Below are 71,509 nucleotides of genomic sequence, written 5' to 3'. Positions count from 1 at the left end.
ATTAAGGAAACAAATCAATAATAATCAGCGGAATACAAACAAGGCAAGAAAAAACAATTAAGGCAGGCAAATTCAATCAAATTGAGTAAAGGGGTAAGAATCAAACGCTAAATGGAAAGGGTTCAAATTAAAACAGAAAATAAGGGACGCAAAGTAATCAAGGGTTCAGAAAGTCATGAAAGAGGCAACATGCTTAGCATATAAAAATGAGGTAGAGCATGAGTAGTCAGGAATCGATACATAATTTTAACAAAACAAAAGTTAAATAGCACTTATTCAAGGATAAGTATACAAGTCTTGCATGAATGGTCAGTGTGAACACAAGTACATAATATCAGTGAAAGGTCGAACTAGGAAAATTCAGTAGAAGCATATTAGGACAAGAAAATCACGAGAAGTCACAAGAACCCAAGACAAGAACACAATTAGATGTACCAATATCCAGAAACCAAACGAAGAACCCCAAAAATTAGGGTTTTCAGTACAAACGGGCTAGGGTTGTAGCAGGTTCATAAAATTAATCAAAATGTATGAGAAGCAGAAGTTTAAACACAAAGAATCATCAAACAAATTTTTAAAAGAAAATTCCGAAAATCCTAATTTTAGAAAAAGATGAAAATCACTTGAAATCATACGATTATTGTAAAGAAACTCAAGGCTATTGTAAAACTCACAGGAAGCAAACTCAAATCACCTTAGATCTGTACAGATCTAAGAGGTTTTAGAAAAGAAATTAGGGTGTCGAAGAGAACCATACAGAGATGAAGAAACATGTTTAGAAACCAATAGATCATAGCTAATATAGGACGATCTCACTCAAAATCACACCGGAATGGCCTGGAAAAGGCGAGAGATGAACCCTAGATGCAAGTCGACATAGCCCTGGTCCCTTGAGGGCCTTAGAGATGGCAAGAATGACATGAGAGAGGCCATTGGAGGCCTGAGAGGTGGTGAGAGGTTGCCGGAGATAGCCATAGATGAGATTGGGGATTAAGGTTAGGGTGAGAGCGTTTGAGAGCAGAGAGGATTTTAGGGCGGCGGCGTAAGGTGGGAAATGGTTAGGGTTTGGGGGGTATAGGTTAGTTTATTTTAGGTAATGGGAGATCTGGACCGTTGATCAAAATGATCAACGGCCAGGATCTAACAAGAGTCGGGTCGTGTAGATTTGTTAGGGTCAGACGGGTATTGGGCTTGGGTAATTTAATCAAAATTGGGCTGGGTATTGGGGCTGAAATTGAAATGCAATTAGGCCATATTTTAAATAGCCATTTTAAACACTATATAATTTATAAAAATAATAAATGATTTCTAAGAAAAAATAATTTCATGTACTAAAATGGTTTAAAATAGTTATTTAATATTTTAAAAATATAAAAGATTATTTTATGCATCAACAACGTAATTATGCATTAATAAGACTAGTATTGCAAATATATGTAAATTAGCTTAAAAATGCAAATGCAATTATAAAAAAATGCACTAAAAATATTTAAAGAATATTTTGGCATAAATAAAGAATTTAGATGGCTAAATTACCGCAAAAATAATTTGAAGGATGATTATTGGAAATTTTATGAGTAAAAAGGGAAGAAATAAATCAATTTGAAGCCTTTAAAATTATAAAAAAAATTTTTAAAAAAAATGCTTAGGCATGCTTATATATGCATATATGCTATTTTGAAAGTATATGTATGTATAAAAAATATATAGGGAAAAATTGGGTATCAACATTAAGCACCCAAGACATGTAGCTTTTGCCCGATATATCTAGGGCTACAAACTCAAGTTTAGAAAGATTTGACATTATTTAGAAAAAGAAAGTTTGTACCTCTTACACTTTCAAAGTATTTGCTCGAGATGACAGAGCCTCGTGTTGATAACGTGTTATAAAATAACTACTGTAAAATAAATAAATAAGACAAGTATAGAGAGAAACTGATATATTATTTAACTTCAAACTGATGTACATAATGAACTGAAATCTCCTCTACTTATCGAAAAAAGGAAGTTGTTGTGTAATAGCAGCTGATGTGTAAGTTGCTACTGTACTAGATATAGATAATCTTCTACCGGGGCCAATGTTTATCCATAACAGAGTACTGAAAGGATAAACTTATTGTACCAGGTATAAATAATCTTCTACCGGCATGTTTATCCATAACGGAGTACCAAAAGGATAAGCTCATTGTACCAGATATAGATAATCTTCTACTGGGGGTAATGTATATCCATAACGGAGTACCGAAAGGATAAATTTATTGTACCAGGTATAGATAATCTTCTACCGGGCATAATGTTTATCTATAACGGAGTATCGAAGTGATAAGTTTCTTCAGGAGGCTTATTTCCAATAGAGTACTAAATAGATAAAAATATTTACGCGGAGTCCCATATGGATAAGCTTATTCAGGAAGCTTATTTACAACGAAGTGCTAAATGAACATCTATAATATAATATATTTATAACAATAATTGATTTTTTGATTCTTTTTTAGTTCTTTCTTATTTTCTTGTTCTATCGCTTTTCTTTAATGGCCTTCCAAACCCGTTGTCAATAGTGTTGTTTAGCAAGAGTGTGTTTCGGTTAATGTTTTTGTTTCAAATAAAAGTATCTGTTCTTTTGACATCTCTTTCACTTTAAAACATCAAAATCAATTCTATTAATCAGAACGACTAATATTTGAGACGGGAGAAATTAAAAACTATGGATAACCTCTATGTTTTACCAAAAAGGATAAATCAATTTATATACTATGTACGTTATTTTCTTTACATCATATATATTTCTGGATTGGGTTAGGAACCGGCGTGACATAGCTGCTAAGTTGACAAATTTGTGTTGAAAAAAGAAGAAATAAAAAGTACAAATGTGTCAAGGGACGTGCTATCGACTTGTCAATTAACTAAATTATAGTAATTTTTATGATTTAGTATAATTATTTGTTGACATTTGTCTATTGTAGGTATAGTTTACGAGTCATAAATCTTTGTTTATATTACTGGCAATATAAACTAATTAGCATCCATTGGAACTCTGCCACTTATCATCAATTAAGAGTAATGACAAAGAGGCTTGAGAAGTATTGACTTATTATACTTGAATTACTTATTTATCAAAGCTGAATATAAAATCTATTTGCGAAACTTCTTGAAGTACTTGCTTAAGTAAAATATTAAGTTTTATAAAACTTAATAACTTTCCCTAAATTTACAATGCTAGAGGGTCTGGGACTTCCCAAGTCCTAATAATTGTAGTGGAGTGGTAAGTGGTCCTTCATTCTTAATTAAAAATTTTTTTTTATTCGAATTTTTAGAATAAAGTCGCTTTGACAACGAATATTTTATCTCACAAATTAAATTTTTCGACACGAATTCAAATTAATTAGCTAGCGTTTGGCCATAGATTTCAAATTTATTTTGAAAAATCTGATTTGGGTGAAGTTTGGTTTGAAGATGAAAATATGTTTGGGCATACGTTTTCAAAACATATTTTCCAACTTTATTTTGGAAAAACATATATATAATTCCCAAGTTTTGGGATTTTGGCCCAAAATCAGCTCAATAGCTGATTTTGGGATTTGGAATTTGGGATTTAGGATTTGGCCAAAATAGGAGCAAATTTATGGCCAAACATGAATTTTGAAAATAAATCCCAAATTTATTTTGGGAAAACTCATGGCCAAACGGGTCTTAATAAGGATCTTAAAGTAGATAACAAATACTGGATTATAAGAAAGAAAATACAACGCTGGGAATAGTGCCAGGAGAAAGTGCTGTGGGCATGAGTCCAACATAAATATGTCAAGGAATATAGTGAAACTAAGCGATTTGGTTGGGGTTTTGACTTAGATTGCTGTAATAGGACAGAATTTTGTTCCATCTGTTAGGACCGAAAAATCAGGTGTCATGCAAGAGATAGCAAAGTAAACCTTGAACGACAAAAAATTATACAACAAAGAGAAATACACCAAAAGAGACACAAACATTTAACGTGATTCGGTCAATTGACCTACGTCCACCGCAGAAATGAGCAATCCACTATATAAAAAAGAGAGTACAAAATATCGAGAGAACAACCTCGCGAAGAGGCAAACACAACTGACACACTAACACTTATCCCGTAAAGTTCTCCCCTAAACACAAATCTCAAACCCCATATGGCTACATTGTGGATGTTGCTGAATGTGAAGGAAGGATCCTTAATTTATAGAACTCAAAACATTTTCCTACAAGAAAAAGGACTAGCCAAATGTGGAAGAATTATAATTTCTTTATACGAAAAGGAAAACCAAATTATGGTAAGAAAATCAGGACAATACCAAACACCAACCTGTCTCTTTATTCTTCTTAAAGGCCAGATAAAGACGATGCTTTGGTGTATTAGTAATGTTGGAATTACTAATGTTAGGATTAGTATTGTTGGGAATAATATTGTGATTAATTATGAAAGAATTATTTTTTATTGACTGTTTGACTTGGTATGTATAATATAGGGCAGAATAGCCTAATAAATACCTCTATTAGTCCCATTTTGTCATTCCGGTCCTTATACTATATAAAGTTTCATCCAGACACTCGTAGTTGTTAAAAAACACTACTGTAACCACCTCTAACCTCGCGTGTTCTTCAAACGCACGATTTGGATGACACATCATACTCCACATCAGATTTTTTATGACACATCATTATTTTTCTCTTTAATTTAAATTTTTTTAATTTCTCTTTCTTTTTCACTCCACTCATCCCCTACCTTTGACCAGCTCTCTCTATTTTCCACAACACAAACAAAACCTCAACTTTCTGCCTTTACCAGTGACAATACAACCATGGACGATAAAAAACCACCATTATCCAATTTATCTCATTCAGATCTCCCCTTCAGAGATTGTTGTCCAACGCCGCCACTCACTACTTCAATCTACTAGGTGAACCACCTTGAACTCCTTTCCTCCATTGATGCTGCTGTACCACCACTGAAATTCCTCAATATCCTCATATGTCCATATAATTTTACACTGTACACCCAACCTGATTTCACAAAGACCTTAGTCAACCCCTCTTTACCCCTCCAAAACCGCCGCATCTCCGGCACCTCACCTGCCAAATTAATTTTTTATTTAGATATTCAACTTCTCTCTATCAAATAAATCCATTATTAAATATCGATTCCACCACATGAAATTTCGTTAGTCATGAGACAATTTACCCAAAACAGATTAAAGACTACAATAGCCATCAATCTAATTTATCTTAAAACACTAATATTGGTTGCTCTTCATAAAAGGGTTCTTAAATATTTTTTTTCAAATATTGATTCAAGGTTTAAGAAAAATGGAAAGGACGAAGAACAGGGAAGAACTGGAAAGGAAAAAAGGGAGAAAACGATGGAGGGGTGGGGAAAGAAGGGGAAAGGGGAACGGTAGAAATATTAAAAAAAATGGGGGAGGGGATGGAGAAAGGGGACATATTTTGTTTTTATTATTTATTTTTTTATATTTTACTTTTCCTTTTTTTGTTCTTATTTTAATTATTTTTAGTTTGAACTTTTTATATTTACGCTTCATTATNTCATCAAATTGCCACATATACTCGGTCAACGGTCAGAGGGGTTTAAAGTAGTGTGTTTTAATAATTAAGAGTGCCTGAATGAAACCCTCTTGAATATAGGGACCGGGATGACAAAACGGGACAAGTAGAGGTGTCTATTAGGCTATTCTGCCTATAATATAGAGTAGTATAGAGTATGGTAGTTTTGTCTTTATATATACTTATCTATTTATTAAAATTCATACTATTACTAATGCCAAGGTTTAATATGTATAAAAATATTATTGAATAGAGTGTATAACTAAAACAGACATTAATTATACATAAGTTGAAAAACATTACAAAACAAGAAATTATTAACACTCAACTAAATACATATATTATTTTCTCTAATACATTCTACTAAATGACCCCTTACGGTATATAGGATTAGTTTACTTAAGAAAATTATTAGCTCTGAATTTTATTTTATTTTATATGACAGTCAATACAACAATTTTATATATAGCAATAAATTATACAGGTGTTGGTCGATTAGGTTTGACTCCATGTGATATAGCTGTACGTTGACAAGGCAAGGAACGTGGCACCCACTTGGCAATTATTTCTAAGAATCCAACTTTTTATTGGTTGGATTTACGGCGTTGTTTCTTTTTTTTTTTTTTTAAATTTTATATTGGAGTAATTATTTGACACTTCTTTATTGTAGATATTTCTTGCTAATAGTAAAAAAAAAATTAATTGCTTGTTTTTGTAAACTTTGTTAGAAGATATTATATCTCAAAAATAAAATATAACATATTCATTATCATTTACTATCCATGATAATAGTCATTATTATAATATTATAACTAACTTTTTATTAGCCTTAATGGCTTTAATTTGTAACAGCCATTTCAATAGCCTTTGNGTTTAAATCAAAAAAAAAAAAATAGATACTAGTATATATATATATATATATATATATATATATATATATATATATATATATATATATATATATAAATTCTTATGTGTTACTTTGGGTAGTAGAGTGAACAAAGTTAAAACTTTTCTTTTGTGCTGGGTTTTCTTTTATTTAATCTTTGTTGTTTCTGCTCCTAATTTATACTAGAAGAGCTTGTTGAATCCTGGGGGATACACCTAATTTTATTCATTACGGTGTAGGCGAAATATACTTAAGGACAGTGTCTTTGACACGCCTCAAGCTAAACCTTCTATTCTCCATAATCATCCAATATTTTTCCAACAATCTTAAAGATACCGTCACACTCTATTCTTATGGAGAGTACTGATTGCAATATTTGGCTGATGCTCATTATAATGGAGTACTGAAATTCTCAAGTATTTCGTACTGCTTACAATTTAATTATAGCAGCCACTAATTCCAAGTCCAAGCTCCATCCAGCAGAAGTGAAAGCAATGAAAGAGATAGCCAAAAATCTTGGGAAAAGAGATTGGGATTTTAACAAGGATCCTTGCAGTGAAGAAGGGAATTGGAGTGTTGAAGTTATTGTTAAAGGAATTGAGAGTTTTGTTGCTTGTGATTGCTCTTTTAACAATAATTCTACCTGCCATATTGCCTCCATTGTGTCAAACGATTCGACTCTTTTTACTTTATGAAAGAAGATGTCACTACTTGGCAAGAATTTTGAGTCACGCCATTATTTGGAGACATTGGAACTATTTGTTGTTGATGTTCCTCATGAATATTATTCTGGTATGATCTCCAACCTAATTACTGAGAACTTATATTTTAAAATAAATGAGAGCATGCTTTGCGAGGACACAAGAGAGTAAATTAAGATTTATTAAGATTATATCATTATATTTTGAGTATTAAGATTGAGATATTATATAAATTTACCACATAGAAGTGTTGCAACAAGCATTTGGTGTTATTATCTATTATTGATGTGGTTAAATTTATTGTGCCGTTGGATTTCAAATGTTTTATTTGGTTTCTTTTGAAGAAAACCAATCAAGGGCATTGACTTGCATTAGATAGAATTAATGGATTTTCTTATGAGAAACAAGTAAAAACCTTTATGAGTTGTGAGAATATTATCTCCTTAACTTGAAATTTTCTAAAATGTGGGGGATCGGGTGTCCAGAGTGTTATAGCCTGATCATAAGAAGGGAAAAGTGAGAAACAAAATTTATTTATTACTGTTATAATAAAGCCTTACAAATTTGAGATTTTTTTGTGGCAAAAATTTGTATTGGAAGATAAAAAATATATTGTATTTATGGCTTTGAAAACTTATGCTGCTACTTGTCTCTTAGTCATTTGAGTGAAGAAATCGTTGAATTATGATCCATTTTCTACTAATTTGAGATATTTTAGTAGAAGTTAAAACTGTTTCTATATTTAGAAAATTTTACTTTGGTACTTGACTATAAAAGATTGAGAAAGAAAATAAATTCTTATGTGTTGAAAGATGTTTCAAAAGGCACTTGTACATAAGTCAAGTTCCATTTCATTTGAGATGATTTTATGTCTTGAGAAATATTATGAGTTAGTATTCTATGTGTGGATTTTCCACTCGTGGCGGATGCACATAGGAAGTTGTGGGTGCTTAAGCACCCATTAACTTTGACTATATTAATAAATTTATATAGGCTATTGTACAAATATTTAGATAAATATTGAGCGAGCACCCATAAGTAAATTCATTTTTCCTCTTCTTTTGAAGTTTTTATCGGCGAGCACCCATAACTTTAAAATCCTGGATCCGCTATTGTTTTCACTGTATTAGAAGGATACACTGATGATATTGAATCTCTGATTCAGATGTGAAAAATTCACTAGTGATTTGATCATCTTTTGATGGGGGTGTTATGATATTGGAATTATTTGGCGATGAGGTTGATTAAGCAACCTCTTGGTGAGTTAAACCGACAATAATTATGTCGATGAATTGTGATTGCCAAGGCGCAATAACCATTGTAAAAAAATAAATCTTTCAATGGGAAGAGCAGACATATTTTTTAAGATCTAATGTCATAAAGCAATTGCTTAGAGATGAGAATTTTTTATGCATACTATGTGTAGTCAAAAGAGGATTTGGCCGATCCTTTGACTTATAAGTGAAACATCGAGGGGTTGAGACTTTTGCCAATTGAGATGTATCAACAATGATGGTAACCCAACCTATGTGATTGGAGATCCCATGAAGTAGGTTCATACGGGTAATAACAAGTCATTAGTTGATCAAACATGCACTATTAAATTATGTCTCTTCCTATGGTGTGTGNTCTAGAGCACTCATGAAAACCAGGCGCGACACATGGCCTATTAGCGCAAAAACCGCGATAAACAACAAAGTGTGTGTGGGTATAATGTGATAGATAAGACACTAAACTTACAAAAGAATTCTTGGTTCATAGAAGTTTTAAACTTCACCAATTGTTCTGTAAGTTTAATCTTATTTTATCTAGGTCTGACTCATAGTCCAAGAGACACCAGATTCGACGCATTATGCTCATTTGTGAAAACCCAGCAAAATTTCTTATTTTATTTTATTTTGTGATATTATTTTTGAGATATGTGGGGGATTGTTAGAAGATAATTCTTATATCTCAAAAATAAAATTTAACATATTCATTATCATTTACTACCCATGATTAATAGTCATTATTATAATATTATAACTAACTTTTTATTAGCCTTAATGGCTTTAATTTGTAACAGCCATTTCAATAGCCTTTGAATGACATTTAATAATTTTTAAAACTTTGCTTACAATCTGAAGTTAAAATCTTTAGATTATATATATATTTTCCTATGTGTTACTTTGGGTAGTAGAGTGAACAAAGTTAAAACTTTTCTTCCCTTTTCTTTTGTGCTGGGTTTTCTTTTATTCAATCTTTGTTGTTTCTGCTCCTAATTTATACTAGAAGAGCTTGTTGAATCCTGGGGGATACGCCTAATTTTATTCATTACGGTGTAGGCGAAATATCCTTAAGGATAGTATCTTTGACACGCCTCAAGCTAAACCTTCTATTCTCCATAATCATCCAATATTTTTCCAACAAACTTTAAGTCAATAAATGTCGATATTTAAAATTTAAAGACTTTCACAGAGCTTTCGTAATAGTAATCTCTCTAATATTTTGATACGATCAATGGACAACTGATACTAATTTATTGACACGACTACAATGTACGTGGGTAATGAGAGTTCAAACACTTTACTTTCTATCCCAAATTAATATTGATGTGGTATTACTTTTCAAATGATGTGTGTAGTATATACATATACTTATTTAGAAAAAAAATTGTTTTATATATTTATGATTTTTTTGTAAAGTCAAATGACACTCTTGGAGATGTAATTGATGATATAAGGTGGTGCTAGACTGCTAGTGTGAACAAAATACAAAGAAATCAAATTCCATTTTCATGATCTAATTAGTTGTACTTAACCAAAACCAAAAAATGTAAAATATTGTAGAATAAGACAATTCAATGTTTTATTAATCAATATGCCACACCATAGATTTTTTTTTTTGAGACAGCAGCATACATGGTGACAACTAATTCTCATCACCCCATGTGACCTTTTATTTTAATTTCTCACTCTCTCCACAATAAGTAGCTACACAAAATGAACTAAAAACCTCAACTTTCTCATCAATTTCTTCAACTCTTTCTTAATTTCTCCCTAAAGAAAATGGCAAGAAAACTTGGAATTTTCTTTGCAATATTTTGCATTCTCTTAACTTCATCTCTTGCAGATTGGAACATCTTGAAAGAGTACAAAACCACCAACAGTGGTCTTAAAATCAGTCTCAAGAATTATTGTGAAAGTTGGAGAATGAATGTTGAGTTGCACAACATTAAAGACTATGTTGTTATACCTCAAGAATGTGTTTCCTATATTGCAAAATACATGACTTCAACTCAATACAAAGTGGATTCTGAAAGAACAATTGATGAATGCATATTTCATCTTAGTACTAACTGTATTTTGGGAAAAGATCGTAAAGATGCTTGGATTTTTGACATTGATGACACCCTTCTTTCCACTGTTCCTTACTACAAGCAAAATGGCTTTGGGTAAGTTTTCTTTCTCATATTTCTTTTTAGGAAAGAGTGTGTATAAATTCTATATACTCATTGTGTGGCAATCTAGAAAATAGAGTTATAACCTGTTATAGTTAGTTAAATTACGAAGGGAAGCCTTGGAACAATGGGAAAGTTGTCTCCGTGTGACCTATAGGTCATGGGTTCGAGCCGTGGAATCAGCCAATGATGCATGCATCAGGGTAAACTGTCTACATCACACCCCTTGGAGCAACGGTAAAGTTGTCTTCGTGTGACTTATAGGTCATGGGTTCGAGCCGTGTGGAATCAGCCACGGATACGTGCATCAGGAAAAGTTGTCTACACCACACCCCTTGGGGGTGTGACCCTTCCTAAGACCATACGTGGATGCAGGATGCTTCGTGCACCACACTGCCCCTTTTTAGTCCGTTAAATTACATAGTCAGTGCATGTAACTTAATTATCAAAATTACTATATGGGATTTTCATTGTTGCTAATATTTTTTTTGGTGGAACAGGGGAAATAAGTTGAATGTGACATCTTTGGAAGATTGGATAAGCCAAGGAAAAGGAACAGCATTAGATCATTCCATGAAGTTGTTCAATCATCTTAAAGAACTTGGAGTTAACATCTTTCTTGTTTCTTCAAGAAAAGAACATCTTAGATCTCCTACCATTGACAATCTGGTCCATGTTGGTTTCTATGGATGGACTAGCCTCATACTAAGGTTTGCAATTTGTTACCAATTTAATTGATTTGTTGTTAAGACATAATTTAAGTGATTCTGTTACCTATTTTAATGTTTTTTTTTTTTTTTGTGTTATTGAATATTTTAGGGGTCAAGAAGATGAATGCAAAAGTGCTCAAGGTTTTAAGGCTGAGGTAAGGAGTAAACTAATAAGCAATGGCTATAGAATTTTGGGAATTGTTGGAGATCAATGGAGTAGCATTGAGGGACTTCCAAGTGCAAAAAGAACATTCAAACTACCAAATCCATTATATTATGTTGCTTGATTTGGATCATAATTTGTTTCTTTCACTTGTGAATTTGTCATGACTTTGTGAGGAAAAAGCATGATTTATTTATGTGATCTTATTTTATTTTTTGTGATGTGGTGTTTTTAATGGAAATAATTTCTGAAGCAACTTGATAATTTTGTTGTTAATTTTGCACTAAATAATATTCCATCCGGTCCACAATAAGTGATTTTTTGGCCTTTTATTTGTGGTCCAAAATAAGTGATTTTTTCAAATTTCAAGAATGAATTAATTACTTTTTTCCTACATTGCCCTTGGAGTAAATAATGTTGGAGTATGTGTTAGGAGTGTTTATGTGAAGAGATAATAAAGGTTAATATAGACAATTGCAATGCTAATTAATGTTAAAAGGTGAGTTTCTTAATATGTGAGAAAATGACAAAAAATTACTTATTTTGAACCGGAGGGAGTAGTGAATTTCAAGATTGATTTGTCCATTCTTTATGGCAATTATTGGACCTAACAATGGTCAACCACTACCCAACCCTAAGTAGCATCTGCACATTTAAGAATGGAGATGGACGGAAAATAATGATAATTCTTCTCCTCTGTAGATTTAATTTTAAAATATTTAAATTATAAAGTTGATCTAATCTAATTTAATTGCGAAAAATTAGTCAAATTGACTTTCCATGACAACTAATTTGTTTTTTCATTATATTGAAATAAAAAAAATTACAACTTATAATACTTTTCGTATATTTTTGAATATTTTAATATTAATTTTAAAATATTTAAATTATTAAGTTGATCTAATCTAATTTAGATCCGGAAAAGGACAGCCCAATCCCGCTATGCACGAGGTCCAACTTATAATACTTTTTGTATATTTTTGAATATTTTAATTTTAATTTTAAAATATTTTAAATAATTAAGTTGATCTAATCTAATTTAGATCCGAAAAAGAACAGCCCAATCCCGCTATGCGCGAGGTCCAACTTATAATACTTTTGTATATTTTTGAATATTTTAATTTTAATTTTAAAATATTTTAAATTATTAAGTTGATCTAATCTAGTTTAGATCCGAAAAAGGACGGCCCAATCCCGCTATGCGCGAGGTCCGGGAAAGGACAGGACCAGACCACAATAGCTTAACAAGTTTGTAATAAGTTGCCTAATTTTGCAAGTTATTTAACATACAATTTATTTGTAATCACAACAAAAACTATAGATCACATGAGCAACTCACTGTTCTTGGAAGCCTTTCTACACAAGCCATACTTTCCTGCTTTGTTTCTGCAACTCCTTTTTAGTATATCTCAACACATATATGCACAATTGAAAGTTGAAACTCAAAAGCAAACAAATAAATTACAAGAAACTCTGCCTATTGCATATGTGATAATAGCAAAACTTTCAAAATTCAAGAAAGAAACAATCACAAATGTCTCCTTTTAATTATAGGGGTATCTCCAATCTATCAAACTGGAATTTCAAAAACAGTTGTGCAATATAATTCTGGATACATTGCATAGTTGCTTAACTAAAGAAAACGATTAAACATCGTATGCAAATATACGAGTTTCAAGACTAGTTCTCAGATTACTACGTCTACACATGCAATCGAAACTATTCTTGCTTCGCGTAGTCACCTCCGGTTTGTACCTTGGCACAATAGTCGAACAAACTCCCATCGAAGCAACGTCTTATTGCTTCTTTAGATAAGAAACCATCTTCATCTTTAGCAAGGAGATACAAAATTCCCCACTCCATTTTGGTGGCAATCCTTCAAATTGAAGCAAAAGATGATCAAATGGTTAAAGCAACTACATATACACAAACATAAAGAAACAAAATGGAGCAACTATGTGTTTGGAACCTTACCAGCCAAAGAAATCAAATACTTCTCTATTAGCCTGAGTCATATCCCACAATTCTCCAAGAGTAAGCTTATCCGGCACGGTCCGAGCGTACTTGCTAAAGATGTTTTCAAAGTGCACAGGTAGATATCTAAGGGGAAAACTGCAGAATGAGTACAAGTTCATGAAGTTCGTAATATGATTTCAGATTGATGACTAGTATACTTGCCTGCCTTCTCTGTCGTAGGTCCCGGAATCACTTCCATGCTTGCACTTGTGTATATTATGAATATATATCGGAAGTAAAGGCGACGGAAACCACCCCTGGTTACAGTGCGTTATTAACAGAGAGAAAACATAAAAACCGACAACTAGCAGAGTAGGTAAACAACCAAGCATAGTTCTGATTTTCAATTGTTATGACTACAAGTATTAAGTAACTCTGCTTTGACTTACCGGGAGAGTAGGATAACTCATAGCAGAATGGATGACAATGGCCATTATAAACGAACCAATCATGTTGAAACCAAGGTGACGGAATCCTGTTCAAAGCGAGTAGAAAGGAGAAGAAAAATCAAACATTGACAAGGTTATACGAGCTAATGGTTCTGATCGATATTAAAATATTGATGCGAACAAAGTGACGAAATTATACTTCAAAACAAAATTGTATCATGCCATTAAGCAACTACCCTCCTGGAAATTATTCTGCCTTTACAAGAATTACAGACTACAATGATAACTTACCGGTGTACGTTTCCCATGGATAAATGATGCCATCATCATCCTGGTCGAAGAAGGCTGCATGCTGCTGAAGAACACTCATGCCGTTGTGCCTGTGGCCAGGAGTTCCGTTGGGGTGCTCCATATCCGGAGCGACCAATCCTCTAGCCATATCTGAATATTTTAAGTGTCGTAAGAAGGCCACTATTGTACAAATTTCAAAAAAACAAAAGAAAAAAGGATAACGAACACTAGCAAAACTTGCATCCATTCAATTTAATAATGAACCACCAAGTGACAACTGCACAAGAAGCCACAAATTTGAGCATCAACACTTCAATACTGAGGCTATACCACAACAATTCATTCGACTTCACAGATAAAACACTCTCAATGAATGTGCAGTTATCTACATGAACAACACGCTTGTTATAGTTAATACCTTTAGGTTGACCAGCTGTCATAATTCGACTCTGAATAATCTATACAGGGATACAAAGTCGATTTCTAATCATAGCTAATCTTCAAATATTCCTCGTGAAGTCAGATTCTCATTGGTAGTAGAACCAATGGAATGGATACCGGCACTTGGAACTAATCCAATTTATTGTGTCATCAATTTATACATAATCTACTGCCATTTTTATCTTTTCAGCTACTACATCCGCGTAAATTATATTACACTTTTTTGGGTAACCTATATGACACTCTCTTTAAGATAACTCCCGTCAGAGAACTTTGCCGAAGGATAAATTGAACTCCAAATGATAAAGTAAGAAAGAAATAACCGCCCGCTTTAAAACATCCTATCGTATCACTCTTCTTCTACATCTTATTTATTGTCTAATGTGCCTTTGACTAGAGACCAAGACGACGGGTCATCATCGCCGACCTGGTTCAGATACCATCTTCTTTTTTCACTTTATTTCACCTTGATCGACCTCCCTGGAGTAGCAGCATTGCATTTGTATACAACTTTGAGAACTTTCAAGACTTCAAATTCATTAAACTACTCAATGTTTTTTACACTTTTTCTGAAAGAAAGAGAAAAGGTTGGCAGTTTAGCTTAAGATTTTTTCAACCATCACCTTAATATTTTCAACCACAAAATTCATGTGCTTAATTTTCAGAAGTCTTGGTCCAAGGGAAGATGATGCACACACTAATAGAATTCAGTACAAGATACCTTTCTGCCTAATGTACTACTCGTTACACATTTTCCTTTTTAGTCAGTCTAAAAAAGAATACACCTTTCTATATTTGGTAACAATTCTACTTTAAATTTTCCTATTTACCCTTAATCAGATAATTTCTAGCCATACAATCTATGATTTGTTTTAGACCACAAGTTTCAAAAGTCTTCCCATATTTCTTGAACTCCGTGCCTGGTCAAACACATTCACATAAATTGGGACGGAGGGAGTACCATTCAGCGTACTTTTAATTCTACATTACTAGTCACGCGCATTACCAGCAGCTATAAAGGGTTATGCCCATATCAACTAAAATTTACTCACTATAAAGAAACGCGCAAGTTTAGGTGCAAACTAATAACAGTCGACAACCAACCAAATAATATCTTCATGAAATGTTCAAGACCTGAAACATAACTTGCAAATATATCCACTTTCAATAGGAAACATACACACAATGTGCTAGGACTAATCCAAGAAGTCTTATTTGCTACTGCAATCAACACTACTATTGATCTAAACTGCTGTAATTACTTACATTTGGATCAACAAATACCTGCACACAACTACAATTTTTTCCCCAATTCTACACTTTGCAACATTCCCATTTAACTATTCTCTAAGCTTGCTTTCCGGTCTATCTTCAAAGGAAGAGGATGTTTTAGCGAAAGTCACCTATTGTACAAGCTGATCTATCTTTTTCTCCTTTTACAGATTACTCGCTCCACTTATTGGTAATCATTCGCTGTCAGCATAGAAAATTAAAGTTAAACTTTATAACTAAAGAGTCATCAACCACCTTATTCTAGATCAGTAAGCTCGATAAGCAGATCGAGTACTACAACACGCAAATATAACAACAGTTGAGCTCTAAAGAAAGAAAAAAAAGGAAATATATCCCTTTCATATCTAGCCTAAGAGCAACGTTAAAATTGTCTCCATGTGACCTATTAGGGGATTCGAGCCATGAAAGCAGCCAACTAATGCTTGTATTGGGATAGGCTGTCTATGTCACATCCCTTTGGCGCAGCCCTCCTCGGGCCCGACGAGCGCTGAATGCTCTTACGCCTAGGGGCGTACGCATGATTTTTTGTAAGCGGTGTCGAAATTTATAAAAAAACAAGAATAATAATTTTAATTATCATATTTCTAAATAAGAAATAGCCATGGTATATTGGTTTTGAGTCTTATAGGCTCTCGAATATTTACAAAAACAAAATGTATGAGGTTTGAGCCTTTGACCTCTTAGAGCAAAATCAAGCAAATAACCAACACAACAAGAGACAACTAAGGGTTTTCATAAAAATCCGAAAAACCGAACCAAACCGAAAACCAAACCAAACCGACCAAAAAAATCGATACTTTTTGGTTTGGTTTGGTTTCGGTTTTGAATTTTAAAAACTGATCAAATTTGGTTTGGTTTTGGTTTTAATCAGAAAAAACCGAAAAAAACCTGCACCAAACCGACTATAGGAGTAGCTATTTCAAATTTATTATTACACCTATATATATGTGTATTTTTATACAAAGTTTCAAAAATTTAATGGTAAATATTAATAGTTTGCACTTTTAGTATAGTTATTTATCTTTACATTCTAGTTTGATTGGTAGTTTTCTTTTGTTACGTGTAAGAATCTATTTCGTGTTAAAAATAATATATTTTTAATTGAGTCCTTAAATTATTCATCACTATTTGATTCAATTATCACCAATATATCTTGATAGATAATAGATTTCTCAAAGGACAATTGATTTGATAGTGTTACGTTGAAAATGTGGTCGCCGGAATATGTGCTTGGTAGTGTATGTCTCATATTTAAGAAAAAATCGACTAATAACCGAAAAACCGACAAAACCGACATAAACCGAATCGAGAAAAAACTGACTTTAAAAGGTTTGGTTTGATTGTAATATTTGAAAAACCGACTTACTTGATTTGGTTTCTTTTTTCAGGGAAAAACCGATGCAAACCGAACCATGAACACCCCTAGAGACAACTAATGCTAAGCAATGTCATTTTTTTCAGTTATCCGTTTCCTTACGGTATTAATACATATACTTTAGTAAAATTTTACGACGATGACACCGCTTCGTTCAAGGTGCATCCACCCCTGCTTACCCGTGGGAGAAGCATTGTGCATTGGACTATCTTTTTTTGTTTTAAGTTTTCCAATCAAATCAAAGTTTTCAACTAGAATTGAAGTAAAAGATCTTAGATTCATATACATAGGAAACCAAAAAGTAAAAAAAGAAGAAGGAAACTTACAAGGCTTAGGAATAGAAGTTTCCAAATCAGTTCTAACTTTCCGTTCTATAGTCACTGGAGCAAGAGAGGCCTCTGGCATCAATGCTGGATTCCTCTCCATTCCACCTGCTGTTATTGTCGTTGCTGCCATCTGTTCTCACTCTCCACTTTCCAAATTTTCTGTCCACACACACTATGTATATTACCCTTCAACTTCAAGATTCTGAAATCAAGAGATGCACGTACAGAAGAAGGAAGATTGAAATACAGAGAGAGGACTCGGGAAATTCGTGGCAAGTATGTGTAAGAGCCATGGAGTTTGTAAAAGGTGACAAGTGTGGAGCCTATGCATGAGCGGCTCGCGACAGTTTTGTGCTGCTTATGACACGTACGGTCAAATGTGTCCTATTCTCCCGACGAATAGGGACAGTTTCCACTTAAACTAAAATGAAACATCAGGGCATGTTTGGTACCAGTGATATGAGATCTTAAATTTGAATTTATCTCATATTTAATTGGAATAAAATTATGGTGTAATAATTTGGAATTAGTTATTCCGAAATTGTAATATTTTTTATCCTATAACTAATCCAAGAATAATTAATGGGATTTTTACATTCCTATGTCATATAGTAAACTATATTACCCTCCATGCTTAACTTTTAATATAATTACCTTTTATATACCTAATTACCATTTATGTACATTTTAGGGATTTTAATGGTATTAATTAGTCTCCTAATTTAACTTTACCGTATATTTCCACTCCCCCCAAGTTTCTCTCTCCAAATCCCACCCCCTCACCCACGTATCAAACCACACCCCACGATTTCCTCTTCAATCGCCCACTATTTCCTCTTCTAAAACCAGCGAAAATCTGTTACACCTCCACCATTAACAACCATTAAAAAGCTTTGAAGCTTTGAATTCGAATTTGGGTTTTCAAAAGACATTGTTTGTTTGGATTGGATGTTGTTGCAAAGAATTGAGAATTCTCTCTACATCTCTCTCTATCTCTCAGTCTCAAATTTCAGTAATATAAAGCAAAGGAAAAGAGAGCAGCAATTCTACCATTGACAACCATTAAAAAGCTTTGAAGCTTTGAATTCGAATTTGGGTTTTCAAAAATCATTATTTATTTGGATTGGGTGTTGTTGCAAATAATTAAGAATATAGTTTGGAGTTTATATCTCAATTTTGAGGGGTTTTGGTGAAGATTAGACTTGGTTTTGGTTGAATTTTAGATTGAAACTCGAAGAAGAAGGAGAAGACATAACATACATTATATTGCAGAAATTGTAGAAAAATTGTATTCTGTTGTTTATTTATTTTTCTTTTATTCATTTAACTATTGTATGAAAGTTGAACAACATTATATAAAAATTGTATTTAAGTGTTATTATATTGTAGTTGTATATAACTGAATAGAAATAATGTACGAAAATTATAGATAAGTTGTATAATATATAGTTAGTTGTATGAAATTTGTTTTTACTATGTATAAATCAGATACAAAATATACAAAAGCATATTGTATAAATTTTGTATAAAATTTGTATTTAAGTTGTATGTTATTATAGTTGTATTTAAATAGATAGAAATAATGTGTGAAAGTTGGAGATAAATTATATAATACTATACAATTAATTGTATGAATTTATAAAGTTGTATGAAGTTGTAGGGAAAGCCACTCCCTAAGAATCCCACTTTAGGCAGGTGCATTTTTGCTTTCAGGTGCATTTTTCTTTTGTTGGAATTGGTTCTCAAGGAGCTAACGTGGAGCCCTGTAATTAGTTTCTGTAACTTCCCATTCTACCAAAACAGTTGGCTGAACCCTGGTGGAAGTACTTGGGTTACCAAGGCAAGTTCTCGTTTTATTGGGCCCTTAATTGAAGGCACTAATAATGGATTGGGAGCCTTTTAAAGTGGAATATATATATTTTGTAAACAAAATTTGTGTAGGTAAAGTAATTTACTAAACATGAACATTTAGGGTAATATAGTTTATAATATGGCGTAGGAATATAATAATCTCTTAATTCATGGGATAACTTATTTTCCAACCAAATAACCCCTAGGGATTGTTTGGTATGTGGGATAACGTGGAATAAGATATGGGATGAATTTTATTTGGTTGGTAGTATAAATTTATCCGAAAATAAAATTATATCGTTAACCAAATAGAGTATAAATTTATTTCTAGATTTAGCCTTGGATATCCCATCTTAACTAATCAAACTTGAAATTATTTTATTCCACCTCCGAGGTGGGATAGATTAGTCTAGTAATAATTCCAGGATTATAATCCCGGGATAATTTGGTTTGCTTACCAAACAACCCCTAAGGGTTTGTTCGGTATAATGGTGATAAATCAGAATATCCATGGGGTAAGATAGCCATATGATTAGCTATCCCATCTTTTATATGAAGCTAATTTTATCATTTTAGTATAAAATTTATTTCGGGATGAGCTAATACCTATAACCATATATATATATATATATATATATATATATATATATATATATATATATATATGAGATAAATATAATTCTAAATTTTATCATGTGATTAATATCCTTATCCTTGTACAAACGACCCCTAAAGATGTCATTTTTTCCGGGACAAATATAGAGCATTAATAAGTTGAACTTTTAGAGCCAAAAATAAATGAATTAACATTAATAAATAAAAAAATTTAAAAAGATTGTAATTATTTAAAAGTATTACTATAAGAGAAAAAAAATTTGATGTCATGCTCGATTCTCTTAACTTTTGGAGAATGTTACGGTTCATTAGAACTTGCTAATTTTATGGCCACTAATCCTGTTATTTTCGTATTGTTTCCCTCAATTCGGATAATATATATATTGTGGTTTTAAGGATATGTGATTTCGTCCAATACTAATTGATAAGCGAGAAAATAAATGAATAAATTAGAGAATACAATAAATCAAACCAGTATGCTAGCCAAGTCTCGACCTCGACTTTGGATAGTCTCGAGGTGGAATAGTAAGAATAGTAAATGATAAAGCAACTCTGATGAACAATAAGTGAAATAGCAGGAACTAATGAGTGTATATATTTTTGTTAATGAACAATGATCATGCTTACAAATGAATGGGATCCCTCTTTATATAATAGAGGAGTCCTAAATAAGACACACTTTTAATTATGGTAGGAAACCATATTAACATCTGATTAACCGCCATAGCTTGATCCGTTCCGAGATTCACGCCACGATCCTCGACCAATCGTCGATATCTCGCCTTTTCCGTTATCAAGCTATCCGATGTCACTCGAAGTCTGTTTCTTTCTGGCCGCAACTGATGTCGACGACCTCGGTCTGGACTCGACGTCCTAGATCTTTAACGTGACATTCCTACCTCGAACAAAGAATGAAATCAGGTAGCCCCGATTTCTACCGTATACACTTATATTATGAAATATTAATCACAAGTACTAATACTTAAGAAATTATCGAAGAATTCTGAAATCTTCTGTTAACACACATTTCTTCACAATAGAGCAACTAAGCTAATCCATGTCTTAGTGAGTATGCTACATTCTGAAAGTTTTAAGTAAATAGCATCCAATTATGCAGTAGCTTTAATATCTCAGTTATTGCCTTCATCTAAAAGACGAGAAAGACTACTTTAATTTAAAAAACATATTGGGTGTACTACATTAGTAAAGAAATACATCTAACGTATTGTATTAGGTCCTTACCCAACTTAACTTTACTGGTTTTGCTTTATGCTACTATAATTTTCGAATTTTCTACTTATCATTTATCTGATTGCATAAACACATTTTTTATAAGACGACATCGAATTAATTTTGGAACTCATCACCATTTCAAAACATGAAGTCGCAATTTGTCAATTGGAGTTGAGGTTGAAGAGAAAAGCTTTTCTAAATCAACAAGCATTTGCTAGTTGGCAACTTTGAGGAAAAAGTTGCTCAAACAAGAAAGTAGTTGTCGGAATTTGCTATAAATAGCTCCATATCTAAATTTTTGCTTTTGTAAATATTTTTTCTTCTTTTAGCTATTATAGTGGCTTTATTATTATATTTTTATATAATAAATATTATTTCTCAATTTCACTTGCTTGATTTGAAGCTTTCTATTTGACTTTTATCTGTTTTACAGTTAAATGTTGTTGATTTATTAACATCCATTTATTTTATACTATATATTACTTTTTTACTAATTCTATAGTCGAGAGAGGCGGAAGAAACAATATAGTTAATAGTGGTATTATTAGATGTTAATATTTATTAGCAACATATGTTTATTTATGTTATAATTAATTCTACACTTAATTACCGAGAGATGCGAATAGTATAGTAATCAGTTATAACAAGTAGGGTAACAGAAATGGACTTAATACAAAGAGTATTTTAGTTCAAGCACGTATTTATGTCTTTTTAATATTATAATTTTAATGATTAATTTGTATAACCGAGAGGAGCACCATTAATTGTTGAATTAAGTAGTAATATATAAATATAATTGCGAGAGACATTTATACATTAGTAAGAAATAAATTAAAGAATAAATATATATGGTATATAATAGAAATATTAAGTAAAGTAAGGACCCCAATACCTTTTTAATTATCATATTTGTAAAAAATATAAATATTTCTCTATTATTTTGTCAATGCATTTTTAGTTAGTTAACTTACAACTCTAATTTTCAGATTCTCTCAATAGTAATTAAAACAAGAAATAACAATAGAGTAAATAACCAAATCTATGTGAGATTTACATCTTTCTATACATTATTTGACTGAGTACAAGATAAATTTTACATCCGCTAGACACTTGTTAGTTAACCTAGTATAGGGGTGGCAAAATGGTTAAAAGAAAACAGTTAACCACCCATATTATCCACTGAAAAATGGGTTGGATAATGAACTTTTTAAAAACGGGTCAAATATGGACAAGAACCATATTATCCATTTAGAAAATGGATAACCAATGAGTAACAAATGGATAACCAATGGGTCTAACTTTTACATTCATAAAGTCTCAAATTGGGGGTTCCTCAAGTTAGAGAGACTAAGAATTCTCCCAAAAGTGATCATACAGTCATGGATAATATGGTTATCCATATTATCCGCCGGTTAACCCGGTTTTTATCCGTATTAAATATGGGTCGGGTCGAGTAATTGATCCCTTTTTTCATTACCCAATTTCGACACGAACCATATCCGATCCGACCTGCCTGTTTGCCATTTCTACCCTAGTAGAAGGGTAGGAAAGCTACTAGTGTCCTATGCAACACAATATTGTTGATATTAATATGAAGCTTGGTCTGTCTTTTGAAGTTGCTGATGGGAGTGGCGGAATAGCGATACTAACCGCATTTAAAGTACACGCTGAAAAAAATCATTGGATGGTCGGTAAATAATCTTTTCACTCAAAATGGAGATAAGCTTTATCTCTCAAAGCTCAAGAAGAGTGTTGTTTACCTCAAAAATATGAGTAATAATTAAATTTGATTTTGTGGTTTTAAAAATATGTGATTTAGTTCAATACTAATTAATAATCAGGAAATATAAAGCAGAAATGAAAGATAGAAGTGAATCAAACCAATGTTAGTTAGCAACGGTGACCTCGAGAAGGTGACCTCGAGGAGGCTTAGGGCGGTAAGAACAATTAAGTAAGAAGATTAAAGTAAGAACAATTATGCTAAGGAACAATTCTGATGAACAGCAGGCAAAAAGTAGAGAGTATATTCCTTGCTTAGTAAAAAGATGATCCTACAAATGAATGGGGGTCCCCCTTATATAGTGGGGGAACCCTTAAATAAGGAATATTTTCATTTACAGTAGGGAATATTTTTGGTACAATTGTCTAACCGTCTAGTACGGAATTGTACAACCCCATTCTGTAATTTACGCCATGACTCAGGGGACGTGGCAGGAATCTAGCTTGCTTTAGTACAAATCCATAATGGTACTATTTCGGGATCGAACACACCCGGTCTCGGTATACATCGTGCTTCTACTTCAAACTCGGATCTGGTCCCTCGAGCTCGCACATGGCCTTACTCGGACTCGGACTCCGGACGACCTCCCAAGTATATAGATCAAAGGGCATTCGATCTCGACCGTATACAGATAGTCCCCATGTTTCTTAGAGTAAGATGATAAGAAACGTTTTTGATCCTCGTTTCCCGAAGCCTTTAGTGATGACTTCATTTCTGTGACGCATGCGTTCGAAGTGACCGAAACGTCCCGTCGGTCCACTTCCCCAAAACATTTAATGCATGCCAGTATTGGTCGGCCACTAGCGCCGCCGAACCGTCGTTACCCCTCTATAAATATGAGGTGATTCCTCTTAGTAAAGAACTTTACCTTTTCCTTACATTTTCCCTGTCTTCACCTCTTTCTCTGATCGCCCTTTCCCCCGCCTCTTTAAGCACCGGAAACGCCAAGCTTTTGAAAGAAACACCATATCCCTGTGCAACCGTATTCTTTAGCTTACAGTCATGGCTAAAACTTTCAAAACGGTCCCAAAAAAGGACAAAGCGTCATCTTCTTCTACTTCCCGGCCGACCAAACCGGTGGTGCCGCCAACTCTTGAGGAAATCACCCCCGGTCCTTGCGTAATCAAGAAGGACTTTAGTATTGAGAGTCCCCCCGACGTGAGCATGCATCTCGATATATTAGCCTAATATCGGAGAAGATTATTGGGGATGTGAGGAAGGATTGTGGCTAGGGGGACGAGGTCATAATCCAGATCTCGAACCCCGAGGAAAGCATTACTTCCCACGTGGAGGGGTTTATAAGTGTTTACACTTATCCCTTCACTCTGGGCCCCCTCGATCCGGTAGTGATCGACTTCTGCAAAACATACAAAGTCACTCTCGGTCAAATTCACCTCTCCTTTTGGCGTATCGTGATTATGTTGCGCTTCTTTTCCAAAAAGGCCGACGGTTAGAATTCACCCTCAGCCATCTGATTCGATTGTACCGGCCCCAGCTATTTCGAGGGCTCATCAAGTTGTAGCATTAAACAATGAAAGCCATCTTCGCAAGTACTGACGAGACCAATGATCGAGGTTGGATGAGCCAGTTTTTCAGAGTTAGAACTTTGGATATTATTACCGATAAAAAAATGCCGTTCTCGGAGAGGTGGAACTTAAATGTAAGTGGAGCTCCCCGGTATCTATTCATGTTCTGCTTCTTCATCTCATAATAACTTTACACTTCTTTTGACAGCCACTGTTTGGTCGCCCCTCGCGGTGCCGGACCTCGAGGATTGGGTCCGAAAATTAGCTACCACCTCTTCCTACGATAAGCGCAAGTGGCGTGAATTAGCGAAGGGCCAGTGGGAGGCAGAGAACCATGGTAAGTTCTTTCCCGAGTTTCAAATACTTTCATATACTGGTGGTGTCGAATTACTCATGTTTATTTGTGCAGGCCTTAGGGATGCTTCTGAGATGAGGCCGGCTCCGCCTGAGGAGAAGACCAAGCCTTCGATTCTGAAATCGGAGAGGGACAATAAAAGGAAGAGGGTTTCGAAGCCCGAAGACGCTCAAGATAAGAAAACCCCTGCTCGAAGGCTGCGAAAATGATTTGCTCAAACGGGCGCAGATTCGGCCCATGATTCCCCGGATGATGAGGAAAATGATGGCGAAGAGTCGGCATTGGTGCATCGAACAAGGAAACCAACCAAGGCCGTCATACCTTCCGAGCCGGAGACTTCATCCCATGGTGAGGGGAATCCGAAAGAAAATGCAGGCGAGGTCCCCGTGTCCCCGGAGGTTGAGATTATCCCTCCGTCTTCAACAACTATACCAGAGGGGGCAAATGCCGAGACCCCCGAAGCTAATGAGAATGCCCCGAGTGAAGAGCTCGGGTCCGCGACAACAGGTCACTCCCTTTCTTTGCCAATTTATTCCGAGGGGGCAATCGAGGAAGCCAACGCTCTGCGAATGCCCGATCCGAGAAATGTCCTCGAGGAAGATCCCTTTGAAGGTTGCTACGCTGGGGTTGAGGATGCCAACGACCTCAACGATGCATCCGCCATCTTTGACGAGGCTCAATATCTCCTCTCCCGGGTAAGTACTTACTTTCATTATTGTAATTTTCTCTTTTCTTTCTTTTCTATTGACTGACATATCTCCATTTCACGTAGAGGCCATCGCAAAGTATAGAGCTGAGCTAAGCCAGTGTGAGGCCGAGCTCAAGAAAGTTTTGGGTGAAGAGAAGGCCCTAAGGATCCTCTCTAGCCAAAAGGAAGAGGAGCTTAAGGATCTCCGGACCGCATTGGCCAAAGCTCAAAAAAGCGAGTCCGAACTTGATGAGCAGGTAACTGTGCTTTTGACGGAATACGGCCTTCTTGGCCCTACTTCAGAGGCTAACACTTCGATATCCCAGCTGCAGCAAAAGATAGATATGATTGGGCAGCTCCGGAGCGAGGTTGATCAAGTTAAAGCTGATTGTCATCAGTGGAAGAAGAACATGGATCAACTTGCTGTCTATAAAGAGGCTGTTGCGGCCCAACTGGCCTCAGTTGGATCCCAACTCCGGGGTATTCAAGCGAAAGGTCTAGCTCAGGCCAAGAAGATCGAGGAATTGGAGGCCGAGCTCGCTAGAACCCGGGCCGAAACTATACAGGCCAAGGCTGAAGCTGTACAAGCTAAGGCTGAAGCTAAGAAGACGAAGGTTGTGGCTGATAAGTCCATTGCCACGTACTTAAGGGATGCCGCAGCTTTTCAAGTTGAGTTGAGAGAGGCCTCCGACCGGGGAAAGCGGAGCAATGACATGGCTAGGTGCCAAGCCCGGAGAGAGACTCTCGAGGAAATTCATGCACGGGGGTTCGATCTTGCCGAGGAGATAGTCGAGGCAAGGGCGCGGGAAGCCGATGCCAGGTTTCTTGTCTCCTCCGATGATGAGGACGCAACGAGTGGCTCCGGGGATGGGGAAAGTGAAGAAGATGTTCCCGAGGGAGAGGAGGCTCCCGAAGATAGAGCTGCTGAATGTGTAGTTTCTGAAGATGACGCTTCGGGGGATGTGACCCGAAATAGACTAGGTTTTCATTTCTTTTATGTGCAAGGGCCCTTCGCGGGCGTTGTAAATACGTTTTGTAAAATACCCTCCATGAATATAAAGCATCTTTTTGCTCTATCCTTGTGTTAAATTTTATTTAGTTCTCATTTGTGGAAGACCTTCGATAATTCAAACAACCGGTCTAAGTATTGATTCAGACTCGGAACGTAATAAACCCTTAGGTTTTTGTTGATCAATATAATATCCCTTAGGGTTTTGTTCGTCCTCGAGTCAAGCTTAAATCAATTCAACGCGAGCTCGGGATAATGGGACTCTTTGGTCCGAGTTGAGTGATAGCGAGGTCTTGAATTCTAAATGGTTTGTCCTTTAAGCTCTCTTAAGTTGGCCCTTAGGCTCTTTAAGTCGGCCCTTAGGCTCTTTAGGTTGGCCCTTAGGCTCTTTGGGCCGATTCGACGTTTAAAGTGGCTATACTTTTCCCTCTTTTCGGCTAAAAGACTTAAGTAAAAATTTTGTATGCCTTAGCATGTGTTTTTTGTACCAGTTTGGGTTTTTCGGAGGTTTGACGTGTCAGAACCTTATTAGTAATTTGTTTGTGCAAACATAATTGAATACCTCTTGGGATATTTCCGAAGGCCGATGTTATCGAAGCCCCTGGATTTTTCGAAGGCTGAGTTTATCGAGGCCTTCAGAGTTTTCGGGGGCTGAATTTATCAAAGCCCTTCATATTTTGCTTTTACTAAGGGTAGCCTGATTTAACCGGGTTTTTTATGGTTGAAGGCATTAAATTTATAGTGGAAGTCAGACATCTCTGAGTCGCATTATTTTGGCCGTAGCCTTTATATGACCGTAATCTTTAGTATGGCCGTAGCCTCCGGGTATGTCATTTGGACTTGCTTCCCGATAACTTTCCGAACTTGTTCGAAAAGTTAGTCCCCGAGTATATTGGCCTTGGCCTTTATTTCGAGGGGGTGCCCCTTTGAGGTCTTATAAGTCCGAGTTTCCAGTGACTCGGATATATTTATTGTCGATGACAGTCCCCGAGTATTCGGGGATGCTTTTATGCTTTGGCTCTTGAGTCGTTTCTCGTAGTATTATAAGTGTAGAGTTCGTGTAATAGTAGACTTCTTCAAGACACTGAGTGTTTTTGATATTAATAGAATGCTTCTTTCAAACAATTGATACACGCGTATATGCTTTGCCGTTGGGCCTTGACTATTCTATATGGACACGGTTCATCTGACCGTTTGGCTCATTACAAAGTTTACCTATCGAGGCCCTCTTAGGCGTGCAGTATTTTTCTTAAAAACATAACTCCGAGGGTGATGCCCCCAGTATTTGAGGTTGATTAAAAAGAGACCTTGGATACTGTTGAGTTCTCCTTAGGCAGCACATAATTGTTGCCTCGTCAAAAACCTTGCCGGTAAAACCCATTTGGGACAAAATCCGATCTAACGGAAAAAGAGTGCAACGCATACTTTAAAACCTAAGGCCTTCGTGTAGAAATACGATGCCTTCGAGATCGTACGCCCTCGATCGAAAGCCTATAATGAGTTAGTTTTAAACTCAAATGGACAAAAGGGTAAGATCGTACCTTAGCAGTAGTACTGTTTGAGCATTGATATGTTCCAATTGTTTGCCAATTGTTGGCCTTCCATTGTGCTGAGTTTGTAAGACCCTTTTCCGACAACTCCGAGGACTCGGTACGGTCCTTCCCAATTCAAGTTTTCCTTCAATCAGGTCTCGGGTATTGAGGGTGACTTTTCGTAGGACTAAGTCCCCGATTCCAAAATGTCGAAGGTTGGTTCTTCTATTGTAGTATCTTTCGATCCTTTGCTTTTGTGCGACCATCCGAACGAGCGCCGCTTCTCTCTTTTCGTCTAATAATTTGAGGCTGGCACTCATAGCCTCGTGATTTGACTCCTCCGATGCATGTCCGAACCTGGCGCTAGGTTCTCCAACTTCGACGGGGATGAGGGCCTCGGAGCCATACACTAGAGAGAACGGGGTAGCCCCCGTACTGGACTTTGATGTAGTCCGATATGCCCAAAGGACCTCGGGTAAAACTTCTCTCCATTTCCCATTTGCATCATCCAGTCTTTTCTTCATGTTCTGAATGATAGTTTTATTTGTTGACTCGGCCTGTCCGTTTCCGGTTGGGTGGTACGGCGTCGATAAAATCCTCTTTATTTTATGTGCTCGAGGAACTCCGTTACCTTGCTACCAATGAATTGCTTTCCGTTATCACATACAATCTCGGCGGGTATTCCGAATCGACATATGATGTGGTCCCAGATAAAGTCAATGACTTCCTTTTCTCGGACCTTCTCGAAGGCCTGTGCTTCTACCCACTTAGAGAAATAATCAGTCATAAACAGGACAAATTTAGCTTTACCTGGGGCCGTTGGTAGAGGGACGACTATATCCATTCCCCATTTCATGAAAGGCCATGGGGATAGGACCGAATAAAGTTGTTCTCCAGACTGATGGATCATCGGTGTGAATCGTTAACACATCACATTTTCTGACAAATTCCTTGGTATCCTTTTCCATGCTATCCCAGTAGTAACCTGCTCTGATAAATTTTTGGACCAAAGATTCGGCGCCGGAGTGATTTCCACAAGTACCTTCGTGGATTTCTCAAAGGACATAATCGGTGTTTCTTGGCCCCAAACATACCGTCAATGGCCCATCGAACGTTCTCCTATACAATGTTCCATCTTCATCCAATACAAACCTAGCAGCCTTGGCTCGTAAGGCCCTCGATTCTTTGTGGTCCGACAGGAGTTTTCCATTCTTCAAATAGTCAATATACTTATTCCTCCAGTCCCACATCAGGCTTGTTGAATTTATTTCGGCATTACCCTCTTCAACTACGGACCTTGATAATTGGACAACAGTCCCCGGGACGATGTCATCTTCTTCGATCGAAGAGCCCAAATTGTCAAGCGCATCGACCTCACTATTTTGCTCTCAAGGCACGTGATCAAGAGTCCATTCCTTGAAGCGATGCAAGGTTACCTGGAGCTTATCCAAGTACCGTTGCATCCTATCTTCCTGAACCTCGAAGCTTTTGTTTACTTGGTTTACAACCAATAGGGAATAGCACTTGGCCTCGATGACTTCTGCTCCCAAGCTTTTAGCTAGCTTAAGACCTGGAATCATGGCCTCATACTCGGCCTCATTGTTATTTAATCTTGGAGTTTTGATAGATTGCCTAATAATATCACATGTGGGAGGTTTTAAGACAATGCCGAGCCCGGACCCCTTCACATTCGAGGCTCCGTCCATGAAAAGGGTCCATACCCCCAATGTTGTACCCGAGTTAAGCAGGAGTTCCTTCTCCACTTCGGGTACGAGGGTCGGCATAAAATCGGCCACGAAGTCAGCTAGGATTTGAGACTTGATGGCCGTTCGGGGTTGATATTCTATACCATACCCACTAAGTTCGACGGCCCATTTGGCCAATCGGCCCGACAGCTCGGGCTTATGCAAAATGTTTCGAAGAGGGTAAGTGGTTAATACACATATAGGATGACATTGAAAATATGGTTTTAACTTTCGAGATGCGCTTATCAATGTAAGTACTAATTTCTCTAAGTGAGGGTACCTAGTTTCAGCATCTCCTAGAGTTCGGCTTACGTAATAAACAGGAAATTGCGTACCTTGCTCTTCTCGAACTAGTACCCCACTTACCGCTATCTCGGACACTGCCAAGTATAGATAAAGCCTTTCGTCTTCCTTCGGGGTGTGAAGCAAAGGCGGGCTCGACAGATATCGTTTTAACTCTTCCAAGGCTTGCTGACATTCCGGGGTCCAAGCGAAATCCTTTTTCTTTTTGAGCAAGGAAAAGAACCGGTGACTCCGATCCGACGACCTCGAAATGAATCGACCCAAGGTAGCTATCCGCCCTGTCAGCCTTTGCACGGCTTTCACACTATCCACGATCGTGATATCCTCGATAGCCTTGATCTTATCGGGATTGATTTCGATACCCCGATTTGATACCATGTAGCCGAGGAACTTACCCGAGCCAACTCCGAAGGAACACTTCTCCGTGTTAAGCTTCATGTTGTATTTCCTCAAAATTGCAAATGGTTCCTGCAAATGTACTAAATGGTCCTCTGCGCACAGGGACTTAACCAATATGTCATCAATATAGACTTCCATTGTTTTACCTATTTGTTCTTCAAACATTTTGTTAACTAGGCGTTGGTATGTAGCTCCTGCGTTTTTTAGTCCGAAGGGAATTACGTTGTAACAATAAGTCCCAAACTTAGTTATAAATAAAGTTTTTTCCTGGTCCTCCGGGTTCATCTAAATTTGATTGTACCCGGAGTAGGCATCGAGAAAAGTTAGGGTCTCATGGCCAGCCGTGGCACGATCATTCGGTCGATGTTTGGCAACGGGAAAGAATCTTGCGGACATGCTTTGTTTAAGTCCTTATAGTCCACACACATTCTAAGCTTATTTCCTTTTTTAGGAACCACAACTACGTTTGCTAACCATTCAGGATAATTCACCTCCCGAATGGATCCTATTTTAAGAAGTTTGGTTACATCGTCTTTTACGAAGGCATGCTTTACCTCGGATTGAGGCCTCCTCTTTTGCTTTATCGGTTTGAACTCAGGATCGATGCTCAGCCGATATGTGGTGATTTCAGGCGGGATCCCTGTCATATCCAAGTGGGACCAAGCAAAGCAATCCATATTATCAATAAGAAATTGAATGATTTTTTTCTTGAGTTCGGGGGTTAATCCCGTTCCTAGGTATACCTTTTTCTCGGGCATGTCCTCGATCAAAATGATCTTCTCCAGTTCCTCGATAGTTGATTTTGTTGCATCAGATTCTTCGGGGACGACGAAGGTTCGAGGAGTAAGGGTATCCTCATCTTCGTCTTCCATCACCTCTTGTTTTGACTCCATCGAGGCCGAAGACGATAATTGCTATTTGGCGACCTGCTTATCTTTAGGGCTCGACTTCTCCGAGGTTGAAGGTTCTGGAATCGGCCCTACTTCCTCGATCGCAAATATCTCTTTTGCAGCATATTGCTCCCCGTAGACCTTTTTTATCCCTTCCTCTGTCGGGAACTTCATCATTTGGTGAAGAGTCAAAGGCGCTTCCCTCATGTTGTGTATCCATGGCCTCCCGAGGAGTGCGTTATATCTCATATCACCTTCGATGACATGGAACTTCGTATCTTGTATGGTCCCGACTACGCTTACTAGCAAGATGATCTCTCCCTTTGTTGTTTCGCTTGCCATGTTGAAGCCATTCAAGACCCGGGATGCAGGTACAATCTGATCTTGTAGGCTGAGTTGTTCCACGACAATCGATCTGATTATATTTGCTGAGCTACCTGGATCCACTAAAATACATTTAACTTGAATTTTATTCAAAAGGATAGAGATTACCAAGGCGTCGTTGTGAGGCTGAGATATGCCTTCTGAATCCTCGTCACAGAATGATAAGACGTCCTCGGGCACATAACTCCGAGTCCGCTTTTCTCTGGTGATTGATACTTTGGTACGCTTGATCATGGGTCGTTGAGGGACATCGACTCCGCCGATGATCATATGGATTACATGTTGTTGTTCTTTTTGTTCGTTTCTCCTTGCATCTCTCTCCATGAGGTGATTCTTAGCCCGATCACTTAGGAATTCTCGAAGGTGACCCTCGTTAAGCAAGCGATCCACTTCTTCTCTTAGCTGTCTGCAATCTTCTGTACGATGACCATGTGTACCGTGATATTTGCACATCAAGTTCGGGTTTCTTTGAGAAGGATCGGTCTATATTGGCCTGGGCCACTTGGTGTCTTTAATTCTCCCAATAGCGGAGACAATTCCTGAAGCTGAAGTTGAAGTTGTCGAAGCTGAAGTTGTACTCTGATAATCGAGGAGCTTCGGCGGAATCAGAGTGCATATCAAACCCGCTTTTACTCATGAGTCCCCGAGAGCTTTGACCTTGATCGCTTCTCCGATCACTCCGAGGTGAGCTGCGGCTCGAGCCGTTGTTCCTTTGATCGGCGTATGGCTGATACCATTCTTTGTTGAATCTCGATTTCGGTCTGTGCCCCTAGGGGGCTTGGCTGTGAATCTGCTAGGATACATTGAGCCCGAGGGGGCTCCCAACTGATCGTCCTCGACCCTGATCTTTGACTGATAACGATTGTTCACATCCCACCACGTCACAACTGGATATTCAATCAAGTTCTGCTTCAACTGTCGAGAGGCGATTGAACTCCTTTCATTCAAACCTTGCATGAAGACCTGTACTGCCCAGTCATCGGAGACCGGAGGTAATTCCATTCTTTCCATCCGAAATCGGGACACGAACTCCCTTAACATCTCATCGTTCCTTTGCTTAATTTTGAAGACGTTCGATTTCCTCGTGGCCACCTTTATGGCCCCGGCGTGGGATTTAACGAAGGCATCTGCTAACATGGCGAATAAATCAATAGAGTTAGGAGCTAAGTTGTTGTACCAAATTATCGCTCCTTTTGAGAGTGTTTCCTTGAACTTTTTCAACAGCACCGACTCGATTTCATCATCATTCAAATCATTCCCTTTGATTCCAGAAGTGTACGAGGTGATATGCTTGTTGGGGTTGGTTGTTCCGTTATACTTGGGTATATCGGGCATGCAAAATTTCTTTGGGATGGGCATCAGATCTACGCTCTGAGGGAACGATTTTTGTATAAACTTCTTGGCATCTAGACCTTTCAAAACAGGAGGTGCCCGCGGTATCTGGTCTACACGGGAGTTATAAGTCTCCACCTTCTTATCATTGTCTTCAATTTTCTTTTCTCCGGACTCGATCCTCTTAGTGAGCTCTTCGAGCATTTTCATAATTGTGGGCTCAGTCCCCGAGCCGTTTTCATTAGACCTTTCTGGCGTCGGCTCAACATACCGATTGTTTTCATGTTCAGCTATGCTCAGGGTTTTATTTTGACTTTGGAGTTGAGCGATGGCGATTTGTTGAGCGTGCAACATCATTACTTGGAGACTGACTCCCCCATCTCCTACTCCTAGCGTTCCTTGGTCCCCTGGTCGGGCTTCCCTACGTGCATTCCCTACGGGGTCTGCATCCGTGTTTAGGGCATTATGCGAACTGATATCAATTGGCTCCATATTTGGCACTCCCTCAGGGTTTATAGGTGGTACACTGACCCCTATACCACTATTTTCTCCAAGACCCTTACTGTCATGAGCAGGTGCGTTTTTTGTGCTAGACATGATCAAGCCTAAGAATTAAAAAAAATCTTGACAAGAAAAAGTGTAAAGATAACGTGTGTAACGAGAATCGGAAGAAATAATTACTATTATCTTTAGCCCCACGGTGGGCACCAAACTGTTTACCTCGAAAATATGAGTAACAATTAAACTTGATTTTGTGGTTTTAAAGTTATGTGATTTAGTTCAATACCAATTAATAATCAGGAAATATGAAGTAGAAATGAAAGATAGAAGTGAATCAAACCAATGTTAGTTAGCAGCGGTGACCTCGAGAAGGTGACCTCGAGGAGGCTTAGGGCAGTAAGAACAATTAAGTAAGAAGATCAAAGTAAGGACAATTATTCTAAGGAACAATTCTGATGAACAACAAGCAAAAAGTAGAGAGTATATTCCTTGCTCAGTAAAAAGATGATCCTACAATTGAATGGGGGTTCCCCTTATATAGTGGGGGAACCCTTAAATAAGGAATATTTCCATTTACAGTAGGGAATATTCTTGGTACAGCTGTCTAACCGTCTAGTACGGAATTGTACAACCCCATTCTGTGATTTACGCCATGACCCAGTGGACGTGGCAGGAATTTAGCTTGCTTTAGTACAAATTCATAACGGTACTATTTCGAGGTCGAACACACCCGGTCTCGATATACATCGTGCTTCTCCTTCAAACTCGGATCTGGTCCCTCGAGCTCGAACCTGGCCTTACTCGAACTCGGACTTCGGACGACCGTATACAAGTGTCACATGGCTTTCGTTTGTCTTTCATATTCAACCTACACCGATGGTACATGGAAATGATATTAGCTAGTTTATAAGACTGATTGAGGCTACTCTCTGTAGAGTTTGTAGATGAAGGATTTAATAAAACTCCTCTTGATTGGTTGACATAACTGCATGGGCGGATCTATAGCTTGGACTACGGTATGTGAACTTATGGTTTCAAGGTCATATTAGATATTTTATGTATGTATTTTTTTAGTATTGGTCTAATATTATCTAGTGACACCTTGTATACGGATAAAATCGGAGCTAGTGAGTACCTTGATTTCCCAGTGGGGGATATTAAGCAAGGACATAACTACACGGAATCAGGATCGAAGCCAGGAGCCTCTCGTACTAAGGCTCAACGAAGCACCTACCATCGGGGCCATCAAGACAACTCCCCCCGAATTCGGTTCGGGCTCAGAAACCTCAGAAAGCATTACCAGATGGTTGCGCATAATTAAGGAAGGGCCGTGATATCCGCGCTAAACCGGATATCACGGCGTGATCTCAGCCCGTAGCGGCAGTAGATCAGTGATTAGCGAAAAGGAAGATTTTACCTTTCTTAGAAATGTACTAGGATTAAACTCCCCTACTATATAAAGTGCGAGTTTATTATTCAATAGCAAGAATGTAACACACATTCCAAGGCAATATATACTTGTTTTCTCTGCTTCTAATCAAAGCTCTTGTTCTTGTTCATAGCTCTTCATAGATATTTGGCTCCGAACCGAGGGCAGAACAATCACTAAGCTCATACCCGAGCTCGGACTTAACATTACAACTGGTTTGATGAAACTTTGAGTATTGAGAGATGCTCTTGTTATTCCCAATAAGACGACTCGGTAACAGATCGCTTCTTCCAAAGCGCGCCCCATTCGTTCTGCTCGCAACAATCCAATAAGTTCTCCGGGTGTTTGTTTTACCTTATTGGATTAATCCAGATATTCTTAAAACCGCGTATAAATTCAATTGCTATTCATTTTTAAAGGTAAACACACCTATTTTAAAAAAAAAAAATTGAATGGTGCACTTGGTTGAATACTGAGTTATTTACCCAAAGGAATAGGGATTGATTCTCATTTTGTACTTTTTTTCTCCTTTCTTTAGTGGTGCACCCATGTTCTAGAAATCCTAGATCCGCCTTTGGACATAAGTACGTTAAACCACTATAAATATCAACTGTTTGATGGTGTTCAGGCTTCTCTGCAATTTTCTCCACCAGCCCTCACCAGATGGTTCAACTTCTGGAGTCCCGTAGGATACTGTGACTGACCTATGACATGATGTTGCTCCAACCGTCCCGCAGCTAGCTTGTGTGCCAGCAACCGTGTCATTACTCGTCACAACATAACTCTCCTCAAGCCCACATGAATTTGAGTCGCCTCCGTGAAGTTTATTGGTTTGGATCAGTGGCGAAACAAAAAGTTTCCCCAAAGATGTTCAAACTTGAAAGAAGTGAAAAAAATTCTCCGACAAAGGGTGTTAAATTTATATTATATACCTTTAAAACCTAATATTTTACATACATACACAATGTAATTTTTCCAAGAAGGATGGTCGCCCCTGATTTGGATGTTGCTGAAAGTTCTGCGATTGTCGCTGGAGAAATTGTTGAAGGAGTTGCTGGAGAAACTGGTGCAATATCGAAGCGGAAGGGCAAGGGGAAAGGACACACATAGAGATAGGGGTAAAGGTACGTAGACACTTTTTTTAATATGAGAGAGGGGATATAGGCAGAGTTAGTTACTGTTGTTCTATATGCAATAACCTTGGCAAGTGGTTGATGTTAGATGTTTGGCCTGCACTTTTTTGTCTCCCTCTGAATTGGGCAAGGTTTATTTTTTAAAGACAAGGAGTGATTTTATTATGGCCAAAAAGAGTAGAGTATATAATATGATTGCCATTTTTGCTGTTAAAAAAAATCTACACACTCTCCATATATACAATAAGGAAAAATAAATTATATGGCATAAAAGCTTATGCATTTGCTAGGTATTAAATCGTGTAGCTAATATGTTTGGTATAGAAAGCGTTGGGACCCCTTTTTTTAACCTCCTTACTAATTTTATTTGTTGTACTCGTTTCATCTCTGAAAACAAGTAAACAAGACCATGATAAAAAACACTCTCATCCCCCAAAATATATCACTCAATCATATCCTGAGAGATTATAACTAAGTTAAGACAAGTATGGTGTAACGATCCGACCGGTCGTTTTGAGCATTTGTACTTTGTTCGGTTGTTGAGGGCATGAGTATCTCTGTATGAAGTATTATGACTTGTGGATCGCCGGTTTTGATTTTCAGGTTATTTGGAATTCCAGTTGGAAGAATCATTCTCAGCTAGAAGCTTTAAATTTGAAAGGTTTGACAAAGTTTGACTTTTTAGTATTTGACCTCGGATAGGATTTCTGATGGTTCCATTAGCTCCGTTAGGTGGTTTTGGACTTAGGAGCGCGTCTAGAATGTGATTTGGAGGTCCGCGGTAGGAATAAGCTTGAATTGGGGAAAGTTGGAAATTTGGCGATTTTGGTCGGTAGTGGAAAATTTGATATCGGGGTCGGAATGAAATTCCGGAAGTTGGAGTAGGTTCGTAGTGTCATTTGTGATGTGTGTGTAAAATTTGAGGTCATTCGGACGAGGTTTGGTAGGTTTCGGCGTCGTTTGCGGAATTTGGAAGTTTAGAAGTTCTTAGGCTTGAATCCGAGGGTAATTTGATTTTTTTTGGACGTTATTTTGAGTGATTCGAAGGTTCGACTAAGTTTGAATGATGTTATGAGATGTGTTGGTATGTTTGGTTGAGGTCCCGAGGGCCTCGGGTGACTTTCGAGTGGTTAACGGATCATTTCTTGGCTTTAGAAGTTGGCAGATTTTCTGGTGTGATGTTGCAGAGATTTCCTTCATCGCGTTCGCGTAAGGCATTTGAGAAGGGCAGCTGGGTTGTCCTTCGCGTTCGCAAAGGTGTAGGACATTAAGGCTACACGTTCGCGACCAGGTCATCGCGTTTGCGTTGAGTCAACGGTCATTGGAGCTTCAGGCATTTAAGCCTACGCGTTCGTGAGGAGAGTTCCGCGTTCGCGTAGGGTCAACCAGTGTAGGCTTCGTGTTTGCGAGAGGGTCCTCGCGTTCGCGAAGGAGGAATTTCCTGTCTGAGGCAGTTCGTACCGCGTCCGCGAAGAGGAAAATCTAGGCAGACAGTGTTATATTCAAAATCGAGGGTTTGAGCCCATTTTTCATATTTTGAGCTAGAGACCACGGATTTGGGCGATGTTGAAGGCATTTTCAGGGAGTTGATTGGGGTAGGTGTTCTTCACTTGATTTTGGTTAAATTCCATGATTGTATCTTGATTTCTATCATCTAAATTGGGAATTGGGGTAAAAAATGGGGGGAAATGGAAGAGTTCTTGGGGAAGTAATTTGGGGATTTGAGGGACCAAATGAGGTCGGATTTTGATGAAATTGGTATGGGTATACTCGTGAGTGAATGGGCATTCAAGTTTTGTAATTTATGTCAGATTTCGAGACGTGGGCCCGGGGGCCGGGTTTGAGCCGATTTCGGGTTCTTGGTCTAATTTGGTAGTTTTCTTGTGGAATCATTCCTTTAGCATACATTGATGGTATTATACTGATTGTGAATAGATTCAAAGCATTTAGAGACCGTGTCGAGGGGCAAAAGCATCGCGGAGTAGAGACTTGATCGGTTTGAGGTAAGTAACGATTGTAAATCTAGTCCTGAGGGTACGAAACCCTGAATTTTGTGTCATGTGACTATTTTGAGGTAGAGTACATGCTAGGTGATGGGCGTGTGGGCGTGTACCGTTGGGAATTGTGACTTTGTCCGTTTCGTATCTACTGTAAAAGTTGAATATTTTGTTGAAACTGCATGCTTCTTACGTGTTTTAGAAAGAATTTCTGTAAATCAGGCTGGATGCCATTTTTAGGCCTTATGCCAGTGTTGTTTGGACCCTTAGAGGTCTTTTATTGTTATCCTCTCATTGTTTTCGATTGAAAATCTATACTCAGTCATGTTTATACTTATTTACTGCATAACTCAGTCTCTATTACTCCGTTTGATGCATCACATAAATGTTGTTTGGGCCGAATACCTTATTTTCTGAGAGCCCGAGAGGCTGGATAGGTTATGACTGAGTGAGGCCGAGGGCCTAATTTGTGAGGATATTTATGGGATCGGGCTGCACGCCGCAGCATGTTTTACTGATTCATGACTGAGTGAGACCGAGGGCCTGATTGATTTATCATATGATTGGCTTGTTATAGCGCTTGGGCTGAAGTAGCTTCTCCGGAGTCTGCACACCCCCAGTGAGCGCAGGTATCTACTGAGTGCGAGTGCCGAGTGATTGGGAGGCATGAGTGAAGGTGAGTTTTGCCCGAGGGGCTATATTTGAGTGATGGTGAGGTTTGCTAGAGGGGTTGTATATGAGTGAGGTTTGCCCGAGGGGCTGTATATGAGTGATGTTTGCCCGAGGGGCTGTATACGAGTGATGTTTGCCCGGGGAGCTGTTTATGATTTCATCATTTTTGCTCACTTTTTCATTGAACCTTTGTTCAGAAACTGTTGAAAGATGTTTTTAAATGATTTTTATTGGAACTGGATTTAAACAAGCTGGTTTGAGTCAAACTATGGATTTAAAAGCGTGCCGAATTTTACTGAGTTTCTGTGAATTTAAACTTTACTTGCATTATTGCTCGTCACTACTTCTCAATCTTTATTTACTGTTATTACTTACTGAGTTGGCGTATTACTCCCTACACCCTGTGTGCAGATCCATGCATTTCTGGTCACGGTAGCGGGTGTTGATTATTCAATCGCAGATCCATCGGAGTTAGCAAGGTAGCTGCCTGGTGATCGCAGCCCTGCTTTCCTCCCTTTCTATCTTCCCTAAGTTGTATTCAGTTATTTTCGGACTATGTTAGTCTTGATATTGTCAAACGGTTGCAGTAGATGCTCATGACTGGTGACACCCCGATGTTGGGCTTTTCTTTTCGTACTTTGTTTGATTTGAACTCTATCATGAAGGTTTTATATTAAATAGCTTTGGAATTATCGTTGAAATGAAAATATCTATTTGTTTTGTAATGTGTCGGCTTGCCTAGTACCACGATAGGTCCCATCACGACAGGGTTAGTTTTTGGGTCTGTCACATATGGAGTTTAAGAGAAGACCTTAGGGATTTTAGAAAGTTGATTGAAAAAATCATCCATTTACATCCTTTGAAACGCAATTTCCCAGCGGGAGTTGGTAATCATATTGATTTGTTCAAAGACTTGTTTACTTTCGATGATATTATATAATTCAAAAATATTGCCAAGTGGATTTACTAGGGCCCATCTCTTAGAATTTTGAAGCACTTACTATCGAACAGGAGATGACGGATGTGGTGGGTTACTGAATTAAAGCGTTTTTCTCAAATTTCATAGAATTGTGGGAAGAAGTAGGGCTGCTTATTGGGCGGATTGGACGGTTATTTACTCTTAACGGTTTGACTTATCGGTTATCGGTTTTTAATTAATCCGCTAGTCACCCGATAAGATATCGGGCAGATTGGTATCGGTTTAGCTCTTATCGGGCGGTTATCGGACGGTTTATCGGCCTAATTCAAATGAGGTTATCAACTCCCACTATAACTGGCTTTCCCAGAAGATGGCGGATACCCAAACATATCTGCAACAGAAATTAAGTCGTCTCAGAGAAAATGTTTCTTAAACATAAAATTCAATGGACATAAAAAGAATAGTAGTGCATATTTTTATTCTTTATTTCCTATAACTCAATTTGAGTTCTATTTAGAGAGAGAAACTTTTGTCATCTGTAGCCAATCATTTATTTTAAAAAGTTGAACCTGATGTTTTTCAGGCCTTAAACGTTTCCCAGAATTGAGAATATGGGAAAATCAATAGGGAAATTACCAGCTATGCCACTCTACAAATTTTCCTAACAAAAAATAGTCCAAAACAAAATATCTACTAAAAAAGGCCCAAATGTCATTTTTGGCCCAAATAGTTTCAAATAATGTCAGTTTCTTTTTGTATCCGTTATTATACAAAATCGAGTTCTCTCTCTTTCTTTATATCTCTCACTCTCTCTCTCTCTCTCTCGCTCTTTCTGCGCTTTTTTCCTAAATTCAACCAAAATTGATGAAATTGACGACAAAACAAGATACAATTTCGGTTATTTTCGTCTGATTCCAGGTATTTTGGAGTAGAAAACCTCTTATTTTGTATATTTTTCTGATTGCATGTGTTTTTGTAGAATCGATGTTGCTTTTCTTTAGGCTTTTGCGACTGATTTTGTAAGTTTTTGTCGAGTTTTTGTATTAATTTCTTCACAAATTTCTATAACCTTTTGTTCGTATATTTTTAAAAAAAATTTGTCATTGAACCTAGTTTCAATTTTGAAACAGAGCAATATGAGAAGACAAACTCGTTCGATGAGTTCATCACCTTATTCAAAGTCTGTTTCAATAGAGAAATCGAGCAACATCATAAGAGAAACTAGGTCAATGAGTTTATCTCCTCATTCAACCCCGGTTTTAGTTGAGAAATCGATTGATGAACAAAATATGCGAAGTCAAAATCGTTCCGACAGTGTTAAAGTGTTAGAATCTCGAAAGGATATTGTTGGAAAATCTGAGAAAAAGAAGAGCAAGAGAAAACGTGTCGTGGAGGACGAAGTGAATTTGGGTGTCAAACCAAAAAAAAAAACAAGGTTCAGAAGGCAGAAAAAGTTAAAATTCCTGACAAAGTTTGTAAGGTATATACAATTTCAGTTATACTTTTTTCTATTGTTGACTCTTCTTTTAAAATTTGGATTTAGTTTGTATTTGTTTGTTTTTAATTCGTGTCATGTATTTGTAGCCTTGGAAGCTCTATATTCCAGTTAGTGAGCCGTTTCCTGTTACTCATTGGTCATCATACACTAATGTGGACATTGTATCGGTTTTACAGTCAAAGTTGACTGATGTCCAGCTTCGGATGTTTAGGGAAAGCTGTTTTGGCTATTTCCTTGATTTACCTCGAGTTGCTATCCAGGCACATCTTATTCGTTCTTTAATGTTTAGGGAGTTGGTTCAAGATAAGTGTGACCAATTTTATGTGAAATTGAATGACGAATGTGTTTTACGTTTTGGTCTTCGAGAATTTGGTATTGTAAGTGGTTTAAACTGTTGTGGTAATGAACCTGTTGAGGGTAAATTCAGTGGACCCAATAGGTTGGTGGATACTTATTTTTCTGGTTTTGAAGTTATTTCAAAGAACTCACTTATTGATTGTTTTGAGAAGAAGAAATGGCAGTCTGATGAAGACGCAGTTAAGATTGCAATCATTTATTTCATAAACACATTTCTAATGTCCACTCAGGCTCAGAAGACATTTATAAGTAAACGTGATTTCCATCTTGTCGAGAGTGATGAGTATGTGTCGTTTCCATGGGGTAAGATTGCGTTTCGAGCTTTAATGAAGTCGGTGAGGGACAGGTTGAGGGGGAAGTCTGAGTTTTATAGGATTGGTGGATTTCCTCTTGCACTACAGGTGTGGTTCTATGAATGTTGCACTGTAGTTGATCAAAAATTTGTGTTCGCGTTGGAGATCATACACCATGCATATTGAATTGGGAAATGACAGACAGACCAACGCGTGAAGACTTCTCTACTGGTTTCTTCAACAGCACAGGGAATAAGGTACAATCTTTTATGTCTTGATGGGATATACATTTATAATACACTATAATTCATTATGATACATCAAACATACAGTTTTTATACATCTTTGATACATCTAGGACTGAAGCACTTTTGGTTACCTTTGTAGTTTAAAAATATTTCTCCGACAATTGAAGAGCTCAGAAGATTTACTTTGCCTGTTGAAGTTACCGATGAGTATCAGAAATATTTTACATCACGTAACAGGGGAAAACTTCCTATTGATGATAGCGATGATTTTGTCTCGCCACCCCCGAAACACATTAAGGAGCCTGTCCCACCAAAAAAGGCGCCAAAAAACGTGCCAGGCGTCCAACCTGTTGATTATGACCGTGAGTTGCAGAAGTTGAAAGCTGATGTGAAGCAAGTATGTATTGGTCTTTTTTATATATTTTTTTGAAATTATTTTTCAAATTGTATATTCAAAGTCTATTATCTTTTTTATTTGTTTCATCTTGTAGCTCCATAAGCAGTTAAATTCCTTCATGGAATATGTTTCTGATAAATTCAAGGAGGTGTTTGAGTTGATAAATTCCAAGGTATGTGTTTCTTTTCCGTTGTGCATTTCTTTTTATTTTTTAGTTAACTTACTATATCCTTTTTTTAAAAATAGCTTGGTGCAAGCGAAGTCAATTATGGTGCACATCCAGAGGAAGACACCAGTGGTCGTCAAGACAATAATGATTTTGTGAGCAATATGGAGTTTGGTGGCAATGAAGATGTTGAAATGGATGGTTGTCAGGTGTGTTTAGTTGTGCATTCTGTACTTTTCCCTTTTCTTTTCTTTGTTGTTTTTGATAATTCGATTCTTTTATAAAAAAATAGGTTGGTGGAAGTGAAGGCAAAGATGTTCCACATTCTCAAAGAGATACTAATGTAGCAGATCAGTTAGGTGTCAATGCTATGGAAGGACCTTCTGGTGTGAAAGTTGACATGTTTGTTGCTAAAGTAACTTTCACAACAGATGTAGCACATGCTCGCGGTATTGGTGAGATTGCAGATGCGGTGGCAGGGGAGACGGAGGAAGAATCTGAGAAACAAAAGGTTGTTGAATCCCAGACTGGTGATGTTTGTGCGACTGCAAGTGTTGATGCGGCGCCAGGGGAGACGGAGGAGAATCTGAGAAACAAAAGGTTCCTGAATCTCGGACTGGTGTTGTTTGTGCGACTGCAAGTGTTGATGACGCGGCAGGGGAGACGGGGGAAGAATCTGAGAAACAAAAGGTTGTTGAATCCCAGACTGGTGATGTTTGTGCGACTACAAGTGTTGATGCGGCGCCAGGGGAGACGGAGGAAGAATCTGAGAAACAAAAGGTTCCTGAATCTCGGACTGGTGTTGTTTGTGCGACTGCAAGTATTGATGACGCGGCAGTGGAGATGGTTCTGTACAATACTGAATTACTTCCTGAAGTATCGCCGCAAATGAAAAAAGAAAGAGATGTCCTGCAAAGGCCGTGCAGTCTCCGTTCATTACTGTGTTTGATTCAGGTTCCAGTACTGGTGTTGTTGCAGCGAAAGCAAAAAAGCAAATTTATGCTATTAGGCATCCTTTTCAAAGCAAAATCGGAATTGGTGTTAACAACTCTTTGTTGAATGCTTTTGCTGCGTGGGTCAAAGAAGGGAAGTCCAGAAAGAAGTATGTTTCCAACTTCTAATTTTTTTCAGTTTTATATTTTAATATATTGTCACTTATAGAATTATTTTATATCAAATCACTGTACTCTTTTGTGTATATATGTTACCAGGAATGAAATTTACCCGAAGCATGTTGTGAACTCAATCTTGCTTATGATCTTGGTATATTTCATGTTGAAGACAAAAACTGGTTTTACACTTTGGCATATAATGGTCAGCCCTTGGATGACTCGGTATGTAAGAATTTACTTTTGCAGTATTTTTTTTTAAAATTTAGCCAGTGTACACATGAACACTCACTCCTGTTAAGTTAGTAGTGAGCATTCATTTTCCTTTATTTTCTGTGATTTTGGTTTGAAAAACTGTAGCTGCTTAAAGCTTTCGAGTGCGTTTAGTGATTAGTTATTGTTATGTTTTATTTCAGCACATTGATGTTTTGTTCTATTATCTGAGGAAGCAGGGGAAGTATGACAAAGACCTACCTGTAACATTCACCACCACAGATTGGTACTTCGACAAGAAAATTAATGAGTTGTGGCAGGCGTTTATTGATACAGATGGAGATAGTGATGTGTGCAATCCGAAACATGTCATTGCAGAGTATATTCAGGGGTTTGTCTTGGATGCCAATGTTCCATGGTACACTGTCGAGCATGTCTTAATGCCAATTAATACTGCAGACAATGGCATTGGATAATGGCTGTGATGTCCTTCAAGGATAGGTGCATTTATGTGTATGACTCTATGCGCGGTTGGAGCTGCTCGATCAGCAAGTTCATAGGCATGTCCAAGTATCTGTGTTGCTTGCCTTCATTTTTTCGTGCTACACGTCAGTTTCTATTTAACAAAAAAGTATACTCAAGTTGGTCGCTACTGGTACTCTACATTAAAAGCTTGATTACCCCTTGACTGTAAAACTGGTTGAACGGTATTGCTGAACAGTCGAAGTCGTATGAAACTTCTTCAAAACGTCTAAATCGTGTTTTGACTTTTTAGATTACGTTGACTGTTTACGAGTGTTCGTCGTTCTTTTTATTTTGCTAGTTGACTTTACGATTGTATTTGCGGTTGTCGTGTTTGANTTTATGTGTATGACTCTATGCGCGGTGGAGCTGCTCATCAAGCCAAAGTTCATAAGGCCATGTCCAAGTATTCTGTGTTGCTGCCTCATTTTTTCGTGCACACGCATTTCTATTTAAACAAAAAAGATATCAATTGGCGCACTGGTGTCTACAAATTAAAAGACTTGATTACCCCCTTTGATGTAAAATTGGTTGAAGGATTGCCTGAACAAGTCGAAGCGTATGAATTTCTTTCAACACAATCTGTTTTGCTTTTAGATTCTGCAGTTTGATAGTTGTCGTTCTTTTTATTTTTGCAGTGATTACGATGTATTTGTGGCGTCATTTGCCGAGTATTTCATTGAGGGCAAGAAGCCTCCTAAAAAATTCAATGCCTATGCACACCGGCGCAGATTTGGTGCTCTCTTGTGGGATTATGCTAGAAAGAAGATGGAACTGAATGCGCAAAGTGATGATGAGATTATTGGTCGACAGAATAAGGCGGGGAAGCAGAAGAAGTAGTTACTTTTGTCATTGTTGTAGGATGAACTCTATAATTTTGTTTTTTGTATTCTGTTCTGTTATGTTGTCATTATTGGAAGACGGATCGGATTTGTTTGTGTTTGAATTTTATGAATACTTTTAAGAATCATATGGCAAATGAGATGTTTGTTCTGTTATAAAGGTTTAATGAGTTTCAGTGCGATATTGGATTGTTGCAGTTAGTTTATTTTGGTGTTTTCTCCCTTGATTTTGTGTTGTGAATTATAGATATGATAAATATACGGTAGTTTGTGATACAGTGTCTCTTGTAGATACACGCATGATACATACATGATACACATATGATACACATATGATACACATATGATACACAAATGATACACAGTTTTCAAATATGTATTGATGAAGCCACTTATATTTGCAAATTTCTAAAACTATTTTGCATAGTTTTCTAGATGCTACGACTGTTTTCCATTAGTTAGCTTTGTTACTACACAAATGCAGGCATGAGTAAGAGCCTATAAATAGAGATACATAGTTGATACACAAGTGATGCATAGATGATACAAATGTATTGCACAAGCGATACATATATGATACAAATGTGATACATAGCTGATACAACTTCTTTTTAAATCAAACAGATGTATAATATAAACTTGCAACACGATTTTAAATGATAGGTCAAATATTTATTTATATCTAAAATTCAAATGACATTCTACAATGATATAGTTCTTGATATATTGCATTCTTCTAAATCTCTATGATATTCAGTAAAGTAAAATAACAAGTAATTCTAAATTTGACATATTTCATCCTCTCTTTAGATTATTTCTATAAGTTTTTCTGTTGTGACCTTCTTCTCCACACTGTCCACATTTAATCGACCTTTTTCGTTCCCTTTCAGATATTGGCTTGCACCTCCCCTTTCTTGGCCTTCCTATTGTTTTAGTCACATCTGGTGGCAATACTTTTTCATTTAGAACTTCTGCAGGAATTTCCCATGTGCTTTCATCAGAAACCGGATAAATTGGAATTTCATAGGTCTTCAATAGGTACTTCGTGGTGTAGTACACCGAGCAATACTCAATGTGATCAATGTGTTTGTATTTTAATACTGCCCAAGCATGTGCACATGGCAGCTCATCCAACTGAAACCTTCTACAGCTGCAAGTTCGATCTTTTAGGAACAACATTCTCTGCTTACCCTTGTCAAGTACTGAATATAAGTAACTCGTCGAAGGGGTCACCTACAAAATTTATCAACTATCATTAGTGGTGACAAAGCAGATGCCCTCAAAATACATATACTAGAGAGCCTACAAGATTAAAATAGCTTAATATCATGTCAAACCAAGAAATATTTCGGGAGTGGGGTAGGCATAAATGCTACATTAAATTGAAAGCCTTTGCTTTTGTGCAGGTGGACACTAGTTTAACAGAATCACACAAAGGGTTCAAGATATAACAGATCCGTAAATTCAGCATGATTACATATTCTATGCACAAGTATCTACAGATTCCAGTCATACCTTCATCTGATGTGACAATTCAAGATTGTCCATCAGCATTGTATCATATTTTTTTCCAAGATCAGTGAATGACTCTACTGCATTCTTTAGGTTTGTAACATTCCATCGTCCGATCAATTGCCTTATGTAGTCTAGCAAAGGCAGTACTGGGAGTTCCCTAGCAGCCTTGAGCGCTGCATTGATCGACTCCGCAATGTTTGAAGTGATTGTCAATGTTCTGTTGACAGTGGAATGTGCTCTCGACCATCTTTCATACCCAACATTCTTTAAGTAATCTTTGACCCTCTTATCAATTTTCTCTACCTCTGCCATGTGGTAATCAAACTTCTCAACTGTGTATGCTTTGGCCATAGCAAAGAATATGTCTTTGAGCAGCAAATGGTTTTTTTTGTAATTTTTTTTTACATTATTCCATAGATGCCATATGCAGACACAATGAGGTACTTGTGGATACAATGTTGCCGCTTGATCACGCCCAACTATGCCTTATAAAAAGGACAATGCGGTCGTTGCAAATATAATCCGGTTTACAAGTCCGGAGTCTAATCCCACAGAGAACTAAGGTTTAGCTACAGCTGTTCACTATCACCAAGAAGACAAGCTTGAACAAATCCTAACTTATAGATATTAAGATTCTTCTGTTTAACTAATTAACTAACAAATTAAAATAGTAAATTAACAACTAACGATACTGAGAGTTAGAGAAAAGATTAAAGAGGTCTAGAGTTATGATTTCCCCTATTGTCGGAATCCTTCCCGTTATGTCTTCTATAATTTCACCTAAGTATTCTCTACCGATCATGAGCACTCTTATTATCGTAAATCTCTCCCGAGTAATTACGACAATTTACTAGACGCGCTCTCCCGANTTTTTTTTACATTATTCCATAGATGCCATATGCAGACACAATGAGGTACTTGTTGATACAATGTTGCCACTGCATTTTCAATGCCTTCATGCTTGTCCGAGACTATGCACATTCCATCCCTTTCCCCAAATTCATCCTTGAATCTCGTAAAAAACCACTCCCAGGAAGCATTATTCTCTGAATCTACTATAGCATATGCGAGTGGTAGGATATTACCTGCTGGATCTTGTGTTGATGCTATCAATAATGTTCCTCTATATGCCGATTTAAGAAAGGTTCCATCTACAACAACAACCGGTTTGCAATACTGCCATCCTTTTATAGACGGATATAGTGCAACGAAAGCATACATGAACAAGTCTTCCTCTGTTTTTTTCAAATTTACCACCGACATTGGATTTGTAAGAACCAGCATATAAAAGTAGCTTGGCAGCTTTTCATATGATTCGCTTGGGTTCCCTCTCAGTACTTGAACTGCATATTCTTTCGATCTCCATGCTTGCATATATGTCATCTGAAGACCATACTGCTTGTTCATGTCTCCAATTATGTCATTAGGAGTGTATATTGTTTTTGGGTCTTTATACTTGTCTATCAGAAGACTGCCGATGAGTTTTGCAGTAGCTTGACGTTGTGCGTAAGATCTGTCTTTCAGGGGGCATGAGTGCACTTTGCTGAAATTTCTGACCTTGAAAACGTTTGCTTTTTTCAGGCTCGAAGACTTAAAATACCAATCACAGTTGTTGTTGATGCATACTAGGCAGTACCTACGACAAGGATATAAACTTTTCCATCAATAAACAGAGCGACATGAAATACAATGATACATAGTGATACACACTGCAATCAACAATACTAGATGAAAAAATACAACGACTATACAGTACTAGACGGTGACAACCACAATTTAAAAGTGTACAGCCACATACTTACAAGCAACAACTTATTTTCTGCATAATTATGCTTCTAACATCAACTACGATATACATTGAGATACATAATTATACAATAAAAATTTTGATACCTGCTTTCACTTGATCTATGCACCTTAAACTGAAATTTTTCCGTTAATGCCAAGTGCTTCATGACTTTGATTATCGTTGCCTTGTCTGTATAAATTTGACCTTCTTCTACATCTGTGTGTTGAGGGTCAGTTATTATTGTATTTTCATCAGATTCTGTATCATTCCAGTCTTCTCCATCCCCAAACTCGATCATCTTAATTGTATCGCCATTGTATCTCTCCTCTACAACTGAGCTTTGTGCACATTCTGAGGAAATCACAGCAAAATTGGAATTGTAGCAGATCATGTCCATATCCTTTTCACTCGATGTTATACAAAGGGGATACATTGTAAATTCTGAGCTTTTTTTTCAGCTCAAGATATACACATAGTCCCATACTATTGTGTATCACTATTGGCGGAGAACTGTTTTGGACAGTGTATTTGATTTCAGTATCATTCAATGAAGTATCTATCTTAAGTTGTTTCGAAATCACGTCTACAAAATCTTCAAAACTTATATTTGGAGTAACTATTACAACGTCTGCATTATAATCTACAAAGCTGTTGTCAACATTCCATCGGCCACCATACTAAATAAAAATTGGTAAATTTGCCATAGAAGTAGCTGAAATTAGGTCAAAACTCACTAATTCCTTGATTGATTGTGATTGCAGTTCGTAGTTCCTTCTACACAGAAATTGCAAAAGCTGTATCTACACAGAAATTGCGAAGGTATATTGTGAAATTGATCGATTTTGAGTGAAATTTGGAGCTCATTTTGAGAATTTTTTGAGAGAGAATGCCGTGATTTACAGAGGTAGAGAATGTCGTGATCTGTTAAATTGATACACACAGGGAAGGAAGGAGGATTTTTAGCGTGATTCTCGGATAGAAGAATCCTTCCTTACGTGTATCTCTAATGTTGGGCTACTTTTGGTAAGTGTCTAATTTTCGGCTACAGCTCGGTAAGTTTGTATTTAAATTGGCTATTTCTGTACTTTTCCCAAGTAGGAAGTCGTCGACGAAACCCTTTGGGCCTGAAGGACCCAAATTTTGGTCTGTTTAGATTCTGGCCCACAGAAAAAGGCCCAATACACCAACGATCACCTAAACTTGGCCTCATATTTCATTGGGCAAGTTACAAACCGGTGAAAAATCATTATATTCGCTAGCCAAAGATACAAAATATTTACGCTGATTATATATATATATATATATATATATATATAATGAACATTTTACCGATTATTACATTTGGAGCGGCGATACAGTGTAGCTTTTCCTATTTCATTTCCTTATTGTGCATCGAATTCTTATTCATTTTCCTGGTCTTTAGTTATAGGTAGAGATGCATGAGATGAAGATGGGAGACTTTGTTGTGCTGCCTCTCTACCATCAAATTAAATGTTGGAGATATTAGTCGTTTGAGTCAAATTGTAAAAGTTTACATCTATAGAGGAAGACAAAGTTGAGTAACTACTCTTTCACAAATGCAGATAATCTTCGAGTCAAAGATCCTTTGTAGTTTTTAAGATAAAAATGCTGTAATCATTCGGCCAACTGAGATCACGAGGTTTCATTTAGTGCTTAAACCAGCAGGTTCCTATTTTTTTTTCTGTGAAGCCAAAAGTACTCTCTCTTTTTTCGCTGTTGAGGATAAGCTAGAAATTCTTGGCGCAGAAATTAATTTTCTCAAAACAAAATTATCTTTACCAAAAAATACTTTTCGAAAACTTGCCAAATAGACTTAAAAGCACTTTTTGAAAAAATTTGCCAAACACAATCTTTTATTGAATACTATAAAATGCACTTCCTAAATGAATTTGTTAAACACAAAGTACTTCCCTAAAAAGCTACTTTGATAAAAATGCTTTTTAAAATAAGTAGTTACTAGAAATTTGGGCAAACTACTCTAATAAATTGTTTGGCCAAGTTTCTAAAATGAAACTTAATTTGAAAAATGTTTTTTTCAAAAGTATTTTTTTTAAAAAAAATACTTCTGAAAAGCTATTTGTGTTTGACTTATTAATTTGAAAAGTACTATTGAACCGCAATTAGTATTTGGCCAAGCTTTCAAAAAGTACTTCTAAGTATATTTTTCTCAAAAGTGCTTCACCAAAAGGTACTTTTGGAAAAAAAATATTTTTTTCTGCTTCTCTTCTACATAAACGCACTCTTTTTTCCTTAAGCTTGGCCAAACACCTTTAACTTTGGGAAAAAATACTTTTTTGGGGCCAAAAAGAAGCTTGGCCGACAAGTTATAAGAATCACTTAAACATGCTATACAAGCAAACATACGCAGACATCCAACAGATAAGTCTTAACAAAAACTTAACACCCCATTTTATTAAACCCTAAAATTTGATCGCAGATTGAAAACAAAAGACCAAGGGGAAGAATCAGCAGTGCTGCGCGTTATACAATTTGCTTGCACCCTTTTCTAGAAGAAATAAGTAGGCATTCCCAGGAGTAATATCCTAAACTATAAACCAAGTACAAGTGCTGGAAAATTCTGAATTTAATTGGTAGAAAAACCTAAAAAGGAGAGAAATCAAAAGAAAAAGGCCAGAGAAAGCACAATATAAAAGGTAAAGGGAGTTTCCTCTAGCTAAATATCATCTTGATCGCTCTCAAGACTTGTCTTAAACATACAGGGAATTAGAGGCCGCAAGAAGTGCAGCGCCAATGCCAGAACCATCATTTGCGTGCTCGAAAACAATACTTGTTGCCATTTCCTCTCCAAGCAATTCAACTAAAGTGTTCTCCAAGCACTTTCTGTATTCTGTATAATGCTCATACAATCCGCCATCCATGGCTACGACTATCTTTTCTTGACCACTTTCCCTGGGCGTATCCCTGCCCATCTTTTTGACAATGCCCAAGACCCCAGCCGCTGCAAGCCTTGCGCCACGTGTTGCAACAATGTTGCACAGCTCAACAACTAATCTTCTTGTCTTCAAGGAGGTATTGGATATCTGAAGCAGGATGAACAACATGTCTAGTGTCAATTCATGTTGTATCATGATATCAAATGATAACAGTTATAATCTAAAGAATCACTGAACAAGAGACAGATATCAATAATTAGATTTCCGCTTCCTTGTGACCCAAATTTTTCATTTCATTTGTCACCATCAGAAATTTCCCCTTTATGTTGTACGTAGGAACACTACTGAAAAACTAAGTCCTAACTAAAACAGTTCTCTTTGCTCCAAAGCGATATGACCAAAGAAATGATACCGTGAACATAAATGTAGAAGGAATAGTAAGCCACACAACATTAATTGAAAATGAGAGAAACTAAGAAGAAGCATAATAAGTGAAATGAACCAAAAGGCCTTCATTTTCATTCTCTTTCTTTTTTTCTTCAGAGGTATTGGTTATGGCGAAGAGCTAATACCTCCAAGATATCCTTCAACTTGTCGCCAACCACTCTCAAATCAGAGGATGTGTCATGATGCATAGCAGACATTTCAGGTGTCCTGCGATTTTTTTTAAACTGTTATGAGAGCATATTCTCGAATATGAAGCAAACAGGCAAATAAGATAGACACTTCAATATTTGCAGACAAACAAACAACAACAAACCCATTGTAATCCCACAAGTGGGGTCTAGGGAGGGTAGAGTGTACACAAACCTTACCCCTACCTTCAAGAAGGCAGAGAGGCTGTTTCCGGAAGAATATTTGCAGAAATCTAGACAATATGCTCAGTTAATAAATCCATTTCATTGCCAGTACTCTTTTCTTTCCTGTTTCTTTTTTCAAAAAATTCATTGTTTGGAGTTCATGGATCCTCAAATTATCATTTGAATATAAGCATGCTTCCTCAGAAAATTTATTGATCAATTAGCATGCTTCATCAATTTTCAGCTCTATCCTGTTTCTGCTGTACACATCAGTATCCAGTAGTATTAGCATATAAGATATTGGATGCAATTTTTTATTTAATTTCAAGAGAAGAATAAGTAATGTTCATTAATTGGTAGAGAGATGAAACATGTTTGCAAGCATGTTGAAAATAGACAATTTAAACTTGATAATAATTACGAGTGCCTATGGCCCCAAAACAACTGTGTAAAGTACCAAAAAACCAATGAAAGCTCATTAATGCATGAATCATACTCCAGCTTGATCAACTGACAAACTAGGACAGCAACAGAAGAAAACAAGCAAAATTCAAATTTAACAAGAGAAGCACTGACCAACAGTTGTTAGGGGAATTTAACAGTGTGTTTTGCACAAAATGATTAGTAATAACTCTATAGTTACTAAGAAATACCTCAATATGAATTGATTCTTGAGTTTTGGAGGGACCTCATCTCCGAAAATGCCAGCTTCTTCAGCCATTCTGAGTAAAACTCTGCGTAAAATTTCTCCCAAGTACATGCCAGAGCATATCTTCTCAAATATCTGTTAGGATAGATAGATAGACCCCCAGGTTATCAAGTTAATTGCATAATCGAGCTTAGCCTAAATGAACAAAAGATAAACAAATAGATAAATAATTACCTGTTCACCATTTAAACTATATGTATCATAGTCAAGCTTAGCCTAAATGAACAAACAATAAACAATTACCTGTTCACCAGGATTTAAACTATCTGTATCCATTGCATGATCGTACTCTGTCAAGGGAAGATGGGAGGACCTAAAGTTACCCCATTCCATATTGATAACCTACAAAGTAAGATAGAAGGCCCTCAACAACTATTCAATGGTGAATACCAAACAAGTGGATGGAGACCAAGAAGATCAATAGTCTTTAAAGTTTCCGAACCATTTCTCCAGATTTAGGCAGAGGACCATGCCACTTGGGAATTGCCTGAGCCCGTTCCACATATGCTGCATTGGTCCCAGTACCTAATATCACAGCAATGGATACATCCTTACTGGAGAATCTACCACCAGCCAGTGTTCCAACAGTATCATTCACCTTTCATCAACAAGTAACTCAAAATCAAATTTTTACAACTAAGCTAGGTAATATACATAAGATTTATTTTTAAAAACAACCTTCAAAATGAATGATATTACTGAGCGGCATTAAGCAAACTTACCAGCGCCGACACCCTCATATCAATTCCTTTTCTTTGCATGGCTTTTGTCAGTTCTGCAACAACATCTTGTCCAACCTGTCACCCAGTAACAATGAGAGCTTATTTTTTTCACTTCATTAAATCTAATACGAAAAAATTTAATCTAACCATATAATTATAATAGATAACCTTAGTTGTTATAGTGATTTTGATATCAACTGATGCAACTTGCTTGAATTAACTTATTAAATTGCAAACAACGTGAGTACCGTCAAACAGTAAATTATCTTCAATGATTTTCATAACAGAAAAAGAATCGGGGAAGCGTAGTTGATGACATGCTAGCTCATTACATCCATCAACCAAAAGAAAGATTAAGATTTCCAAAACCAAATATCTAGAACAGGGAAAAGCATGAGTTTCTCAATCTGAAACTACCTTAAAGTTGTATTTCTGACAAATCAAACTTTAGTTTCAGATTAAACACAAAATACATGAATGGAAAAGTAAATCAGCAGGCTGCATCAAATCGAAGCTAGAAAAACCCATTCGATTAATATGTCTAAAAGAACTAGCAAAAAGTCCATTGTAATCAGTTGAAAGAAACATGAGCAAGCTGCAGAGCGGATAGTTAGAACCACATCTAGGAACAAGAAACTTCATTTTAATTTGCACAGTTGCCTCCAGAAAACAACAAAAAATATGGAGTTGCGAGGGAAATGGATACCGTGTCATCAATGGAGAAACCTTTCGTCCACCTGATAAGAGTTCCAGAATTGATTGAAGTCTGCATGATTGGGAATGAGAAAGTGAAACCGAGTTCCCTCTGCTTACCAGGAGGTTGATGAAATTTTTCTTCTTCTTCAGCAACAAATTTTGCAAGTTCTGCCGCAATGTAGTCAAAAAGTGCCTGAAATCATATGGACTTCAAACGATCAAAAGCCATGAGGAGCTAAACAATAGAAAAGGGTGCAAAAATTAAGAGGTCAAAATACTTACTTCTGAAGTCCCAACCATCAAATTTGGAGGAATTGATGCCTCCGCAAATTCTTGATGGACAATACCACCATCCTTCCCCCCCAATTGCACCCGCAATACTCGAAAATTTGTTCCACCAAGATCCAATGCATAAAAGACTCCTTCTTCATCGCTAAAACAAAATTTATCAAAGAAACAAACATTAATATATTTTCCTTTTACCGAGGATATAGTAACCATTATACAGAATATAATTAAATCTCTCCTCACTGCAAGCAATGCTGAAAGTTATTCCTTATAAAAATTAGATGTACTTAAAGAGGAGGGGGATGAAGCTGCAATGCATTGATCATAACATCATAAAGAAATTTACTTTGACCACATGTTCGTAAGAGAATTCATTTGACACGAAATTGACTCGGGAATACGACCAGAACAAGGTCATGAGCACTGGAGTACCAAACTACACGCTGCACCTTCTGATGTATGGAACTTAGCTTTCTGAACATTGTTCTAGATTAAGTAGCTAATTAGAGCACAGCGAATATGTTAAGTAAGAAAGAAACAAGAACAGCAAAGGATCTTGTGAATGTTGCAATGCAAATTTAGGGAATTGATATCTACATAGCATAACTTCCAAATTTAAGCATTAAAAGAAAAATCATAAAGGGCAAACCTTTTACACAATTTCAGACTGAGCATATTCAAAGGAATCTACTTGTCAAAAGATTCGCCATGCTTCAGGAGAAATTTTTTAGATTTCTAATCAATTTCTCGAATACCATAAGCAATAATCCTAAATTTCCTCCCAATAAATTGATGTCTTTATGAACAACCCCCTCTGCCACAATTCGTTTCATTAAAATAGCTGCGCTTTTTTCCAATCACTTTCACATACTATGATCTATAGTACTTAGTACTTTTTATATAATTTCTAAATACAAAAATTCTAATTTATTTTCAAATAAGGAATTAATATATAATGTGTTAACCTCGTACTCCAAATCCAGCCACCACCCACCCTCCCCCTCTTTTTTTTTTTGGTGACGGACGGGTTAGATACTAATTGATACAAAAGGAAAAAAAAATCAAGTAACTAACCCAGTGGGGAGATTGTCGACGTAGCTGATAAGCATCTTGAGTTTGCTGCCGCCCTCAGAGGCAAGGCCGGCGTGCATCTCCACCGTCATAGCGTCAGCCACCTGCTTCAGCTTGGCATCTGGTGTCCCACACTTCTCCTCGAATTCTTTCAGGATTGCCCTCGCACGTGCCCACTTGCTCGATTTCCGCATTCGGTGCCGGACGATGAGTGCCGCCACAGCTACCGTCACCGCCGCCCCCACCACCACCGCTCCCACCGTCGCCTTCTTCATCCCTTAATACTAAAGAAAAATGAGGGAAAAGGAGAATTAGAGATTACGGATATTTGTGAGCTTGTTGTTAGTTAGGAATAGGGATCAGATCAAGAGATGTTGAATACAGTTAATTAATTTAATTAATTAATTAATTAAAAGAGAGAAAAGGGGAAGCTTTTTTTATAAGGTGAGGGAGTGAGGGAAATTCGGCAGTGACAGATGCAGCAGAGCCACCCTTCTTCAGACATTTGGATTTCACTCTAACATCATCATTACGTATATATATAAGTATAAGAATTGTGGTACAATTCTACTTGCAATTTTATAAAATACTTTAATTGTACACTTTATTCCTTTTAAGTTGTAAATTTTATTGTAATAAAATTGGTGAGTCTATGTCTGTACTAAGACGAGAATTTTTTTATTGCTGTTGTGAAGTGTTATTCTAGAAAATATATATATTGACATAACATGAAAATTTGGCTCCAAAGAGTACTTGGTCATTATAGTAAAATATTGTTATAGACAATGATTGTTGTAGAGAGGTTTTACTGTCAAGGGTGGATTCGATTTAATAGCTACGGTTTCCGTGAACTTTTGTCTAGAACCTGTATTTGTATTGAAAAATGCATTAAATGTACAAGAATATTTAGCTTGGAACTCATTCCGTTCATCCAGTTAGTATTGTATATTAATTCAAGATTTTTGTAGGAACCCATAAACTTAAAATCCTGGATCGACCTCTATTTACTGTATTATGTTAAAGTGTTGAGTTCTTTAGAGTATGACCAAAATTTGATCGTGGATCTTTTTGTGTTGAAGGCATAGGAATATTGCATCACCTACCTACCCCAGTTTTAATATTTCTCACATTTTGCTTAACCGGGCATATTTTTCACATTTTAAATAAAATTGTGAGTTCAGACAACCTTTCTTTCTTTATTTATTTATTACTCAAAACAATGGCAGTACTATGTATAATGTCCATGTCACCGGATGAACTTTTTTTTCTTTCTTTTTGTGGGGCAATATGTTCTTCTCACGCACTTGACATTTTGAGCTAATCATACTTTGGTTTTGTAAGAAATTATGGCATTTAAAATAATTTTGAAAAAAAAATTGTTTGTTAGTTTTACTTGTTGACGTACTTTATAAAACATAGCTTTAGATCATTTTGCTTTTCGAAAAACAATATCCATTTCTGAAAATAAACTCCCTTGAATTTTGTGTAAAAAGGAAAGCTTTTTCTTAGAGCTTTTCTAATTTAAACCAAAATTAATTACCTTGACAAGTCAGTATGAGTCCAAAGATGATGATTTATGAAACTTCTACTTTTCACTTTAATCCAGAATTAAAAGAGCCTGCTAACGGTATAACTACCACATCATCAATGGACGACTTGGACCTTTTATTTTGACCACACACAAATATACTGAATCAATATATAGTTGACCTTTCATAAGCAACAGCAACATTCGCATGTTACATCCACTAAATATATTGATTCCAATTTTAGTCGTATACCTCACCTGATGCTAACATGTTTCTTACTCAAAAAGATTTAATAACTTAAATATAATTATGACCACCGCAGAAATGTTTTATTATTAATATAGTTCAATCTATTTTAGCATGTTACACTCTTATAATCTATTTGACCAAGGTTCTCCAAAGCCCAAAAAAAAATATTTTTTAAAGTTGAAGTGTTTGGCCAAGCTTCTAGAGAAAAAAAAAAGTATTTTTGAGTAAATCAGAAGTTGTTTTAAAAAAGCTAACAAAAAAGTAGCTTCTATTCAGAAGTACTTTTTTAAAAAGCACTTTTGAAAAAAATACACTTAAACGTATTTTTTAAAAGCTTGGTCAATGCTCATAAATATTTTTTAAATTAATTAGTCAAACACAACTTTCACGAAGCTTGGCCAAATAGAGTATATAGCATGAAAAAATCCTTGTAGCTATCTATTAACCTGATATACAAGTCGAAAAGAGGAAGGCATGAGACGAACTCGTTCTAATATTACGTGTGAAAATTAACACGCTGAGACTACGGTTAAGTTTTATTGAAACTATTATACGAGACAAGATCAGATATAGAAAACGTTTGATGTGAAAACAACTAATCCGTTATAAGATTGCGAAGATATCTTTCTTCTGTTATAAGAGGCAGTTAGTAACAAAATGACACAAGTCCAGGTAGAAATAAATGGATATAAAAAATCACATAGCCATGGGTCCATGACGGCTAGTTTGAAATTGAGGGAGTTGATTGATTGAATGAACATCTGAATACCAATTCCATCCAGAATGATTTAAAATTCAGATTTCTATCTCTAGTTTAAAACATTATAAGATTAAGTACCTCAACCTTTTAAAGTGATAACTTAAATTACCCTATTGCAATTTTAACAACAACAGTTCAATATATCCTGGAGATGTCAAATCCCAAGGCATATAATTTAAATACAGACACAAACACAGAAAGGAAACGGAGCAAGAAACGCAGAGACTGAAATGGTGTCATTAACTGTAATCGAGTATACAAAAACTATTTCAAGGAACAAATGTACTGTGAATCCCCCTTCTAGTAAACCCAGCACACCTAACCTTTCTCATAACCCGCCCCAACATAGCATAGCTTTCTACTCGTTAATTCCAGCAAAGCCATAAACCCCCACCCCCAAACGAAAAGAAAGATCAATTCGAACTGATGTAGGAAGATCAATCTTCTCCAGCACTGTCCCTAGTATTTTTACATAAACTGAACTGTACAGGAGTCCACAGGACTATTCTACCTGGAACTCTCCACCCAAGTATCAGGCTCACTCCCAATATTAGATATGCAAGCCTCCTGGAAAAAAAGAAGCATAGAGAAATGAAAGCCAGCAAGTAACATTATACTTACCCCGTTGAGCTGGCTTTTCATCCCTCGACTGGCATTGTTTCCAGCATGGACTTTCGCAAATGAAGCTCCACTTCTTTCAAGCTGTTGACGTAACACTGTACCTACAAGACAACCATATAAAAGCAACCAAAAACCAGTACGATAAAGACAAAGTCTGTTATTTAAAACTAAATGCAAATGAAATTTCAAAACATGAAACATGCCTTATAGAAGATTTCTGCGCAGGCTCTGATCCAATGCTATCCAGTGATGTTAACATTCCACGCGGAGCTCTTGGCTTCATGAAACGCAAAACAAAATGAAACTGGTTAAAGGTCAGAACCATGCAAATTGCAACAGTAGTGTCGAATCTAACTCATGGCAAAGGCATAAGAAAAAAGATTGAATGAACTATAAAAATCAATGACGTCAGAGAGATAAGAGGCAAAATAAACTTATGCAAAACCTCTAACTCCAGCAACGCATCTCCAAAAGATCTTGAACCATTTTCACATACATTATTTGATAGTGACTTGGACTCGGCCCTGTATAAGTCGCCCCGAGAGGAATAGAGAGAGATGCAACCAGTACTGCCCACTGGATGACCGTCATGGCTGAGTTGGAGCAATTCATGCGCAGGATCCTCACATGTACCAGCCTCAACCAGGTTTGTGACACCACTAGAACGGTGGACACATCCATCAGCGCTTTGAGCACATTGTGCTCCTTGTGACTTAATTGGTTCAGCGCAGGCATCTTTGTCCAGAATAGCAAACTGCATCTTATCACTGGGGAAATTATTTGAAATTTCATCACTCTTTCTCTTCCCTCCAGAAACTGTCGAGGAACACTGTTGTAAGAACATGCCACCTTTCTGACCAACAATAAGTTCAGGTGAGAGTGAATCCCTTCTTGGAGGGCTAACCGATGGTCTTTTGTCCTGACTCTGTTGCTTCTCTTCTGAACCTTCAAGCTCTTTTTTCCTTTTCAACCCTCTTTCTCCAGATCTTGACCTGCATATACTACCGTTGCAGGATGGTTTCTCTGCCAGCTGACCACTCATTACCCTTGCTATTTGGCTTCGCTTATAGCCATCTGGTAAAACATAAGAGGGAATCTGCTTTCTACGAACATGGGAGACCAACATTTCCATTCCCGGTTTCCAATACATATACATGTTTATTTGGTGTCTAAACTCATCAACTGTCCCACGAATATCAAACTGCTGGCCTTCTTGAACCAACTCGCCTGACCTCCTCTGCAGACCCATGAAGAAAGCGCGATGGGCACAATGTTTGGAGGGGTCCACATACTCATGGGGATAAGGATGACACTGCAACTTCCCATATGTGTCCCGCTCTATCTGCAAATATACAAAAAGAATTATAAATAGATGGGAAACCTTTGCTTCACTTACTACCTTCTCTTTTTTCCTTCTGTAGAGGCTCAAGTAAAGGAACCAAAGCCTCCTGAGCATCAGTTATCCAAAAAGTAATAGATGTTACCATCAACGTAAGCTGCCTTAACCGGGACTCGACCCATCCTCTCCACACAAGCAAGTCATCAGCATCAGCCGCAACTATGTCAATTTGCAAATAGTTCTTGTAGCTTTCAAAGAAAGGATACTGCTCAAACAGTGCAGTCCACTGAGCTTTATTCAGCTCAACTTCCTGATATGGTAAAGCAAAAAGAGGTAAAGCCAGTACTAGCTAAATACGACATAATTACAGAGGAGGGTTATCTATACCTGACAGATGTTGTTACCGAATTGAAATTGTTCTGTCATAACTCGAAGAGTACTTGCAGAGACATTGTAGCTTGAGTTCATGCAAGGATAGGCAGGTGTAATAATTGGCATCTGATGTGTACGGTCCCAAGGATTTTTTCTTGGATCCCAGACAGAGAATCCAAGTTCTTTATCCTCTATCTGACAAAGCATCACAGGATTTGGCCAGCGCCATTGAGTATATACACGAAAGAAACGAGAAACCAGCATACTCGGAACAGCATTTGGATAGAGTTGGCAAACCCGAGCAACCAGAAGAGCCCAGTTCACTCCACCAAGAAATCCAGTTACCTAAAAGAGATAATTCAGAACAGGAAAAATTAATGGGTCAAAGAAAGAACAAACATTAATAAGCCGGAGAGGAGGGAAAAGAAAAATGCAAACCTACATTTGAATAAACACCACGCTGCTTAGCCCAAAACTTTAAACACCGAAGTGTGGTCCGAAAAAACTGCATTGTAGAAGAAAAATGAGATATTACTACAGAATGTTCAAAATATTTTCTCTCCCTATTGTTTCCTATTTGGTTGGGGATCATCACCTCAATATTTGGAACAAGTTTAATGATTTTATCAGCCACCCTGCAGCCATTGAGGCTCCTTACAGTTGGTTCATCAACATTGCATAGCATGGATTCACTGGATATGTCCAAATCCTGTCCACAAGAAGATGTCGCAAGACAACATCAGGTATACTACTATTAGTGGTCTAAGATGACTAATGTCATAGCACGGATGTCAATTCAAATTTGAGAAAATAGAGCATTCACGTGTCCCCATCCTGTCAGGAACCCATGACTTGGTAAGCCCAAGGAATGGTCATAGGTATACCACGGACACATGAAATAAGAATGTATAAGTCCTCAGATCCAGACAGGGTTAAGCTGCTGCAGGTGAAAAGGATTAAGCACCCAGAATACAAGCAGAAATCAGGGCTTTTTACGAGAACAAATCTTTGTGCAGGCAAATTAACTTCTTCTAAAGCAAGGTTGGAGTACAGAAAAAGCCCCTCCCTTTTCTCGGAAAGATCAAAAGGAAATGGACGCTATCACAAAGAAATAACACTTACATCTGGTACAACCAAAAGAGAAATGCTTGCATAGAGAAGATCAATTGAGATCCCATCAAACTTAAACTTCATAACAGGGACATGTGCATCTGGAACTGGTTGCAGTTCAGTAACTTCTTCCCTCTTCGCCAAAATATTATGCAATACAAAGAAGAAGTCATCCTGGCAAACAATGTCAGCATTAGATGCTATATTAAATGACTAGTTGCTAAAGGACATCAGAAACTAAAACGACCTCTCGATTCACATAAGATGGTCCAACACATAAGGTGTCTATGTCAGCTCCAGGACCATGCACCTACAAAAAGGAATCTTATAATTAGTTAAGTAGCGCTGCTAAGGGAATGGTTCAAACATTATCCAGGAAAATGTAAAGCTTACAGGACATAATTGTAAATACATCCGTGTGTCGGGAATAGGTGCAGCTTCAAGAATACAAACAGCATCAACAACCCCCCCCCCCCCCAAAAAAAACTCTTTTCCCAAGGATGAAGTTTCAAATGTAAGGGACATCTAGATTATCATTTAACCATTGGTTAAAAAATTTAGGAAAAAGTTAATTCCTTCAACAAGCCTCAGAGAGGTGATTCCAGAGTCCATTGAGACTCCTCATAAGTCAAAATATCTCGAACAAATTACAAATGAAAAGCTCCCTTTAGAAGCATCTATCTCAATGAAAAGCAATAGGAAGGACAGTTGAGTACTAATCTGTTGGGTTGCAAATTGAGAATAGTAACAGAAGGGATAATTGTGTGAAACAAACAGTTTTGTAGTGAATTCTGAAGTCTGTAGAACAAGACATAATGCATGAGGTCCACTCAATTTAGGACCCACCAAACTATTGATGCCACACAAGCTTGTTTTTGGATATTTCCCTAGCCTTTGTGGGATATTAGCACCACTCTGACCACAAAACAGGAATTATTTAAGCCAGCATAGTTTCCTGCTTACAATTAATTTCACACCTTGCGGTTATAGTAACACTGAAACCCTTCCTAGTTGGTAATTGGCAAACAATTTCGCAACTATTTCTAGGTCTGTATTGAACTTATTCATCATGCATAGACAACCAAAACAATTAAGTTTATATTGTTCAAGGGAACTTCAGAAAAGAAGCTGCTTACCCCAAGGCGATAAGAACCAAAGGTTAAAATGACAGCATTTGCATCCTCAACCATCTGATCATTGTACCCTCTTAGTCGAGTAAGTTCTTTCACCCAATCCTTCACAATCTAAAGGAAAAGATTAAAAAGTGTCACAAGAGTGGATTGGGCCAAAATAGAAATGAACTATATGAAACACAAAGGAAAAGGGAAGGATAAAGCTTAGACTACTACTTCCGTTCTTCTTACAAGACATTGAGGGGTATACGCAAACATAATTTTGGCTTCCTTTATTAACCAAAAAAATTCAGTGAAAAATATTTACCAACGATCCTTACCTGCAACTTAAAAAAATGATTATATTATTGAAAAAAGAAACAATTACTCCTAGAACGACCTAACATGAATGATGGCATCCAGTTTTAATAATTTTCTTCATCAAGATCAGGGAAACAATCCAGGCACTAGTCGGAGAAGAGGAAAGCTTGGATCTATTTGAAGATAAGTTCCAGCAAATAAAACTGGAAATATTAGTGACCAGATATTAAACTTGCTTAGTAAGAAAAACAGTGGCATTTAATACATCAAATGTTACATCGAGCGCAGATTAGCAACTAATATATTAGTGCTGAAACAGAGACTAATAAATCCAAACAAGGGAAAACAAGGAAGCATCAAGTGTATGGTCAACAATTAATAAATGCTGCCATGCAGGTGAAAGGGGAAAAGCAATATTATCTGTTTCACTAAGTTTAGGGAGATAAATCTTTTCTACTAAAAAGCAAAGCAACTGATCAATTCTCTATCAGCTGAAAATTCAAATGACCATCCAATATTTACCAATCCAAAGCGCATCCAATCACCATTCACAGCCTACCCAAGCCAAGTTCATAAGTTACTAAAGACATGATTTTTCTTACTGCTCCTCACTACACATGCACCAGACATAATGTACTAGAATGCCTGAATGTCAAAATCACGTAGAGTCCACAACCCTTAATGTGCCGGACGACAACTACAAATTGATCCCAAACTAGTTAAATTGGCTATATGAATTCTCAATATCCGCTATGCTCCATTTGGACACTTTCCATTTCAATACTCAAAATTTTCTCTTTTAAGAGAAATTAGAGGTTCTCTAAATCCTAATGTCCTACGAACACTTAAAATTAAATATTATTGAAAGTCCACCGCCCAAGTCCTTAACCATCAACCTAAGCCATAAAAGGATCTATCCTAAGTTCTTCATAATCAAGGCCTCAAGTCTGAACCAGCACACCTATATCTAGACATCACAAAGGATATAGAGTATAGGCTAATAAGATACAGTTGACTAGGGCCAATCGACACGCTCAATCCTAAATTAGTTTCTTCCTAATAATTTAGTTGGGTAATCACCAATACACAAATGATAAAAGAGGGAGCACGGGATTACCTGCTTAAGCTGGCGGAGAACTAGTTCTCTCTTAGCAGCCTCCTCAGCGCTTTCATATAATCCAGCACCGACCAAAAACTAGAATCCACAAAACCAACACGTCAAAATACACAAACTAGAGCAGAAAAAAACAACATAGTAAATCAAAAGGAAGCTTAAAGAACAAACCTTTTCCAACTCTTTGGTACGCTGAATATCAGCCTCCGTAGGCCCAGCTAGAGACAAAGGTTTCGTCACCCCATACTGCTTTGGCGGTGGCAAAGTAGTAGCACAATCGGAAACCCCCATCGTTAAACCAAAAATCTTGTTCTAGTAGTTCAATATAAGCACCAAATAGAAACGGATCGGAAATTCGAAATCAAAACTATTATAGAGGCAAAATTCCAATTAAGAGGAGACCTAAAAGGTAACGCTTTTTTTACTTGTAAATACTCAAATTTTAAATAAAAAAACCCTAGATCTAGAACATGAAAAAGAAGAAGAAGAAACTAGAGGAGAAGGGTTTGTTGCTGTGGGGCTATAAAGGGAAGGGTCGGTGGAAGTTGTAGCGCTTGTGGAATGAGGAAAGAGCGCACGTTCACATTCCAAGTTGGGTTAGGAGATATGGAGGATATTGAAGAAGAACATTTTAATATTTTTATTTTTGAGAAAGAAAAGGTGGCTTAAGTCGCGTTTGATATTTTTGGAGATTTTTTGCCAGTTGTCAACTTGGTTAGTGCCTCGTGGCAAATTTTGAAATCTTATTACTCCATTTGTTTACTTGTTTGAATTTGAAAATATGGAAGTATTTTAATGTTTTTCTTTTTTTAGGTCATTTTATTAATTAAATGTCGAGATCTTATTACTCTTATCTTTTTCTAAAAGTAACATCTTTAAGGGATGAAAAAATATTATACTTTTTGTTCTTGTTTTAGTTTGACAGTAGAAAAATGAAGGAATTTGAAGGAAACAAATTTTCCTATTGGGCAGAACAAACAATATTTTGTCACTTTCGTTCTTCTTCCTTTGCGTTTAATACTAATTGTTTGGCTAAGCTTCTAAAATCTGCTTATTATGAGAAGTGTTTTTCTCTCAAAGTTATTTTTTTCAGAAGTATTTTTGGTGCAATCTTCTAAAATCAGCTTATTTTGAAAAGTATTTTTTCTAAAAGTTTTTTTAAGAAAAATACTTTTGGTGAAAAGCAATTTGAATTTGGCTAATCAATTTGAAAAGCACTTTTGAGTAGCAATTAGTTATTGGCCAAATTTTTAAAAACGGCTTCTAAGTGTATTTTTTCAAAAATCATTTTTTTAAAAGTACTTTTCGGGAAAAGTTATTTTTTCAGCTTCTCCAAAATTACTTCTGCTTCTACTCGAAAGTTCCTTTTTTTTTCTTTGGCCAAATACTTTAACTTTAAAAGAAAAAAAATATTTAGAAAGTTGGCCAAACTAGCTATAAGACAGCTACCATTTTAACTTAAATAGTTAAATGCAATCTTTGAATCAATTTTCCAAAGGTAATTCTCAAGACAGCTTTTCATTTATTAGTCTCCGAACCACATATTCCGTTATGAGTATTACTTAAGAAAAAAAACAAAACAGAAAAAATCAAGAAAATTTTAACTCCTGTAACAAAGGTGTACACCTATTTATTATAAACCGAAATTATTTTAAAATATTATTTTTTATAGTTACCTTTTATATTTTGTAGCAAAATAAGTATTTATGGTATATACTACCATTGAGACATGAAATACGCTATTTATGTTTTTTTCCTCTCTCTTTCTTTCAATTAACACACGATTCTCTCTCATAATTTTCATTCTTTCTCTCTCTCTCCGAGCAAAATAGGCCGAAATCATATATACAGGAAAAAGAAACAAATCATGAAAGAAAGCCTAAAAATCTCAAAATCAAAAACATGAAAGTAAACCTATAATAAAAAAAAGGAACCAGAAATACCTTGGGCGACAGAGAGATTGAAGAGAAAGAGGGATTCTTAGCGCGGTAAGTAAGAGGGAAAAGAAGAAGAAGCAGTCGAATTGGAAGCGTGGCCTTCGTTGCCCTTGAATTCCGTTCCCTAGTTCAATCCGGAACTCCAGATGTGTAAGTAGCGGCCAAGCGGCTCTGTCCTTTTCAAAGAGGGGCATTCCATCCAGCGTAAGCATCTGGATAATCTGGAAAGCGACGTGGCATACCCGAAAGCCCTAAGAAATGCATAGGAAAGAAGGTCATATTAACCCCGAAAAAAGTGATCCAAAAATAGATTTGACCTAAAGTTTCAGGGTATGTCCGACCAAAGATTTGCCCTGGGCGACACACGTGCTACAATGGCCGGGACAAAGGGTCGCGATCCCACGAGGGTGAGCTAACCCCAAAAACCCGTCCTCAGTTCGGATTGCAGGCTGCGATGATTGTTGACTCAACATTGATTTCGTGCTTGAGTTGGAGGGCTCTCCCTCCATCCATCGAGTCAACTAATTCGCTATCGGAAATTGATCCGCTCTCATGCCATGCTTCTTCTTTCTTCGAATCGGTTCCTAGTGTCCTGATGTCAGCTTCTACGGCATAAGCTTTAGATCTATCAACGAATAATAAACATTTCATAAGAAAAGAAATTTTTTTTGTTTAAATCTCAAAGAAAGGTATAGGTGAAGTTTGGAACCAACGGAGCACTGTCGGGTCGATAGCCCTTGATCCGAGATCTCTTTTTAACAAAAAAGAGTTGGATTTGCCAGCCTTAGCCGAAGAAGACTGTTCGTATAGTAGTAGGTTTGAGAACCGGTTCTAACCAACCTTCTGTGAACTTTTCTTCTCTTACGATTTTTGCTACTTTCTTTTTGATAGTATTGGTCTCGTTTAGAGTATCAAGCCCCGCGGGCCCCTCTCTGATAAGGAAGGAAACGAAATAATCTCAATTTTACGACAAATCCGGTCCGATTGCTGTTCCCCGCCCCCAACTACGGGGGAAGTCACACTTTAACTTCCTGCCTTGACCTAGGCCTCACATCGATCGTTCTGTCCACTGAACTCATCAATCAACCTTGACCTTGTAAATTGTAATGGAAGAGGTAGTGAAGCGATACAAGGAGTCTTGGCCGGAAAACGCCATCTCCGACAAACTTTCTTCTCTTATTTGCTATTTAGTCACATACGATGATACAAATATATTGTATGTTGTACAAATTCACTCAAACACATTGTATTTTTGTATAATACATATTTTTTTCCTGTGTTTATATATTTTGAAGGTCCGTATTTTTTTAATACACCTGTATTCATGCATACTTGCATGAATACAGGATATAAATATTGCAATACACTGAATACAAATATTAAAATAGGATAGAATATAAACAGTGAATACACTTAATTTTAAAATACAGTAAAATACACTTAATACAAATAGAAATGCAGTGAATACAACCAATGAAATATATTGAATACAGTAGTAATAACATATATTAGGAATAACTAAAATACTATTAATACAAATACATTTGAATATATTGAATATAAAATAGCGAATACAGTAAATATAAACATTGAATCTAATGAATGCAACAGTAAAAAAAAAAAATGTTGAAACACACTAAATACAAAAGTTATATACAAATGAAAAATCATTCTAATTAATTTGATTGATAACGAGGCATGTTAGAATTGATTTTGTTGAGTTATATTAGTAGTGTATCACGCTAATTGATATTATTTCCGTTATTAGACAGTTGGATATTCCTATTTTTAAGGTGATTGTTGTTACTATATTCATGAATACATGACGTGAATACATGTGAATACATATGCGTACAGTTGGACTGTCCTGATTTTAGGCATTTTTTGCTGTTGTATTCATGAATACAACAGCGCGAATACCGCGAATATACTATCGTAACAACTGAATAGTAGCTATAGGAAGTAATTATATATATGGTAGCTATAGGAAGTTCCACTAAACAATAGTGGTTTCTAAAAATTCCTCAAGAATCAATTTGTTAGAATAACTTAGTAACCGATAACATATTAACATTTGGTTATAATCTCATAAGGTAAAAAATAATAAGAAAATCAAAATAGCAAGAACAAGTAATCCAAAAACTGTTTACGCTGCTTGTTTGGATGATTGCTATCTCGTTTCATATTATATTGTATTGCATGGAATAATATCATACTGCATTATTTTTATGGAGTACCGTTTGCCATTATTTCATAATGTTACACACTAGAAAAATTTTAGTATTACAAAAAAAATAAAAATAAAAGGTAGGGTACATGGTAGAATTAATATATAAAAGGATAGATATTAAAATAAATTATTAAATAATAAAAAGGGGCAAAATGAGAGAAATAAACAAGGTAACGATGCCATTATACCAAAGGAAATTTTCGCCAAGATTATCAAAATAGATCCAAAGGTGTCTCTCCTTCCATCAGTTTTAGGGATAAACAGTTATATACTCCTAGGTTTTTAATGCTGTAAAATCAAATTCCTACTCCAAGTCCAATATTCTCTATAATATCAAACTTAGGACCCGTTTGGCCATGAGTTTTGCCAAAATAAATTTGGGATTTATTTTTAAAACTCATGTCTGGCCATAAAATTTTGTCCACATTTTGGCAAAATCCCAAATCCCAAACCCCAAATCTCAATTTTAAATAATGAACAGCTTCCCACTTTTATCCCAAGCAATGCCTTTTTATCATTTCAATTATCAATCCTCCTCTACTTTTTTTTTTGTATTATGATATTTAATAATTAATTTTTACATAATAAATTCAAATGATTTATAGTGTGAATCAAAAAAATTGATTTCGAATTATTTTAAAATATGAAGATACAGAGAGTATTTTATGAAATTGTTATAAAACCTAGTTAACTGCATTATGCATTTGAGTTTTCCTCCCCCTTTCTATGTTTTAAGTTCAAATTTGAAGATGAATTCGTTTTTCAGTTCTGATTGACACCAATAAAATTACTTTAAAATATGTTCATAGTCAACAATTTAATTCAGGAAAATTCAAATTAGATAATCTATCTTACTCAAATACTCGATACATGTAATAATAATTTAATAACTAATTAAACTAGCGGTAGATTGTAATAAATTTAGAATAGCTTCTCCATTTTAAACTTTGGTAAAAATGTTGCAATAGGATCTTCCACATCCCTTTTCTGGAGCTGCTCCCTGTCGTGGGACACTTATGGAGCTGATTCAGAAGAACTGTTCTTCTCGGTTTCCAATTAGCTGATATTTGTACTTCTTTTTTCAAATTTGAACTATTATGTTATTGACCAACATTACTTAGATTTTTTTTTTCAAAAAAAAAAAAAAAAAAAAACCCACCATCAGTGGGGGGTTTAGGTCTTTTCCCCGACCTGTATATTATCAAAAATAACTATTACACGGAAGAGGACATAAACCTTAGCCTCCATAGCATGATAAAGAATGATAACTTTCATTCTTATAAACATTTGAGCACAAAATGCATGACTAAACTGGGAGGGTTCCTTTTGTACATTTTATAAGCTAGAAACAACATAAAAAGATGCTATGTACACAGCAAGTAGGATTATACAAGATCCCCATCCAATCTAGTGGTAGCATCATTAAAAACAAAATGATTCTTCCTTGGCCTTATTGTAATATTTGAGATGTTATTTCAGTCAAGTCTTAAATTTGCTTTTACTAACTCTGGTAACGAGATAGCTTCTTCAAATATGATTTGATTTCTCAAACTTTCCCCATAGTTCGCAAGTTGATCAGCAACAATATCACCCTCTGTATAAGTATGGACAAAAACAAAATTAGCTTTGCTCGAGAGTTGAATAATTTAGTCGATGATATCTTTGCACTGCCAAGGAGGTTTCATTTTGTTGTTTATCAGATTAACCGTCAACTAGAATCAAATTCCACTATAGTATAAAAAAATCTTTTTCTGATAGCAACCAAGACATAAGAAGTTGTCTAGTATCTCCATCTCTGATTTGAATTTCGCAACAGTTTCCAAAATAGAGCCACACCTGCTTAGCAATCTGGCTAGTACAGAACAAGTGCATTATGGTTTCTTCTTTATGATTGATGCAACAAGAACATTTAGAAGGCAATAGTATGGAAAATCTTTGATTTACCTCATAAGTTGAAAGCCTATTTTGCAACATTCTAATCATCAAAAATGAAATCTTGAAAGGAAGTTTTTTATGGCAAATCATACTAGTATTAAAAGACGAATTCTTGTGCTTCCTCAATTTTTGCCATGCTGATTTACTAGTAAAAGTTCAAGAATTTTTGACTATCCAAATTGGACAGTCTTCTTTTACTCTATGAATCTCAATATCCAAGATAGTGTTGACAATGTTGTTTGGCTGTAGATTTCTAAGTTTGATGATATTCCAGTTTCTGTTTTGCAACATTACTTAGATTGATAGAATTGGTGAAAATGTTCAGTATGAAGATAGGAAATCATCAGTGATTCCAAATCTTGTACCCTTTACTACTTGAAAAGAACAAATTTTTTGCTGATAACAAGATCACAAGTAAAACATGCCGACCGATTGAACTATCTCAGTAAAGCTATATCAAACATGATACTCACTAATGCTGATCAACGAGATCACAAATATTTGAATTTCAAAGTAATGTCTAGGATAACATTTCCAAGGTAGAGATGCACAACAAGGTTTCTCATTTTCATCAGCAACTGCATCTCTGTATGTAAACTACAAAACCAGGAAAACCACAACATGAACAACAACAACAATAACCCAGTGGTGTCCCACGAGAGGAGTATGAGGAGGGTAGTGTGTATGCAGACCTTACCCCTATCTTGAGAGGGTAGAGAGACTGTTTCCGATAGACCCTCGGCTCAAGAATGAAGAAGAAATAGTAGAAAAAAGCATTACCAACACCAAGTGCCAGAAAGATAATCACAGCAAACTAC

The 71,509-nt window shown here is 36.6% G+C and overlaps 5 protein-coding genes across 8 annotated transcripts; 1 reads left to right on the top strand and 4 right to left on the bottom strand.

The window, feature by feature from the left end:
- Positions 1–10,116: 10,116 nt before the first annotated feature.
- Positions 10,117–11,760, top strand: LOC109241762 (acid phosphatase 1-like). The gene is made up of 3 exons (XM_019408541.1): positions 10,117–10,609; positions 11,116–11,325; positions 11,435–11,760. The coding sequence occupies exons 1-3, from the start codon at positions 10,224–10,226 to the stop codon at positions 11,610–11,612; spliced, it is 774 nt and encodes a 257-aa protein (XP_019264086.1). The 5' UTR covers positions 10,117–10,223; the 3' UTR covers positions 11,613–11,760.
- A 1,240-nt stretch (positions 11,761–13,000) lies between these two features.
- LOC109241761 (peroxygenase-like) lies at positions 13,001–17,894 on the bottom strand. The gene is made up of 6 exons (XM_019408540.1): positions 17,620–17,894; positions 14,185–14,334; positions 13,894–13,979; positions 13,667–13,761; positions 13,463–13,588; positions 13,001–13,364 (listed from the first exon to the last, which is right to left on the bottom strand). Exons 1-6 carry the CDS (start codon positions 17,747–17,749, stop codon positions 13,208–13,210), a joined length of 744 nt encoding a protein of 247 aa, XP_019264085.1. The 5' UTR covers positions 17,750–17,894; the 3' UTR covers positions 13,001–13,207.
- Positions 17,895–47,371: 29,477 nt separating this feature from the next.
- Positions 47,372–49,273, bottom strand: LOC109241751. The gene is made up of 3 exons (XM_019408523.1): positions 48,966–49,273; positions 47,991–48,708; positions 47,372–47,377 (listed from the first exon to the last, which is right to left on the bottom strand). The coding sequence occupies exons 1-3, from the start codon at positions 49,256–49,258 to the stop codon at positions 47,372–47,374; spliced, it is 1,017 nt and encodes a 338-aa protein (XP_019264068.1). The 5' UTR covers positions 49,259–49,273.
- Positions 49,274–51,268: 1,995 nt separating this feature from the next.
- Positions 51,269–56,582, bottom strand: LOC109241760 (hexokinase-2). The gene is made up of 9 exons (XM_019408539.1): positions 56,066–56,582; positions 54,986–55,136; positions 54,714–54,896; positions 54,008–54,082; positions 53,728–53,883; positions 53,529–53,627; positions 53,230–53,360; positions 52,349–52,430; positions 51,269–51,923 (listed from the first exon to the last, which is right to left on the bottom strand). The coding sequence occupies exons 1-9, from the start codon at positions 56,335–56,337 to the stop codon at positions 51,591–51,593; spliced, it is 1,482 nt and encodes a 493-aa protein (XP_019264084.1). The 5' UTR covers positions 56,338–56,582; the 3' UTR covers positions 51,269–51,590.
- Positions 56,583–58,805: 2,223 nt separating this feature from the next.
- On the bottom strand, positions 58,806–65,201 carry LOC109241759 (nuclear poly(A) polymerase 4-like). 4 transcript variants are annotated; one of them, XM_019408535.1, is made up of 12 exons: positions 64,761–65,200; positions 64,593–64,670; positions 63,179–63,286; positions 62,290–62,352; positions 62,055–62,216; positions 61,528–61,641; positions 61,375–61,437; positions 60,948–61,277; positions 60,706–60,870; positions 59,667–60,563; positions 59,425–59,498; positions 58,806–59,322 (listed from the first exon to the last, which is right to left on the bottom strand). In XM_019408535.1, exons 1-12 carry the CDS (start codon positions 64,878–64,880, stop codon positions 59,298–59,300), a joined length of 2,199 nt encoding a protein of 732 aa, XP_019264080.1. In that variant the 5' UTR covers positions 64,881–65,200; the 3' UTR covers positions 58,806–59,297. The 4 variants fall into 4 exon arrangements, with proteins under 4 accessions (XP_019264080.1, XP_019264083.1, XP_019264082.1 ...); XM_019408538.1 differs by having other exon boundaries at positions 59,718–60,563; XM_019408537.1 differs by having other exon boundaries at positions 58,806–59,498; positions 59,718–60,563; positions 64,761–65,201.
- Between the last annotated feature and the right edge of the window lie 6,308 nt (positions 65,202–71,509).

This window comes from Nicotiana attenuata, unplaced genomic scaffold (genome assembly GCF_001879085.1).
Source record: "Nicotiana attenuata strain UT unplaced genomic scaffold, NIATTr2, whole genome shotgun sequence".
Classification (NCBI taxonomy): Eukaryota; Viridiplantae; Streptophyta; class Magnoliopsida; order Solanales; family Solanaceae; genus Nicotiana; species Nicotiana attenuata.
This window is presented reverse-complemented; position numbering and strand designations above follow the sequence as displayed.

What these genes read in the sequence shown, in the direction of transcription:
- LOC109241762 (XM_019408541.1), top strand. Translation starts at nt 10,224, where the DNA reads ATGGCAAGAAAACTTGGAATTTTCTTTGCAATATTTTGCATTCTCTTA. An exon ending in TACAAGCAAAATGGCTTTGG is followed by an intron (nt 10,610 to 11,115) that starts GTAAGTTTTCTT and finishes TTGGTGGAACAG; the next exon opens with GGGAAATAAGTTGAATGTGA. An exon ending in TGGACTAGCCTCATACTAAG is followed by an intron (nt 11,326 to 11,434) that starts GTTTGCAATTTG and finishes TGAATATTTTAG; the next exon opens with GGGTCAAGAAGATGAATGCA.
- LOC109241761 (XM_019408540.1), bottom strand. Translation starts at nt 17,749, where the DNA reads ATGGCAGCAACGACAATAACAGCAGGTGGAATGGAGAGGAATCCAGCA. An exon ending in AACTTCTATTCCTAAGCCTT is followed by an intron (nt 14,335 to 17,619) that starts GTAAGTTTCCTT and finishes TAAAATATTCAG; the next exon opens with ATATGGCTAGAGGATTGGTC. An exon ending in TCCATGGGAAACGTACACCG is followed by an intron (nt 13,980 to 14,184) that starts GTAAGTTATCAT and finishes CGCTTTGAACAG; the next exon opens with GATTCCGTCACCTTGGTTTC.
- LOC109241751 (XM_019408523.1), bottom strand. Translation starts at nt 49,258, where the DNA reads ATGGACATGATCTGCTACAATTCCAATTTTGCTGTGATTTCCTCAGAA. An exon ending in CATAGATCAAGTGAAAGCAG is followed by an intron (nt 48,709 to 48,965) that starts GTATCAAAATTT and finishes TCCTTGTCGTAG; the next exon opens with GTACTGCCTAGTATGCATCA.
- LOC109241760 (XM_019408539.1), bottom strand. Translation starts at nt 56,337, where the DNA reads ATGAAGAAGGCGACGGTGGGAGCGGTGGTGGTGGGGGCGGCGGTGACG. An exon ending in TGATGGTTGGGACTTCAGAA is followed by an intron (nt 54,897 to 54,985) that starts GTAAGTATTTTG and finishes ATATGATTTCAG; the next exon opens with GCACTTTTTGACTACATTGC. An exon ending in TGCCTAAATCTGGAGAAATG is followed by an intron (nt 53,628 to 53,727) that starts GTTCGGAAACTT and finishes CTTACTTTGTAG; the next exon opens with GTTATCAATATGGAATGGGG.
- LOC109241759 (XM_019408534.1), bottom strand. Translation starts at nt 64,880, where the DNA reads ATGGGGGTTTCCGATTGTGCTACTACTTTGCCACCGCCAAAGCAGTAT. An exon ending in TTGGTTCTTATCGCCTTGGG is followed by an intron (nt 62,353 to 63,178) that starts GTAAGCAGCTTC and finishes TCCTTTTTGTAG; the next exon opens with GTGCATGGTCCTGGAGCTGA. An exon ending in AGCGTGGTGTTTATTCAAAT is followed by an intron (nt 61,278 to 61,374) that starts GTAGGTTTGCAT and finishes TATCTCTTTTAG; the next exon opens with GTAACTGGATTTCTTGGTGG.